The sequence below is a fragment of the Pieris brassicae genome, chromosome 1, assembly GCF_905147105.1.
Source record: "Pieris brassicae chromosome 1, ilPieBrab1.1, whole genome shotgun sequence".
NCBI classification, from domain to species: domain Eukaryota; kingdom Metazoa; phylum Arthropoda; class Insecta; order Lepidoptera; family Pieridae; genus Pieris; species Pieris brassicae.
In genome coordinates, this window is record NC_059665.1 from 5,992,293 (window position 1) to 6,064,381 (window position 72,089).

Consider the following 72,089-nt stretch of genomic DNA (forward strand, 5'->3'; position numbering starts at 1 on the left):
TGTCATATGCAGGATTTGACGGTTGACAGGACTATTGGACACATTGAGTGCTGACTACCTCAAATCATGGCTCGCACTCGGGTGCTCGGATGCGACTGGACGTGTGGTGTGTGATTTGTTTCGTAATTTACCCTTTTGATCAGTAGTATCATTTACAATTTACGAGATTTACAAGATTAAATTACTTTATGTGTCAGCCCTGAGAACGAATAATTCTTAGCGAGGGTTTAAGACAATGCTGATGTTTATTCTTTATCGCAGTCGTGGGAAATTTACGTCGGGGGCCACTGGTAATTAAAATATTTCCATTCATACTGCAACACTGGGCTTACAACGCTTAATTAACAACCCTTAAAAGCCTTTTTTGTTATTGGATATTACATGTTTAGTAAACATTTGTAGAATCACAATTCTCTCTTAATCTGATTTATTAGATTTACAGCTTGTTATTAAAATAAATTAAATAATATTTTTTATATATTTAAAGATTTGCTAAATAAGAAGAACCAGTGGCGCTACCTCTTTCTTGGTATGTTTCGTCATAATTTTTCTAATGGGCAAGTAGGTGGTCAGCCTCTTGTGCAAACCGATTTCTTCACTAGATTTTCATTCCTTCACCATACGAGCGTGAATACGCATATAGAATGAAAGTTCATTGGTGCACAGCTGGAAATCGAACCTACGACCTCAGTCAAGTCTCAGTAAGTCACACGCTTAAGCCACGGCCAACTGTGCTCATGCAATTTTGGACAATTAATTTTCTTAATACAATTTAAAGTTCAAATCGGAGTTTAGTTTAAAGCATAAGTCGTTGTCCCGGTGCACAGTCGGAAATTTAACCTACAATCTCAGAGATGAGAGCTGATGACTGCTGATAAATAATACTATTTTACAAGAGTATTTGAATATTTTTCACAGCAACTCAAACATGCAGTCAATTGCTTAAGACGAAGAAATATAATATTTAAAACTAGCAGACCAGACAGACGTCCGATTTTTGTCAGTATTTAAAGGGATAAATAAACTGCCATCAAAATGGCAAAATTGTATAAATCATTTGAGCCAGTAGGAGTCCTACTTAGAATAGCTGAAATTAAAAAAAAAATTGTTTTTAAGTTTCTTACAAATCTTCAATTTTATAGGTAATACAAAACTTTGTGTACATTCATAATGTAAGTTTATTCATTTATTTTGAATGTTTGGTTATCCAAAGGCGTCTTTCAACAACGTGTTTTTCAAGTAAATTCTAAATTCTTCTTATATTTTCGTATTATTTTGTCTCAGTAGTCCTCACTCGCTTCTAAAACATTCTAATTAAACGCGTTCATATCTAAACCACTGTTTTTAAACATATTTCATTTAAATGTATATTATTTCAACGTTCTTATACTAAGCTTTCATTGTTGACTAATTTGAAAGTAACGAAGCGAAAGAGTTATTACAATAATTGGCATTTCACACAAAACAAAGTACAAAGCAGACACGTGTAATTAAGAGGGTTGGTATGAAAGGTCCCTAATTACGAATATGCAAGGAATTGTCAAGACAATAATGGCTTCGAGTCGTCTTTACATCCCCAATTAGGATTCAGAACTGACAATTTGATAGGAAACGACATTTGAATCAGAGAAATTAAAATGTAAGTTTCCTTAACGAATATAAACAACTATTTGATTATATATCTGTTTCATAACTCACTTTGGCTTAATAACATAGGTCTGTGAAGAAAAAGTTTTTTAAATAATCCAGGTCAAACGCCTATATATTGCAAATATTAATTTTATTATATCCTACTTTTTTGCACTTCAGATGTTGTTTTCGTTTCAGGTAGAACGTCACGTATTAATTATTGTGATCGAAAAAGTGCAACGCGCTGACACCGCGGTCGCGTTACGATGAATCGTTGACCTAGTATTTGTTATTGTGTAATGAATTAAGGCGAGGTTTTGTCTGTAAAATTTTAATTATTATACTAAATTTATGATTTCATTTGTAAATATTATTTCCCAGTATGTGGGAAGTTCCGGAATTGTATTATGTCCGGTCCTGTACCTTTTATACACATGCGATGTTCCTGAACAAGAAGATAACGTAATCGCGACCTTTGTCGATGATACTGCAATGCTGCTGCTATATGTTTACGGTGGTAACTAAAAAGGAAGCGATAAAACTACAAAAAGCCATAATTAATGGTGGCTTGTGGACAAAAAAATGGCGGATAAGACTAAATCAGTTCACATAAACATATATAAGTTTTCCTACGAAACATAAAATTACCAGCCATTATATATTGATAACGTTAAATTGCCATTCTAAAATCAGCTTAGTACTTAGGTATGACGCTGGATACCAAACTCCGATGGAAGGTTCTTATTAAAAATAAGCGTGAAGAGTTGAATCTCCGTTACACTAAATTGTACTGGTTGCTCGGAAGGTTACATAAGGCGTGGAAGCCGTGGAAGAACAAAAAAAAAAGATTGATCTACAAACAAGTTCTGTATGGACTTGATTGTAGATCAATCGTTTGACATAACATTGACAGAATGCGTGCTGCTGATCTGCAAATATCGTCAAAGAGGATGTAAGAAAAATGAATATCGTTTAAAATAAATGCTTGACCTGAGGTATATCAATGAGCAACATACTTCAGAATCTCAACTACTTATAAAGGAAATACAGATAAAGGAACATTTATTAGCTGCGGCAAACGCTAAGTTCGTTTAACCAATTGCAATTCTTTTAACAAATAGCATCGAAGTGACAGGTGAATAAATTGCTTAGTTTATTGGTAGTGTGTAGGCCCATGCCAAAGGCTCACTATTAAGGCGAGCATACCTCATTTGCCGGTGTCACGTAGCGAGATACTCGCACTTAATTTTGGGGAGGTGCGGTTTTAAATTACGGCCCCGATAGTTCGACGTCTAGTTCCAGATTTTCATATTAAATCGGTGTTTTAATGCACGAAACGTTCATTTTGCGACGTGCTTTTTGATATTTCGTTACAATTTACCATTGCTATTATGATATTTCTTGTAGTTTTGTGATGGCATTGTGTTTTTTTTTTTATTTTTATTAATTTCATTCATCATTTTATATTGGCTTATGATATTCGCCGGTGTATCGAATAATGACTTAACTAATGTTATTATGTTTCAGTGCTAGCGACATATACCGACATATATATTTCTCCACCTGAAATAAAAGAGAGCCTTCTTGCTAACATTGCCTGTTATCAGATCTATTACATTTATATCAATAAAATGAAGCGTATAATTAATATTAAAGGCCATGACACATCGTTAAAGTCTTACCAGTACACAGATGCATCATAAATCTTTCGTAGCGAACGCCAAAAACACTAAAAATCAATAATTAAACGATATATGTAATTAATACGCAGCCCGGCGCTGCATTATAGATGATCAGCTGAAATGCACGCTCGCTGCATTATGAAAATGACGATGATAAGCCCCGACGTCATTTGCGTTTCATTGTGCTTTTAATGTTTGTTTTTGTACGGTATAAGTTGAATTGAAACATACTTATATGTGTGAAATAAATATGTTTAAAGGCAATGTAAACAAAGGTAAACAAATTATTTAGTGTTAATATTGAGGTGTTTAATGTACAATGGGAAATCATTTTAATTATAAAAATAGATTTATGTACTTAAATTAAAGGCACAGGCCATCTCAAGAGTTAAATTTAAGATAGACAGGGTTAAATTATTATTTTATTCGTTTATTTATAATTTAACATTTAAAAAAAATTTAGTTAATTTAAATTCGGTAGATTTCGGCAGCCTTTTGCCTAAATTAATTGAATTATAAAGAGAATGCTTGAAGTGCGATGCGATAAAATAACAACCCTATATGGCCACGGCCTTAGTTTGCATCAGTTTATTTGTTTATTTTATAATTCATAATAATTTCATAGACAAGTGGTAGTCCAGATTTAAGTTTCAGATATCAGGAAATTCTATATGGCACATGTCGAGGTTTGTTACATGCCGGTTTCCTAACAATGTTTTCTTTCACCATACAAACGTGAGTTAGATGCGGACTGATAGGTAGTCCATTAGTCCACAGTTACGGATAACCTCAGTGATGAGCCACTAAAAGCCACTAGACCATCACAATTTATTTTAAGTGTTACAGAAAAACCAGTAGCAGTTTACATTAAAACATTCACATGAAATAAACCTTACAATCAAAATTTGATATTAATATAACTCGACACGAAATATGTTTAGCTATTTTGTCCTAAATAGTGTTGAAACCGCAAATTGTAGGTTTGTTTTGACAAAAAGACAACCAAAGTGACTTTATCATAATGTTATAGTCCGGTTGTCAGTTTTGTGGTTAACTTTGTTTATGATAAGGCACATATAATACCACCTTTAGCGGTTTTATAAGACTTGAGGATATGCGAAGCAGCTCCATTAGGATGCTGTAGCCACTGTTGATACATCATCAACAGTAATAATTAGTAGAAATATATTACATTTTTAAATTACATATTTGTATTTCTTAATCTAGCCTAGTTATAGTTTTATATATATAAAAGGTAATATTATTTTGATTATATAATTTATTTTCTCTTATATCATTGTAATGTTTCCTTCTAAATGTTGTGGTAATGACAAGTTTAATTTGCATCAAGCAAATGCATGTACAGTGGAAACTCAATAACTCGAAACTTGTTAAGTCGAAATCCCCAGTAAGTAACCCGTTAATACGCGGTACCTCGAATTATTTAGACTTTGTAACTGGAACAAAATGTTATTTCCCTGCGAAGTAATGATAATACATATTTATACTTTATTACTCGAATTTTAAAAAGGAGACTCGGTAAGTCGTAGTTAGTAAATTATTACTTACTTGGAATTCCCCGAAATTATAGCAATAAAATCCAAAATGTATCGGGTTCGAAGCTTCTAATGTACGTAATTGATTTTGTGTTGTACCCATGCAATGAATAAATGCAATAAAAAAAGATATACTACAAAAGTAAAGTTGAATTCTTATTCAAATTCGACTCTACAAATAGAAAAAAAACCACTCGGAAATCGAGAATCTGTCTAAATTTCAGCAGTTAAATCATAGGTATCACGAAGTTCTCGTTTAGTCAAAAACACGTAAACTCGACACACTGGGGTCAAGATTTCACTGTATTTTGATTTTGTACCTATGTCGTGTATCTGTAAGAGTTTGTATGTGTTTCGTTAGTCTGTGTGTGTAACTCTTATCCATTAAACCTTATTCGAAACATTGTATATTTATGTCGAAGAAGTAATAGCCATAATGCAGAAGTGGTCATAAAGAGTAAGTCATAACGTGTGTATGTTAATCTAGCCTAGACTTTGTAAATAAATAAGAATATTCAATTATTGGTTAGGACAACAGATTTCATCAAAGATAAGCAGAGTAAGATCAGGAATATTTTATCGAGTACTCCGATTTTGTTACAGACATTTCACAGACACTAGTGGGTATATAATAAGCAGAGTACATAATAAGCTATATACGACCGTTATCTGCTCCATACAGTTTGTGTTGTTTTCGCTCGGTGGAGCGCGAAATTATTGATTGTTGTAATTAATTGCAAACAGTCTACTGATAAAATGGATATCAATTTAAAATTGGTTAGCATTATTTCACTATTAAAACAAGACGCAAATTATAATTTATCTGTCTATCTAACAATTGGGACCAAATCATTATAATCGGTGCCACCTTTTACAAATTTTTCATTTTCAAACCATGTTTGCTAATTTATTATAATGAATTGGCTAGGTTTAGATGATAGAAGGCCACTGTGGGATTTCTAATCTCTGAGATCGTGGGATCTTCAGGCCAAGGACAACATTGTGAGAAAACCGGCACTGTGGGTCTACCACGTGAGTAAGGATTATCACGAAACCGAGAAATCTGAGTCCAACACCTTGTAAGGTTTATTTAAAAGTCTTAGATCTCAAATGCTTATGTACCCTTAGGTCTACGCTCTAAGGTATAGTATACCCTTTTCCAAAGAACACATAAACTCTGTATTCAATTATATATTATTGCCTTGTCTATGTCTAATTATATCAATGATTTTCTGTGCTTATTCCTCTGTGTGCAATCTACTTAAACACCTTCGTCTACAGAGACCTTGTTATGAACAAAAAAAAAAACGTTTCTTCGAAGGCGTCAATACAAATCTTTGTTGTCGATACATTTTACGACACTTGTTTGCAATCTGCTCTTCTGTCCCCATAGATCCAAATCATGGATTATTAAAATTGTATTTCAATGCACGATCCCCATCCGGGGATTCATCATATCTACTAATTCTCATTAATTACTTGGCAATGTGAAATCTCATTACAGCCGAGCAAATCGGTCTGCGATCGATTTTTCCCTTACTGTTGGTTGTGCCTATATTATAGGGATTATAGTGGAATTGCTCAGGTGACACACTCGGGTAACCATTTTATTGAGTTATCATGATACGCTTCTTACAAAATCCATGTAAAACTGCAATGATTTGATAAATTCTTTATAAATCTGAAGTGTGATGATAAATTTAAAATTAAAGATTTAGCAACCCTTTCAGGTCTCATAGTACTAAGCTTTCTATAAGCTACTAGCGGATCCGACAGACGTCATATACACTCATTTTATATACACAAAAGTCATCTAATTGTATATCCGATTTCTAATCCACTTGAACACATAAATCATCTTAGAAATCAGTCCAGCTGATAAGGAGGAGCTTAATTACAAATATACGCACAGAAGTTTTGAATGTAAAAGATAGTCACATACACGTACACACTGACACATATCCACACAACTAACCAAATTTAGTAGTACTTAATCTATAAAATAGTAACTGATGTATATATGGTGTAACCGTTATTATAAATATCGTCTACCTTTAAAAAGTGGGTAAGTAAAAAATAGTTTTAAAAAAATATAAATAAATATGACATGATCAATTAATTCCTTTTATTAATATTCAAACTGATTTGAATAGCAGGATACGACGAGCGTATAACTTATATAATGTAAAAAACAATTTTAAATTCAGCTTACGCTGTCCAAAATTAGTTCAATGACATGGTAACACTGCATATCCATCGTATCGCATTGGCGCAAATTAATGAGGGTTGGAAATTTATTTCAGGATTTTGAGTGCCACTGTCCAACAGAATATCAATTCCACCTGCAATTCTAAAAGTAATAATTCTTTAACCCATAAATTAAATTTTTTAATTACACCTATTAGTAAATGAAAACATGACAACAATACATGATCAAACGTGAAAGCTTGTTATGAATTTTAAGATTCCTAATTATTTTATCGGATAGCCTATGGGCCCATAAAGGGGCCTGGCGCCTCGTAGCTCATGTTTACCTATTTTAGTGGGCGCGTTGCCGGCCTTAGAGTGGAGGCAAAGGCGGCCTTACGCATTGCGAGGCTCTTTGTCCTTCGTGAAAAGTATGTGATGCGAAAGTAGGTCTGGTTGTTTGGTTTAGGTATTTGTCATGTTTGAGGAGTCATGCTTAAGTTATACAAGTAAATGAAATTTCAATTTTAAAATATTTTACATTGAAAGGTTTACAAAATTAACAAATACTAAATGATTTGATGATGACATTTTAAAATTGACATCTTTAATTAAAGCATAATAATCTAATGAATGAGCTACATCATTCTCGATTGAAATAATAGCAAGGGCTGAAAGCCGATCTTGTGGCATCGAATTCCCTAAGAAATTCTGAACAAGAATTCCTAAACATATCTAAATAATTTTTAACAATTTGAAGCGTCGAAAAACTTTCCGCAGACGAATCTATAACATGAGTGATAGCAATAATTCTCAGGACTATTACGATAGTTAATTCTCTTTCTATGATGTATTTTAGCACCGAGATAATTTCGTCGTTTTACGTACACACGGATGAACATACTCCGTTCTTCGTACTATTCATATTTTCAAGTCGCTGCATTGGTTCAAAAGTTCAAATCTCAATTTAATAAAGTTTATATTTCAATTTATTAAAGTTTATATCTCAATTTAATAAAGTTTATATCACAATTTAATACAGTTTATATCCCTAGTTAATAAAGTTTATATCTCAAGTTAATAAAGTTTATATCCCAAGTTAATAAAGTATATATCTCAAGTTGATAAAGTTTATATCTCAGGATAATAAAGTTTATGACATTTACCATGACAAGTGAAACTACAAATTCGTAGGTAGTTATTTCCTTTTTTTATAGAATGATATAGATTTTATAGAACCTTCTGATAATATGTTGTATTTTCTTCTAAATCCTTTAAGGCATCACATATTTAACTTAGTTGGTATGAAGGACTCCTTTTAATTGTATATTTTAGTTATTATACGTATATTTTACAGCTAGCTATTGTTTTTTGTTATATTAATTTATGTTAACCTATTAAAATATAATTACAATTGTAACCTTATATATATAAAAATGAATCCCTATTTCCCTTGGTTATGGCATCACGCGTGAATGTCTAGATCGATTTCGCTAATTCTTTTTTTGTTGTGTTTGTTATTGACAGGAGAGGGTTCTTATGAAAGAAAAAATTAAGAAAATAGCGCGGAAAATTAGAAAATTTAGGAATACTTAACCACCATAATCATGACTTCTGTTACGATAGCAATTTTTTTTCAGTGCATAGCGCTTTTACAATTCAATTTTTTTTCATATACCCTTATGGCGTTTGACATAAAATTGACAGAATGCGAGCTACAAATATCATCAAAGAGGACGTAAAAATTATAGTTTTAAATAAATGCTTCGATCGAAGTCATTATATTGATAAAACACATATAAAATAATTACAGTCGCTAATTGTTTCTGACATTGATTTTTAAAATCCATGCCATTCATATGGCCAGTTATATGTCGCCTGTTCCCATGTCAGAATACCAACAAAACTATTTATATACGCCCCTGAAAACCAAACAAAGAATGTTGTATATCATAAAGCATTTTTAGTCCATTATACCAATTCGAAATCAATATTCATAGTTAAGACCTCTGTCGGATCCGCTAGTATATAGTAAAAATGTTCAGTTGTTTTCAAGTTATTTTATAGGAAGGATAACTGTAACAAAATTATAGTAATATCATTTGAATATATTTCAGTAAGGCCCATGTTTTTCCAAAAACGCCCGGAGCTTTTGCGATATTGGTTATTATATAATATAGAGGACAGGTGATATGCAAATGTTCCGCTCGATGGGCGCGATGCAGTAATGAGCTCATTATCCGATATGTATCCAAGCTGCGGTATACATGGGCGCGGCTATTTATCGAAGCACAATGCATATCAATATTCATAATTAACATGATATTTTGAAGGAGCATTCGGTTGATGGAGCGTAATGGTGTGGTTGTTAGCCATGTTTAACAGCTAAATACAATTTTGGTGCTGAAATGTTTTCGATACTAGAAAACGCTTGTTTTATATGCTACTAACTAACCTGGCAAACGTCGTTTTTCCATGTATATTATTTCCATGAAAAATGTTTAGTTAATAAAAATAACCTATCTACTAAAATATAAAATAGGGGTTGATCGTAGAGGGGTGACAATTAAGGGTTGTATGTATTTTTGTATGCTGTATCATAAAAAAAAAAATATTTAAAAAAAATGGGGTAGACACCCTTTATCACTTAGGGATTTGAAAGATAGCCGATTCTCAGACTTACTGAATATGCTTAAAAAATTCATAAGCATCGGTCGAGACGTTTCGGAGGAGTATGGGAAGGAACATTGTGACACGAGAATTTTATGTAAATTGAGAAGAGATAGAGATAATGTTAAAATTGTATTACGTGTAGGACACAGGTGGGCAAATATGAAGGTCTCAGATACGTTACGTTGGTGTGTTGGTCCTATTACCTAAATTACTTACTGACTCTTCACAGGTAATTAAACCTATATTTATCTGACAATATAGAAAATGGAATTTACCATTTTATAGTGATTTAGTTAGAGATATAATGTAGGTATTTTTCAAATTCCACTCGTATGAAACAAATCACCGGGCCACAGCGAATACGAATGCATGAGGTGAAGATCACACACTTGATACATTATGTTATGTATTTAATTAAAACACAGTCATCTTATTTGAGATTTATTATAGGTAAAAACCTAGCTATCTGCTGTCGAAAGTAACAATCAAAGAAGCAACCTTAAATTATTTTTGCTAAGCAACAAATATCCAAACGGACATAAAACTATGAAATAATAATGTATTGCACAAACTTTCAACGCCTAAAACGCTTTTTCTCAGGTTTCACAACCGTTTTTAATGTTGAAATAGTTTTAATATTCTATAACTGATTGAAATTAAAGACGCGAAAATATTCTCACATATAGCCTGTATTTAAAAACGTTTCTTAACTCACAATCTAGGTACAGCACATAATACTAATAAAACAGTTTGAAACTATTTTGAGCTTAAACCTCGTTTTTAAAAACGACCCAACATTATCTCTAAATATACATTAGCAATATTTATTTTCTTTAATAGTAACAGAGATGACACATTCAATATTAAAGCACGAAAATTACAATAATTATGAAAATAATTAATCCGCGAATAGGATATGAAATAATAAAAGAAGATACTAAATTAATATAAGATAAATATTGCACATTAATTATAAATGCAAATAAAACAGTCAAGCTCAAGGGGACACAGCTGTACCTACTTCGAGGTATCTATGAGTCTATATTGGACAGACTTGACATCTAATCAACAAATGTCTTATTACTTTATACACCTACTCAACTTTAACTGCACAACTATTGCACTTTACAAGTCGCATTTACAACAAAATATTCACAATATTTACATTAATATTTTCGAATATTGAGAATCGCTACGAAATAATCCATAGTAATTATTGATAGTTTTTCGGATTCAATCGTATAATATAGGACGGGAGCGACGATTTTTAAATACATTTACCTATTTCGTTGACATTTTTATATACACCTTAGGTTTGAAATTATCTATATTCCGGGCGTATAACGTCGTATAGCAACTGAATTTTAATTGGTTAATTTTCAAAATCTAGTTTTGGGTAACAAATTTAGTGAAACTAATGAAATCTCACCAAATATGAGTGAATAACTCATCACTTATAAAGTTTTTAGTACCTTGCTACAAGACGTTACGGCTCCTTCAAAGATGACTTAATAGGGTCTCCAAACAGTATTACTATCCGGTTGAGGATTTCCCCTTTGTCCAAGATTGTTGACTCTCCCATCTTCACCCCTCGCCGCAGCCGCAGCACAAGAGTTGCCTCCGCCCAACAATAAATCGCCTTGGCCATTATGTCTATGATTATTCGTCGTCGACGATATCTGATCCATCATAGTCTGCAATTCATTGTGGCTCTGAGTTGAATGTATTGTGTTCGAGTGTAATGGGTGAAAATTGTGCGTTTGATTCGCGGCGGTATACAACTGGCTGTATAGGAGGCTAGCCGGGAGGACAGGGTAGAGCGAATTGTTACAGTTACTACTTCCGTAGGTGGAGTTTTGAGAGCCCATTAGGGAAAAGTTTGAACTATTGGTGTTATGCCCTATGTTTGTCGTGTTCGAAGTTAGCAGGTCGTCTTGTATCGGTGATTCGGGTTGAGAACTATTGTCGCTTAATGATCGTGGCCCCGTAGAAAGGCCGTAGTCTGTGTTGTTATTGTAACGTGGTAGAAGGCTGCCGTGGTGCGAGGGAGACGAACTCACTAGACCTGATAGCTGCTGGTCGAGGTCCACTCCCGTCGTATCTGGCAAAACTGTAATTAAAATAAAACTTACACACTAGAATAAGGATATCAAATTGCTTAAGGAATTCGTACTGGAAACGGAAATTACTTCTATGCACCGCTACTTAAATCTGAACTCTAATTACATTATGTAGTACGCGGTGTAGTCAAACGTTGACAAATATAAATTGTTTTCATTTAAATTTATTTGAAAAATTCTCACATCGGTGATAAATTAATAGTGAATTGGACGCGTCGCGACTGTAAATTATAATGAGCGCTCGTAAAATGGCCGACTGACGTTTAGGGTTGATGTCAAACGGACAATATTACAAATGGCGTTACATGTTTGTACATTCTTTTTTGGGTTGAACAAGCTTTATGATTTTTTTAAACATAATATTATACATTTAAAATATTTTTTTAACTTATATGCTCAGAGAAGGCAATCAGTGTTGCCATTCGAAACAAATTGATACCATATTTATTTAAAATGTTTTTATATTTCAAAAGATGGTATATATCGTGCGCAAAACAATTGCACATCAACATTTCACAAAAATCACCTAAGTTAAAATTTTCTGTCTGTTAAGAGATTATATAATACACGACTGACACATTGCTCCTTGACAAGGAGGATGTTAGTCATATATTTTTAATTTAATTTCACCATATTGGTCTCAAGTTATAGCCTATCAATGATCATTACTTCCTCAGTAAACTTTTCAATAACACACCTTGTGTTTCGGTAAAACTTTGTCGAAAATTTAATACCTACATTCTATAATTATTATTGATAAGCTATGCAAGTAGTTCACAGTTAAAAAAAACTTTTGCAAAGTAACAGTCGCAGTGGGCATTTGTAGCAGCGACAAGTGTCGTGTTACCTATTAAAATGGCATCAAAACAAACTTGCGGCTATATTATGAGGAACAGAAAACTAGTATCAAAGTACTAGTTTTTGAGATCTAAGAAAAGCATAATCTTACTGTCAGAGGGCACAAGATCTTGATCCCGATCCCCTATTAGCTTGACCGATCAAGTAAATACCATTGAACTTAGGATTTCTGACGACAGGGGTGAGTGGAGAAAATTTTGCGGTGACACTAACATGACCGTAAAAAAATTAATACCCGATTGAACAAGAATAAATCTAAGCGTCTAAGCAAATGGGAAATATATTCTACATTTGACGATATACATTTTTTTATTTAACATTTAGTTATGCGTACCTGTATTATTTGTGAAGTCCTGTGTGGATGTCTGTTCTGGAACAGTCCCGGCGAAGCCAAGAGCTGGTGGGTTAAACTGGGTGGCAGTAGGCGCTGCACATGATGGTAAGTACGCAGGATACGCACCTGCACCGCCATAGCCCCAGTGTGAATTGCTTGAACTTAATCCAAATTGACTCATATCTGCGAAAGTACTTTTTATTAAAATCTTAATTAACTAAAATTGTTAATATATAAATTGCTAAATAAATGACAAATACACATTTACGTTTTTATACGTTAAAGATTACGATGTGAATCTATACTATATAATATACCAACATGTATACGTTGTTTACAAAAGCATAATCATTTGACAGTACTCTTTAATTAATAGTCTTTGTGTAAACTACATTCCCACAAAACTATTTAACACAGCTAATATAATACTCAGAACGTGGAATTCGCAAACATTCATGATACGAGCGCCACTTATCCAGATATCGAGAGTGGACACGCATCCCACACGATCCGTTCACTTTATTTTTTCCAGAGCATTATAGGCTTTTATTTTTCGGTATCACGGTTCCGTTTTTGGCCGGCGATCGGCCGAGTCGGTTTTTATACGATGCGCGCCGATTTGTGACTTTTTTTGTGGCACACGAGTTGTTTTGGGCCAAACGTGGATTTTAGCGGGCACGAGGCATGCTTGTTCAATTGCGTCCATTTTCAATACATTTTTTGGTTGATTCAATCCACGCTTTAGCGAACGTAGTTTGCGTGGCCCGATGAAATCATTGACATTTTAGAACTATCAAGTGGTCTATTGAGCTGTTGAGCGAGCTTAGAGAGAAAGCTTGTGAAACATCGCTTTTGAAGTCATATATGTTGTTTACTGTATCCTTCTAGATCAATACATAATAATAGGAGTTTCCTAATATAACTTGATATGAAACAGATGTATCAATAATATCGCCGGCCTAAAGTTGTGTTACATTTTTATGTATTAGATAATGTGTTCTATTTATATACGGATTCTATTACCTAGGTGTCATACTTATTTACTTTTTGTGTTTAAGCTGGATGTTCTGGGTTTTACTCCCGGCAACTCTTTTTTGAGGTGTCGATATATTTTCTCTATAAGCTTTCCCGACTCTCCACACATACTTACTTTGGCATGTCGTGATGGGAGGCATTCGAAACCCGCCTAGAGGATCAGGTGGAAACGGAAACGGCCGCTGACCAAAGGCGAAGTGGAACTGCTGCTGCTGCCCTAGGAGAGACAACACTAAATCAGTACGATAATGCTGCTCTAAGGTATATCTATTCATTGTTTTACATTCATATTATTTATAATATAATCGTAAAGATTAAAATACAGTTATTTATGCGTAATAAATGTTCTTAACACATAAATTAGAATAAGCGTTTTAAAAACAAAATATATACAGGTATATATATGTACATACTTATGAACTACTGTTAATTATCAAATTACAATGTAGAATGGGGTCTTCGAGTAAATAGGATTGCAGTGATTGGCTTGCACCAAGTGGAGCCGTCCGTCATATTCCAGACGCTTCAAATGCTTTGTATCAGCCGTATCGAACATACGGCACTATCAACAGATACAATAGCTCTTCGTCTGTCGAAGACCAGAAAAGATCGGGACGGCCGCAAGCTGTTACAATTACAAAGGCTGTCAATGCTATTAAAGCCAAAATTCATCGAAATCCCATTAGGAAGCTAAAAATCTTGTCGCGAGAAATTAAGATTCCCGCTAGGACTCTGTCGCGTATTAGAAAACAAGACCTGAAGCTCGGTGCTTATCGTCACCCTAAATCAATCTTTACAATAAAAGAGAGTAGATCGATCAAAATATCTGCATATTCTGTCGCGATACGCAGGAGAAATGTTGTGAAACCTCTCAGCAATACAGTTTTTTTAAATATACCGTGGACTTTCCAGCAGGATTCTACACCTGGTCACATGGCACGAAATACCCAAGCCGGGCTTGACACCAACGTTCCGCACTTTATAAGAGCTGAAGACTGGCCCTCATCTAGCCCAGACCGCAACCCTTTAGACTTCACATTATGGTGAGTCTCGTAAAGAATCTTTGGAGCAAGCAGTGACGAAATTTACCTTGGAAACAGTGCGTAAATCCATAGATTTGTAGCCAAACACATAAAAAGCCCGTATAAAAGCCAAATATGGCCATTTCGAATAGAATTTTTCATATACACTCATTTCATATAGACTTTAATAAATATTTAGATATAAATGTTAATAACATTACATTTATTCATTAAAAAAAATACATTTTCATTTGTAACAGAACTTATGGCTGGACTAGGTATAATGCTATCCGGTAGTACAATTAAAACAAAAACATCATTCATATATGGATGAATTATGTACCAAATTTGATTCAATTTTGATTATAGGCTATAGTGCGTGCGTCTTTTGTGTGAAGCCTCTGATAGTCTCTTGATTAGTGCCCGATTGGATGGCAACGCAATTCGGATGCGCTTTATCGAGGCGCCAAGTGCGGATTGCCAATTAATTCACTGTACTGTATGACTATTTTTGCTGCTACACAATAACAACTATAACCCATTTACATAACATATTTATGGCTCATGGATTCAGATTGTTTTAGATGCATATGACCTTGTCTGATATGGCAGATTTTTTGGGTTAGGCGTTTCGGTTTCCTCACAGTGTTAACTATCTTACAAACGTTAATTGTGGATATAGTAAAAGCTATAATTCCACATCCGACTGTTGCATTGACGACGAAGTTTAATCTTAATGATATGTGGTATTCCCTGGTCATTGGTTGTAGGGAAGGCTTTGATTTTTTTGCCTGTACGTCAATTTGTTTGTCGTAATTTTGTGGGCTAAAACAGTGTCATTATTTGTTTTATCAATAACTTTAAATTACGACTAGTCAGACTAGGTAGTGATGGTTACAAATTTTCATGGTTGGGAAGTTTGTGCCAATTTCGTTGATATCGCAACTAAAATAAAGTTATCGGCAAAAAATTTTGAAGACGTTTATCTATAAAACATCAAGAAACTAAACTCTCCTCCCCAAAAATCCGCCGCCCTAGGCCTTCTTAGTCGGTTAGAAAATCCACCACTGGGGCTTCTTTTTTTTAAAGTTAAAATAGGAGTCAAACGGGAAGGAGGCTCACCTGATGTTAAGTGATACCGCCGCCCATGGACACTCACATCAGAAAGCTCGCAAGTACGTTGCCGGCCTTTCAAGTATTTTTACTTTCTTTACTTGAAGGACCCAAATAGGCGATTTAGAGGTGATTTAATAGAGTTAAAATCAATCAAAATAAAGCAAATGAAATCGTTAATTTTAGAAAATTAAATCATTTCCAGTCGTCTCCGAGAGGGGCCGCACAGGTGTGACACTGACGTGTTCAGTCGTTCCAATTATTCAAGCTACAAGCCCATATTGTCCGCCCTTCATAATATAACTCAATCTAGCTGTAGGAATTTGTATTACACGTGTTTATTACAGATAACGATCATGCCTACACCTTCAGTTAATTAATATCAGGTCTATGCTATGTGTTAGTATTCGAAACACTAAGGTATTTTGTTGAGGAGTAAGCTTTTGGAGTTTCATAATTTTAACAAAAAATACTATTAGTATTACAAAATACCTGTTGTAGTAGGACTAATGTAACCTCAAACGTTACGAGACTATTTGTTAATATGACAGGTGTATTATATCAAGTTAATAGAGAGAGTTATAATCAAATTATAATTAAATTAAATCTGACTCAGTTCGCTTGACCGTTTGTTGTACATTTAAGATATACCAGTAATAACATTTTTAAACAATAGTTACTTGAAAAAGCAACTCGACGCATCATCAATATGAAATTGACACAAACGTTTGTAAAACCTACACACATACACAGTTAACGTGTATAAATCAACGGCGCAACAATTACACACTTTCATGGCAAGTTGGAATTAGAAACTGTCATTTGCACCGTTCGAGGGTTCGAGGGGGGAGGGGGGAAAGGGGGTATGTTACATGGGAGGGAAAAATAGGGTGCAGGACTGTGGACCTGATTAAAGGATTACACTGGGGTGGCGTCCGGTCTAGTTAGATTTATTATTCCAAGTATTTCAACTAGTTAGCCATGGCTTACTATTTAAATCCTTTCGAACTATACCCTCATTATATTGACCTTTATGTTGAGAAAATATGATAATTAACTCTGTGAACAAAAGTGAAATAATTTTATTTGTAAAAAATATTGAAATATAACTTTTCTATAATATTAACGGTTGATTATAAAATTTGTTTGAACTCAATTCATTCATCCTACTTTACAAACAAATAAAAATTAAATGTTTTATTTAATATTCATTTGATTATAAACATAACATATTTACCGTATTCTTCATATACTTCATATAAATCTCTTTTACTCTGATTTCATGATTTTCATTTGTAATATATTGTTTAGTTGATTAAATAATTGACTATCGAATTGGTATAATATAATTTGTTTTTTTCATAAGTTATGTTTGATAGATACATATTTTGCACGAGAATCAATGTTGCAGTATTGATTCCTACCATTTGTTTCTTACAAGGAATATCTATTAAGTGCGTGACACACACTCTTGCGGTGCCTAATTTAAGTATCGACTCTGAAAAATGTAGCTTTTCATAATAATCTAGATTATGGCATCATGTACGTGTAATGATTCAGAACTAAACATAGTCGATATTACTTTATAAGATAATCAATGTGATTCGTTCAGCCCCTTCATACACATAACTATGAATCAAAAATCATTTATTAATGTAACATGTACACTTATCAACGTTAGTAGAGAAAAATGTTTCTTATTAACTGCCAGTTACGTCTGGACAAGAAGAACTGGCAACAAACTCTCCGTTACGTCTCTTAATGCCCAAGGCCAAATTTCTGTTTCTAACTACACAGCTTTGATCTGTGATCATATCACACCTCATTGTATGATCAAGCCATTAAGATTACAGTGCTTATCTTAAACTAATGTATTTATTACCTTTTGTTACCTATTGTAGTAATAAGATCTTATTTCAAAGTAAGTAACCCATGATAAACAGTTCTATAAATACATCTATGTTTGTGAGAATATTTAAAAATTCATAAACCTGTCATGAAAATACAGTCGATACTTAAAGGATACAGAGGATCATAACTTGATCATGTTTACGTGTGAAGTAAACAATAGTGAACAGTAGCACGGGTGGTCTGGGCGTGCGCATCCGAAATAGCCGAGGAAAAACATAGTTTATAGTCTCCGATTATTAAATTGTAGGCGGCTACTGCTGTGAAGTTGTAAACCAAACCACCCACCAGGGGACAAAAATAGAACAATGGCGTGTCGCTGTCGTATTGTGTTCTGTTATGTTTTACTTGGCTAAGCTTATTGGAGAAGTGTTTTAAGGTGGTTCAGAGTCTTAAATGAACTTATTTTGTTGTTCGAAGTTAATAACGTTACATTATTATCATTGCGTTTTGTTCTCAATATAATTTATAATCTGTTAAAAGAAGTATGGCGTAATAATTGCAGTTCTTTAATTTTTTCTTGTGAACCAAAATCTTGGCGATTAAAGTGACACACCGAAAGTTTGTTATCAGTTCTTCTCGCCGGTATATAACAAATTTGGAAAGTGTTGGTAAATGTAAATTTAGATTTTCCATTTAAATATTGATGTTCATTGATATTACTAATAAAAATAAAACAAGTTTTTACTTTATTTGGTATCTAAACACCATAATATCTTTTAAAATATTTGGTACTCATAAAAATAATTTTAAATAATTATGGCGCAGTTTACGGGGTTTTATGGAGATATTAATATAAGAAAAACACCAAAAGATCAATGTGATAGTCTTATTCGTTTTAAGTACAGTTAATATGTTTTTACTTCGTCTATTTCGATTGATAAACACGCATATATACTTAAAACTCATTAAATTTAAAACGCACAATCGTTCAAGTCATTAATAAACCCGTACAATTCTACATGCGTCGGAACTTAGAATTAAATAATTTATCGGGTCTGTTGAGGCTGGCGGCATAATAAATCAATATGCAAGGCATGCATACACGGGTGGGGGGTGGTACCCTCGGAGCCCTTTCTTGACTAATTAATTAAACAACCGATTCATTACAGCAGCCTCCTTTGTACCCTCACATTCGTCTACGTATCCTCCGCATTTTTCATTGAACATAGTTCAACCTGTTTAATGTTTTGTGCGGGCCCTGATTAAAATGCTAAAGTTTGAAAGTTCGTTGTAGCGTAGTACTAGGACAGCTTAATCTAGTTCCTACCCTCATTTTTCTAACAATTTAACGAACACTAGTTCTAACACTGAGTGGCTTCAGGAATACTTTACTTTGTTTTTAAATGAAATGATTATTTCAAGATTAACTAAACTTTTGTTGAAATGTAAAATAACACATATTGAATGCTAACACAATATAAAAGGTGTAACCAGTAAAATCAATATTAAATTACACGTAAACCATACTTTTGAATAATCCTTATGAAACATGAAGCCGTTATTAATAACTCGTATTACCATCAATTTACGTGAAACAGAACTCATAAATGCTTCATAAATGAGAGCGAACGTTTCAAAGAGATATAGATGTATCTAGGTATATCAACCCTTCTGATGCCTCCACATGCAATTATTTTAATTTCTTTCCGTGATGAGGATTGATCGAGCATTAGGTGTGATTTGGAGAGGGATTTACATTTGTATCTGTCGACCGGATATCGACTAATGTTTTAATTTGTGAAGGTAATACTTTACAAAATGTATAAACGGGTAGAATGCCTATTCGTTAAATGTGAAATCTCCTATACTAACTAATAGGGGTTTTATTGATATTCTAACAATTAAGAAACAACGATTAAAATAAGCCATTAACAGTATTAAAAAATCGAATCTATACATAAATAATATATTAATTAAAACTAGTTATATTATGCTTTTTACGGTGAGTATGACTGATTAATCATATAACTATATTTTTTTAAATATCGGGTTAGTTATACAAGTTACCAACCGATTCGATAATTGCCTAAGTGCCCAAGAAAATGCTTCATAGATATTTTTTGAGTTGAGCTAAATCCTTTAATTAGTTGGCTTCTGCGATATGAAGTTGGCCGGGTCAACTATTGAATTTAAGAAAACCTATGATAATAAAGCGCCTAATTAAATACGTAATGACGCCTGTAGCATACGATATAACTAATTGTGGTGGAGACTAAAACAGATTTATCTTAGTCTCTTCAAACATTTATTTTCAATAATTTAATTTGGACATAAATCTATATTGCTTATATTTTCTTCCATTTCGCACATTATCAAAAAAAAAATAAAGCAACTTTTCGCCATATACTGTAACTTAAAAAAAAATATACGAGGTTACCTTCGTTAGTACAATATTTTTTTATATTATGTTTGCTCTCAAAATCACATACGTTAAAATGAGAACAGTCAAATACTTATGAGAATTTGGTATAAAAAGATATAAACGTGTGAATATGACATAAGAACTTATGAGGGCGTAGCGCTAAGACCCATGAGACTTCTTTTAATCGAGTAGCCCGCAATAACACAAGACACAACTCGTGAACGTACTTTTTGTATCGATGAAGACACATGGGTCCGCCAAGCATCCACGAATATACTAAAAGAATATACTAACTGGTTTTAGAGCGAGGCTCCCGAGGTCCGTCCACTGTTACTTTTATCGCCTTGTTGTATGTCGTTACTTGTGGTGGCGACGTTGATACCGTTATCGTTAACGTGAACGATTTACCTAAAACAATAAAATAGGGATTACTTTGCGGTAATTCATACTATTAGATCGTTAATCTAGTAATAGAATTGTGTAAAGAAAACTTAAAACGTACTTCTATCTTAACAATAGGGTTGAGTATACATATAATAGTTAAAGAATGTTTTGTCAAACTTGTTTATTACTAGAGTGATAATACAACACATTCAATAGCTATTTATATTTTTTTGTATTAGATTTACTTATTATGAATGTACTACTACTGCTTTGAGTATCAGTTTAAATACTCGGATATAGCAAACATTTCGTTTTTATCTTCATTATTTTAATTTGTGTAACGCATTATTATTCCGAAAATATAATGGAATACTGAGTTTAATATTAAAACAAAGGCACTTTAAATCAGTACGGAATAATTACAAAATACTCATTAAAAGGATTTAAATTTATTTGCCTACATAAACTGTTTTGGACGTGAGTGAAAGCGATAAATTCAATCTGCGGTCGTTCTCTTTTCGCCCAAAGCCAACTTTTTGTAGTTCGATTTTGATCACTTGTTCGGAAAGTTCAAAAATTTATTGCCGGTTTGTTTTCAATTTTGCGTGCCGAATGAAATTTTAACTGCTACATCGATCCACAAATTGTCTATCAAAAACTAACTGGTTTTTCAGACTGGTAACTCTCAACAGTTTTATTTTGTAACCATTGAAATTGGATAGCCAATTTCATGTAAGCACTCGAAATGAAATCTCATTCGAATATGAAGGGCACAAACATCACGTCACAAACAACGGACAAACCACTTCATCACTGCATAACGTTGCCAATAAAAAAAACATTTCCATCTGCGGAAAAACCACAGTTAATATTAAATGACCGTCCGTCAAAGCTGTATTGTGGAGCGCTTCGCTGCGGGATGCAGCCAATACCGATTTTGTGATTTTTCCGAGCCGAGGGGTGGCAGGGGGTGACATGTAAGCTTTAATGGAGCCTGAAGCGGCACACCGCCGGCTACACGCGAAAAAACTGAAAAAAAGGCCTCATTCATACGTGATTTCATGTGTAGGCTACTTTCTGCGGCCGGCGTGTGCCGCTCGTTAAAAATGGACGTTTACATGCCCGCTTGACGCTTGTTGCGGCCAAGTCAAGTTTATTAACGGTACCCGGGAGATATGTTTGCACTTATGACTTTTTCGTTCCTCCTTTTAGAACTTTAATAAGTGCTTAAAAATAATAACGGATTAATACTCTATAACTTTTAGGTATTCATAAAGACAATCAAGCGTTTTCTAATGGATCATCTAAAACAATTAATTGAATTACATATGTTTACACACACCTTCCAAACCAACTATATAGTTTTCATGCTATTCTATAAGAAGCATTCCAATTTAAAAAATCCAACCAAAATCGTATACATTTCCTACTCCTTCACTTCTTAAGAAATAAATACAAACTGTAAAATTCAGCTCCAAGTGAGTTCGTTTACAAAGCTTTGTTTTTTGACTTAGAACTGATATATATCAGTAACTAGTTATTAAAAATAATGAATAGGGACAATTAGACTCTCCAAATGAAGCTAAAAGCGTTTATGTTTTTGATAAGCCTTACCAGTCCAAGTGATCAAGCCAGACATATGAGTGATGGACACGCCGTACCAGGCGCGGTCGGCCCCAGCCGCGCCTAAATAAATAACCTCTACTTAATGTAGTTGGTACACGATATAGCTTTACGAGCTCACAATTTCCTCATTCAACTCTACACCCTTCTTATGACACGCTATGACGTAAATTTTTGTGATTTATGAAATGGTGATTAATGTTAGTTAATGTTTCCTTTGTCGCTGTATTTTCCTATTTTTAAGGTATTAATAATGTGTGTAGGTTAAATAACAATGCACAACTATTCTCCACAACTTTTACGTTTAACATATTGAGAAAACCGAAGAATTTAATTCTACAAAGAAACCTTAGATGTAAATTATTATTCAAGTACATAAAATACTAGATGATCATAGAAATTCATTAAATAAGATTTTTTTATAAATCAGGGATCAAGAAAGTATTGTTAATACAAATATTAACTATCTTGATGTGTAACTTAAACTAAACCGAACTTAATGCCAGTAACTGGCGGTGGTAAACTTCTCGTTTTGGCGTCCAAGATACTGGATCGCAAAGCTAGATAGATAAGTAAGAATGATAACCGTACATATATAGCTAACTTATTAAGATGATCAGAAAATATTCACAAAATACGAACTGAATCAAAACGAAATGGAAATGGGCAGGCCATATTGCACGGTGTACAGAAAAAGGTGGACCACCGAAGCTATCCGCTAGAGTGGACTACCAGGGAAAATAACCGTGAGAAGACGACAAAAGCAATGGGCTAACGACATCAGAGGAACTTAAGAACAGATCCAAATGAAAAGTTCAGGAGCCCTTTACCCATAAGGATAATATGGACCATATTGCAGAACACGAATTCCCAAAAGTAAGTCCCATTTCGTTTGTAATTTTTATAGTATGGAATTAAATTGGCTTTATTATTTATCATTATTTATATAGTTGACAGGTAAAATTAATTTAATAAGAGGATAATTTCAAATATTATTTAATATCAAGACTACCGCATCATTATTTATAAATATGTACTTTTAATAGTGTTCTATTCTCTTGTACATGATGTAAGCCTGAGAAACCCTATTGACTCTTACTTCGCTCCGTGTTCTCGATTTGACAGCTGTCAAAGACACCTTGCGATGTCAGATCGCGATTAGGCGATGTCGGACGTAATGACGTGCTAATGCCTTACCTCGATCGCTAATTGACTGAATTAATATGCTGATGTAAGCTGAGGTGTTCGCCGTTTGCCGGCAAATAGACATAGTAGTTATAGTTATGTCTAATAATCCTATAGCATTAGGATTATTACCTAAATGTACATGGGATTATGGTGGTACTAATAAATCGTAATACCTAGATAGATGTATTATAAAACAAAATTAAATTTTCAATATAATGGTGTATATGAATAGTTTCACTAAAATAATAAATAAGACCAATAAAGATCCTTTAACTATTTCAATAACGAATTTAATAAGATCCCATTAAAAAACAAAAAAGACCTCTTTTAACTTCCTTAGACACTTCAGCTGTTTGTAGCGAAACAGTCAAGAAATCGGTATATCTGAAAATAACATCAAAATTTTGTTCCTGTTACTAATGTTTACTATTTTATTTGGCTAATACTGCCATTACATCAGAAATATATTATGTTTATAATATGGTACAATTTGAATAATTGTGACTTATAAAGCCTCCAGCAATCCGGATTATCTGATTAAAAACCGTTGTACAGTTTTCATAAAAATGTTACGTTTCATTTTAGGTTAAATCTTTTAATTTTAATATGATAAAGCCTGCTAAAAATTATAGCTTTTGACTGTGTTAAGGATGATGTAACCTAGATAAATGATTTTACTTAATTAGCAAAGTTACAAAATAAACTAAACATTCTAGCATAAAACCATATCAGATTTATTTTATTTAAAAAAACCTATTTTTATTAAAAAAAAACCCTGTAATTTCACACTGACATAAAACAATGTTAATACATCTATTTAAATATCAGAGTGAAAAAAGCAAAAACCCAAGGGAAGCATTTCAAGGCTACGGCTTATTTTAATATACGAAAATCCTACGTATAAATTGATTTATGATCACAATGATTACGCTTAGCCACCACGCGTCACAAGAGTTACTCGGAGTTACGTAAGTTGCGGGCCGCGCTTAGTTAGCAACTACCCCAAAACCGAGACGACCGTAAATGAAATGGTAGTTTTCCGCGGCTAACCCGGCTAACCCGGCTCGCCGGCCGGTTAACCATGCCCGTGTGGCCGCGTTATGGTTGACAAGGCCCTTACCGCGTGCGTACGTCTACACGATATTTGCGTAAAGCGTTATAACAATTCTAATGAAATCATAACTTAATACATTGTTTGCTAACATTAATACTTTGTTATAATACAGAATGTTTTAGAGAAAATGCTTGAAATCTCAATGAAACTATGACGATAGAATCACAAATACTAGTATCTAAATTATTTATTATTCTTTCCGCTGCATTTTACTAAAGTTACTTTTACTGTCTTAAAACCACCAAAAATATTGAGAATCGCGTAAATTTTTTGTTACCGTAGCTCATATTGTATCATTTGGCACGGTATCCGTGGTACTAAAATGCGCAGCTATCAAAGCATATGTACGTTTTCGTATTAAAGAATTCTTCAAAGGAAAATTTTTATTCAAATGGCTTTGTGACCGCAGTAAGCCCCGCCCAGGCGGAAGACGTTGCTTTTCCACGATTTTCCATTGGCTCCCGGCCGGGGGCGTGCCGTCTTCTTCTTAAACAACTTTTCATTTGCACGACTGAAATATCGCTGGATTAAAACACTGAAGTTCCCGATGCGGTTTCTAGAAGGTTTTTATAAGCTTTCGACTGTGAAGTATGCTCGTGTTTAATTAAATGCATCGAATTCTGTTTTTGTAACAGGTATTTAAGTAACTATTCTAAAAGTATGGGCATCTTTAACGTAGAATTTCTCGTTATTAGAGTTTTCATATATTTTAGAAGAGCTTATTATTATAGTAAACATATGCTGTTTTAGTAAGTCCATGAGTGTAACGTCGATCGTTCGATTTTTGGCGAAATCATTATTTGGTTTGGAGGAATCAAAGACATTTCACACAGTTGTTTTTAACATAATAATAAAACTTACATTAACTACACATTTAATAAGTTATTTTATATTTAAGCCAATTATTATCCTGTGTTTACACGGTGTGTTTACATATTATATTACCTATAAAAACGTCTATTAATAGTAGTGATTGTACTATCAACTATTATTGTAAAAGACTCGTCATAGTGAAGTACCACATTTTCTATAAATACATTTAACCGTTCTAAATAGACGGGTATAATATGCTTAATTTGTGCTGAAAATGCTGTAAAAAATAGCTGACATATAACCAGAGTCGATTGACTTCGAGTCGAGAAAACTCACTCTCAACTCTCTTAACCAATTTGAATGTCTCAAGAGATATATAAAGTAACCAAAGTTCTATGATTGTTCATCAATAGCCCTTTTCATAGCAATCGCCACTTTTAGCGTCTTCTTATTTTCCTCCTTAGTAACATTTATCTATATCAACCAATTTAAAAAACCGGTCCACGGGACGTAGATTTGAAATAGGCAAAAAGAGTTCATTTTAATTATTAATTAAAATTAATAATAACTTATTTTTAATCGATCAAAAAAAAAAAAACGTCGACGACGTGTGTCAGGCACAGAACGCTGATCACCTACTTGCCTATAAAGATTAACAAGTGATCATGAAACAGATACAGAAATTTGAGGCCCAGACCTAAAAAGGTTGTAGCGCCATAGATTTATTTATTTTATTTAAGTTTCCAAAAATCTTATAAAACAATTTAAGAAAGCAACCGGGCTTAATTAGTTTTGAAACACTAGTTATGTCGAAAATCCGGTAGTCCTCTAATGGATTTTCTATTTTATGAGCGCAATAAAATTTCTCCATACTTAACACTAAGTCTCGACTCTGAATCTTACGCTAAGATAGATATTTTGTGGAATAAATAGAGATATATGAATATGAATTCTAAAAAGTTACATTACTTATGATAGGATTTTGCGAAGACATTATAAACAAAGATAATACGTTGATTTTCTTTTAGACAAATAATTTAGGGTTCAATTTCTTAGATTGACTGTGTTGATGACGACTGGACCTATTCAAAAATATATATGTGTGTTTCACGATGTTTACGACGCACTTTCTGTCGATTTCTGACAGTTATTTCAAACAACTGACAATTATGTCAAAATATTATTCATAACTTTTCTAATAGTTTAATAATGTTCCGCTCATCTTCCTTAATATTTTCTTCTCCTTTCTTGACTCTTCTCTTGGCAATAAAAACAGCAAAAAATAATTATCGTTTATAGATATAGATACAGAGTATAATAATCAGAATTGGAAAATACTTTTTCACTATTAAATTCATTCCAAACATTTTTGTTAATTATCAGTTTCCACTTACTAATATTTTATGCCCTGTCATAAATTGAATTTGTCACTGTGGTATGTTAATGTTACACTAAGCCGTTTGTGGAACTAATATAGTATAGTAATGAAAGAGTGCAATTAAAGTATGAATACAAACATATAATTAATTTCGAAAAATACTATGTTATTACTGCCAACAATATTTGATTTATAATAAAGCGAGTTGCTTGGAATTTGAAGGGTTTGTATGCAATGCAATAATGCAAAAATCGTATGTATGAAACTGATTCTTACATATATCTTATAGGTATATATACTTTCATCACTCCCCTAGCATATCTTCAGTAAAGATGACCAGCCTTCTATGCCTGACACACACAGATTTTTTAGTTTAAGGCATACTCGTTTCTTCACGATGTTTTCCATAACCTTACAAGCGATTGTTAAATGCACACCTAGGAAAATTAATTGAAGACCCGAGGTACGAACGGAGGACCTCAGGATTGAGAGGCGCACGCTAATCTTATTTTATTATATTTAAATTTATTAAAAAGGTAACTAAACCCTATGGAAATATAAATTTATAGTCTTTATACGTAATGGCATTAAATGGATTAAGTAAATTATACGCAGGGATACACCATTTGCTCTCGCTTCCAATAGTCGACATTCACTTATATACAATATTTGAGTATGACTTTACGTAAATTGTTTTATTTAATATAATTTAATAAACATATACACTTTAATGTTTAAGTAATATAATATGTGCCATGAGTAGCAAATACCTTATCGTTCTTTTAATACCCTGGTAGTTCAAATCCGTAAGAACATTAATAAAGCGTGTTGTATCATAATTTTTTTGGTTAAAGAGTATGCGTGCGTAAAGGGTAATAAAAGAGCAGACCAATTGGCAGAGGAAGCTGCGCATCTAGAAGAGACGTGTACATGCAGATTAGAATAGTAGAAGGAGTGTCTATATGGAAACACGACAGAAAAATGGAGTCACAGATATCGCAACGGCGGAACAGATTTATTACTTCCAAACGTTGTTTCGGCCTTTTCGATAATTAAATAAATAAAACCAACGAGATTGATTACCCAGATGTTGACAGGTCACGGTGGATTTTTTTCGTATCTTTACAGGTTCAGGGTAAGACAAAGTGCTGCCTGTTCTTGTAGCAATACAGCTGAAGAGAAGATTTTACATGTTCTGACGGACTGTTCTATGTATGGAAGAAGCTGAAGCTACGCTGAAGAAGCTACGGGAATAAAAGTAGCAGAGACGAACTTAAAATAAATAATTTTCAGAGTTTAGAGGCAATTTTTTGTAATTTTCTGTTAATGTCATACAAAAAGTTATCAAAATAAATATGAAGTAGTGTCTAATCATCCGGGTTACCAATACCAGTTACACAAGTTATACAATACCTCCGAAGACAACATAGTCGAGGAATTATCTAAAATATTTAAATATAAAAGTAGCAAATACCTAATTTGTTTTATAGACTACATTATAATAATTATATATGTCTAGATATATCGATAAAATAAGCAGTTTGCCGTGAGTAGGTCAATACGTTTTGTGTCTCAAGGATGATGTGCGAATCAAAAATTTGACAGCTTGTGTCAGATACAGAAGGCTGGTCATCTACTTGTCTATTAGACATATTCTGAGGCCCAAACCTAATGGAGGCTATTGTTTTTTTTATAGTGATGAAATAATATCAACAATAGTTTTGCAGTGATTAATTTTGCAAAGACAATTATTTTGTCATCCCTACTGTTTATAATATTGACTAATCATTTGGTTTTTATTATGTAAATTTAATTTCAAATTCAAATCAATTAGATTAAAATGTATTTAAGAATAATGGTAACTACGTACACTTATAAAGGCAAAAATAAAAAAAACGGAAATGTATTGTAAAATAAAAAGTTGTGTTAAAAAGATGTGTAATTTAAAAACATATTTTAAAATATTATTATTATGACAAACAAGCGGATGTTAGCGTTCTATGATTTAAAAAACTAAATTTAAATTAACTAAATTTTAACGGCCAATAATTACTAATTACAAAGACTAATATGCGGGCACGCTATAAATTTACTTTAGTTTTTATGATATTGTTGTAAATATCTTTATATATGTATAAAAGTAAAAAGGTGTTTTACGTACACAATATGGCTAAGAGAGAAATAGGCATTGTATTTAATTAAAATAATAATTTAATAATTCTATTACATATATGGTAGTTCTATAAACACACTGAGATCATGGTGAGAAACAAGAATTTTGGTCATTTCGATGAAAGAATCGATGATTCCTCGATGGCTCCTTTCATATTTTATTGTTTCGTAGAAATAAAATAATAAATACTTTGAAATGTCGCCCATTGATCATTTCAATTTTATCTACGATACGAATAGGAACTCTAAGCATTAATTTTTTTGTTAAAATGTATAAACATGCATTTTTAATATTCACTAATAGTCATTTATAGTGATATCATTTTTAAACTTTGATTTGCTATTTTACGGAGATAGTTATCATAAAATTGTTGTGACCCGAAATCAAATAAATTGCAATGTAAACTTAAATATTTGTAAAATACTAAATAGAATTCCAAATTTTAATATGTATTTATTTACACATAACTTTCCAAAAATGAGTTACCTTTAAGCCGATTCATATTTCGAAATGCACGGATCATAAAGAAATTCTCTTTAGCGGACATTATACATCGATTCGTTATATATTAATAGATTCGAAAACATAATAATTATAGTATTTGAAATGAATTATCGTGGTTATTACGCCATTGGTTATTATATCTTATAAAATTATTTTACGTACGTTTTAATGTGCAAATACAATCGCATTTAGTGCATTATTTAACAAGTATGTGAGTAAACAAGTTTAAGCACATATTAAAGCTGCAGAGTTTGATGTACGAATAACAACAATAGACACAATATTGTAATCAGTTTCTGTTTAAATTTCTAACAAACAAATTGAAATGGTATATACTAATTGAAAATAATAAGTATATATAAAGCAGATAAAAGAGAAACGTGTGGAAAGTCATTCTAATTAAACTAGTTAATCTATGTAAAGTTTTCAATATTTTGTGCACGTTTTTGTTTATAATGTTTTTCCTAGACCGGACGGTTTCATTTTAACTTATTCGAGAACATTATTTTTATTATTTATAATATATAAACTTTATTTTATTAAAGAAGTTAAATATATTACACACATATACACAGTTATCATTTCACTATTAAAACAGTAATATATACACGTCATTCATCACATGTAGTGTTTGTGATACTGAAGAGTAAAAATTAAAAAAGAAATGTCTATTAGACGAAAATAATATAATTTAAAACCCATTTAAAGTCTGATTAATTATTATCAAACCAAATCTAATCAAGTTATCAAAAACGTAGGCTAATTATTGTCAATTCAATAGCCAACGGATGTAAGATTCGTTTATTAAATTATTTCTAATAGTGATTTAATAAACTACAAGTCCGATTATTTAAGGAAGAATAGGTGAGTGGTGGAACCCTATTTTCAGTTTTCAGTTCAGAATTTACTAATATAATCTCTAAATGGATAAGAAAATGTTGCCTTGGAACAACAAAAAATGTATTATTCATTACTTTCCAAATTTATTTATCAATATTTTGGTCTACAAAGATTTTTTTTTAAATAATTAGTTTAAAAAGCAAAGTGAGTAATTATGTGAAATTCTTTTAAAATGTCTTGAATACAGTCTTATTGAGTCAACCAAGTTCATTTCCGAGGTTAAAACAACAAAGAATTAAAAGTATGAGAGGCTCAAATCGTTTGTAAACATCTTCCTCAAGGAAAGGGCGACCCTACTTGACATTCATCCGACTTAAGTACCTCGAAAAAAGTTTGCAATGTCACCGACTTTTCCCTTACTTCGCGAAACACCGGAATGCAATATTTGACGTAATTTGCTCTGGTTTTCCTGAATGACTCTTGAGGGGGAAACTTTTATTTTCATTCGTGTTTAAACGTTTCACTTCAACTAGCTTTGCAGATGTTCTAAGTGTAATTCAGAGTGGCAACTATACTTTCTAATCTCTTTTATTGTTATCTTAGGTTTAAAGTTAGGAGAAGCTGAATTCTGGAATTTTATTAATTCTCTATCATGAAATCCGTTAAAGCTTAATTTAATATGTAATTATAGAACATGGTACGACGTGACTTGTATAACAATAACTGCACCTTCAGCACTCACCGCGACCGCTCCGGCCGACGAATCTTAAGTCGTTAAACTTTGCCACCTGGTTCTTCATCACCGCGGAACTGTTACGTAGCTCCGCACAGCAGTTTTCGTCGTTCCCAGCCCGCACCGTCACTAGGGTGCCGTCACCAACGTCACCCAGGGCCACCACCTTGAACGCCACCGGCAACGTCTTGTTAGAGCGCCAGTGAGGTGGCAGTACAGTGCATACGAAGTGCGGGCTCCCCGTCCTCACTAGCTCCCCGGGATGCTCCGACAGGAAGTCACCCAAAGTTCTTTCAGCTAGTATGTCAGATGTCATTTTTGTATAGGTCTCGTGAAGCAGCGTGGAGCTGGTGTCGGGTGACACGGCTCCGCTGGACACCCCCGGGAGGTGCATCCTCGACACCCGCGCCCGCTGCGTGCTACACATAGAGAACACGGTGCACACCGCCTACATCGCAGCACCTCACGGTCACGACCGCGAGTCACAGGCACTCATCATTCTACACAGCACTGTGATGATGACACGTTGCTAGGAAACACGCGTGGCTACTAGATGCAGTGACGTCACAGCGGCCTTGCCACACTTTTTTCCCGGTGAATGAAAGGTTTGAGGGGCGAGGGACGTGAGGGGCCGATTTTTTCCGGCAAGGGGTGGCTCCCCCGCGCGCGGCGAAAAAACTTTTCACTAGTTTCAATGACGGCGGCACTTTTTTGCGCCTCGTATTTACGATCGCACGCACGTCGCTCTCGTTTTCGGATGACACACTTTTGGTTGTTTGTCGTTACGAATTTACGTGATGGGCTTAGAAAGGGTTGGAATAGGATGGGGTGCGTGCGTCGTAGAGCGCGGTCGGGATGAGACTCGCGTAGGGCCGCAACGGTTCGGTTGCGGTGTCCGCTCGCGGTGGCTATTAATACGCGGTACGTCCGTGCCCGTCGACTTCGGACAAAGTTTCGCGGGCGAGTCGTATTGCCGCGAGAGGCGGCGACGCGACGCGGGCGCGGCGGGCGGCGGAGCGCACTTTGCGGTCGGGGTGGGTTGGGTTTAAAGCCGCCGAAGGATAAAACATACAAATAAACACGTGTTCGCGCCGGCGCGAGCGAGAAGTGCGCTCAGCGCGGTGGAGCAAGCGGGATGCATGCCGCTGTTGCGGCATTCACCAGTCTCTGTGCTGCCTGACACTCGCCTCACTAGCACAGGTGGCTACGGCTGCTGCCGTAGCTATGGTTAGCGAACCAATATAATTTGGCGACCAAATAAGTGAAAGTGACTCAAATATTCCTGTTTACCTATGCTATGCACTGTAATCAAAGTTTTCGGGCCTTAAAAATAAATCTCATAAAAATAGTCAACAAATAATTATAAATGTATATTAATAAACAAAGCCATAGTGAATTCAATAATTTCAGATAGTTCCCTAAATTGAAATTATAAATTTAAACTAAAATAACGCTTAAAAATAAAACCTTAATTGTGCAATTACAAAATTTCCTTTACACAAAACGGTTACGTTTCAGCAGCCGTTTTAATATAATAATATTGTTTAAAGTACTTGGGTAGCTTAATAATCTCTATCTAATAACTTTTATTAGGGTGCCTCGGGGTAGATCGGGTAAGCACTAACAAAGCCACTTAAGTGTCACCGCGGCTCCCCTCGCAATCTTCAATGTTCTTTAAGAGTCTAGATTTTAATCTTTTATTATGCAATTTTCATGTAAATATTGCCATTTTATTAAAACTTGTATTATATCTGAATACATCTGTTCTACTATTGGCCTATGTGTCATTAACTTTCGATTAGAACGTGCATGTTAATATGAAGTTCTGTAATAAAACTCCTGAATTATTCGATTTCACATGAAATTTAATTATTGAAATTGTTAAATAAATCCTTAATATATTATCAATTTTTTTATCAATCCAGTCAGTTTTATCGATTCAGTTTTATAGTAGAAATTGTCATTCGTATCCAGCCGGTCTTTCCCATTGGATTAGTGTGGTTGACAAGTTTATTCAACTCAGTTCCACACTTACACACACACACACACATATATATATATATATAAACAACAAAGTCACCTCACATGTATTTAGAAAAAAATGTATTTGAGACCCATGTAGGCTCTAAACGGTGGTTTTAATATTTTACATTTTCAAATTTAGTTTTATAATAAAAATAAGATCCGTGAAAGGTTGTCTTGTAAATATTTGTGATATTCTCGTACTACAAGGTGTTAAATCAAATATAGGCATAAATAAAGTGTACATAATTCCTAAAACTTAACGGTAACTTAACTTTATTAATAATATTATCTTACCCCAGATCCAAACGAAAAATAATCTCATCCTTTAGTCATCATCATTCTTAATAAATGTTGTTGACTTGCACTGTTCATGATATGTATATTTTCTTTATTTATTATAAGCCAATGGGCAGTCTCACCTGATGTTAAGTGTTGCCCATAGACACTCACATTGCCTTATAATAATTGGTATGCTCTTAACTTGAAGTAAAATACAAGACATTAATCATTTAAGATATATTATTTGACATATCGTTCTTCAATAACTTCCGTCTAAATATATAGAACTTTCAATTGAAAAATATTCCATTTTTAAAAGCTGTCATATATAGAAGCTTAGATCAGTATTATTCCTTTTGAAAATATCAGCCTCAAAGCCGCTCAAAGGTATGGAGATAGGTCCAGTGGGTAAATATTGGACATGGCCCTTACAACACAAAATCAAACCTTTTATTTAAGTCCGAGCATACAGAGGGCGCATTGTTTGCGAGGGTGACCCTCGAATAGTTCAACAACCCTTTCTCTGACCAGAGGATAAGCAGAGCGGAATTACTTTATTGATTTTAATTTATGCAATGAATTTTAGCTAATCTTGAATTTTATCGACATTATTACGTTGGAGCGATCGAATAAATAAGTTCACTTGCTCGTATCCTGAAGAAACCAGGGTACGTTGGAGGCGATATTTGAGGGCACTCGGCCGGTCACCTACTTCCTACACTAAATATTACAATGATCAGTAAGTCTGAGGTCAAGATCAAGGTTATACCACCTTGGGACCACCGCTTGCAACTGTATAAAGCACAAATTCCACCCCATATTAGTACTGTTCTCACCTCTGGGTGGGAGCTCCAAGTGGCTTGATCCGTTGGCATTGTATAGAGATTTGGGGTCGTCCTGCATATTTTACCGCATTTACCATGGAAAGTGTTTAGATGAGTGGTTCGGATTAATACCTGCAGCTGAGTATCATCAAGGCACAATACGAAATTCCAACCGTATCACCTCGACATCCATCGTTCCACAATTGAGCGTTTTTAAAACAATTTTTGCCACGCACCACCACTATGTGGAACCAGCTGCCCACTGAAGTATTTCCGAAACAATTCAACTTATGGCCCTTCAAGAAAAGAGCGTACCAATTCTTAAAAGGCCGACAACGTATGCGAGCATTCTGGCATTGAAAGTTTCCATGGCCTGCGGACTATCACTTAACATCAGGTGAGCCACCTGCCCGTTTGCTCTATTTAAAAAAATTAAATAGTTATATATATTGGTATACATTTTATATATTATCATGAGCTACAACTACTAGCTTATTGCAACAAATAACATCTACCTATATACGATATAGGAAACTTAGTTATCAAACTTTGACAATTCAAAGCAGTTGTTTAGATTATTCTTATTCCTACATCTTAGCTAAACAATAGGAACGATATTTAAAGTAGTTTTATATTAAATTTATGATTTTTTGTAAAAAAACAACACAATAAGATTTTATAAAATTCAATTCTTGTCTTTATTGCTATAACTTTGTAATGGTATTAGGCAAAACACTTGTTTCGTATATTTACAATCGGTGCTGCAGCGATTGTAATTAATACATGACAATATTCAGTTACTTTGTATTAATCACAATTTAACGTAAATCATAGTCATTTCACACTTAGCATTAAACATTAGAGGGACTTTAAGGGTTAAACGAGTATAATTAAAATGCCATAAATAGTTAAGGTCTAAAATCGGGTATAACAAAGAGGGTATGGCTAAGCAGCAGCATTTACTCGCCAGATTGCAATAAACATAGCATAGTGGACGCGTAGACCGATGCTACGCTGGACTACCCCGGAACAGGAACATTAGTAGAGACTCCTTTATATACTAAATGTTTGGGTTTGTGAAAAACTTTTATTTTCATGAAAACAGATCATAATATATATTGCGTAAAAAAATGAAAATAAATCAGTGGCGCTACATTTTTAGGTCTGGTTCTCAGATTTCTGTATCATGTCATGATCGTTTGTCAATTTAATATGCAAGTATTGATCAGCCTCCTGTGCCTGCCTGTTTTTGTCAGGAATCTCTCTGTTCGCCTTAAGGGCCTTTACAGCTCAGCTCGGACGTAGCTCGGCTGGAATTGGCGTCTTAAAGCTCGGCTTGGGCCGTCGTAGGGTGGTTAATCGCCAGAAGGGCAGGTCGGAAGGTCAATCGAATGAGCGAAATACGTAGTAAAGGGCCCTCGCCCTTACTTACCCGGTGAAGGCTGTTTTTTACCCTAATCTGATTTTGGCTACTACATATTTAAAGATATCATTGAAAACACGTGTCTTATGTTTGTATATTAAAATAAATAACATGTTTCAACATTCAATCATTAAAATACTAGTAACTAATAACTTTTATAAATAAATGCAAAATAATTTTTTTTTGTCTTCGGCTTAATGTGACCATGCGGGACCAGAAAATTCTAAATATATTTTTAACATTGACATAAAATCGCGACTCAACAGATCCCGTCGAAGTGCAAGGTCCCAGTCGGTCGCCGGTCGCCCTCGTTAGAGAGCTCAAATTAATGCCGGCTATTCTCCGCCTGACGCCTGCTTGTTCTTAAATCTAATTACCAAGCCGCCACTGCACGCACAGACTGATTAATTGGACTACCTAGTGCTTACGATAATATACAATAGTTCGGATCGTTTGGTAGGCGTTAGTGAAGCGTTCCCTGACTTTACTAGGTAACTGTGCATATGATTTTAGGTGTGTTTAACGAGACTATAAAAATGTTGTTGTACAGAGTTTGAACCTCATACTAATGGAAGCATTACACGGGATTTCTTCTTCTGGCGTCTCTTCATTACTAGAGGTTGCGCTCTTCAGTGGGGTCAAGATGGTGGATGGTGACCATATATTTATACGTAATTTTTTATACGTAAATTCCATTTAAAATTATTATTTTTATAAGCTATTAAGAGTTTCCTATGTAATAATATTTCTAATTTACCCTTATACTTCGTTTTACGTCTTTGCAATCCTAAGTCATTCATGATTTACTAATTATACACGTTCTCAAGCTACTAGTATTTTAGCGTATGCAAGTTTTCTTTGCCTAATACTAGATTGTTAGCTAAACTTCTTTATAAATAATAATATTTTTATAACCTTGCACTTAAATGCGGAGTGTTGCAAAAACATTATAATTATTTATTTTTCTTAGGCAACTAGTATTTCATAGTGTATGTAGGATTTTTAATACCAGCATACAAAGTGTTTAATAAATAGCTAGCTGTATGGAATGGTTAACTGAGAAAGGGCAAATAAAAGGCAAAAATAAGAGTGTAATTAAAATACACCCCTGTTGTGGAAATAAAGAGGATCGCTTTAAAGTCCACATCAAAACTTTTTAAACTTCAGCAAACATGTGAGGACTAAAACAGAAGTTGGCGAGTTTAGAATTGTTTCAACGAAAAAAGAAACTTTAATTTGCTACATTTTAAAAGTCTCGTAATGGGGGAGCGATGGATGCGTGACACTTCTAAATATATTTTACAGGAAATTCTCTTTGAACAGCTTTCCAGCTAGTCCTTAAAAAGTGAATTTAAATTTATATATAATAAATATCCGTGTCGGTATAGTATATGTAGTGTATGTATTAGCCAGTTGGAGACTTAAGAACCTAACAACCCTACGGACTCCTAAGCCTAGATGTACCCTAACACATAAATAGTGAATCAGAGGTTCAGAGGTGGTGGGATTTTCTTAAAGCTATCGGGCAGGCTCACCACGCTAATTAAGGGCTTGAAGGACTTTGAGAGGAAGGGAGAAATTAAAAAGAGGAACATTCAACTCTAATTTATTGTTATAAAAAAAACATCTTAAAACGACTTACATCTCATTCGCACTGGTGGAGTATCGCAGACCTTCAGCTATTAAAATTTAGAACAACCACATGAGCAGTGTCACTCTTCGGCTAAGCTTAGCTGTAGTCTATGAAAAAGCCTTAGAAGCTTTTAGATATATTAATGCATTTTAATAACATTTACGTTAAGTGTGAATATATATTGTATTCTGTCCTTTGAATTGTTTCAATAATAGGCCAGTAGGTAGATAACCTGAAGTATCTGTATAGACCCGTGACTATCTACGTGGCTGTAAAATAACTTTATTCATATAGGTAACCAAGTATACTTATGAACGTTAACAGAAAAAATGCTGAAGAGCTCAACAATTAGGCTCTGCAGCATTCTCTGCTCCCTCCATTCTCTGCTGAATTCATTTAATAATCCGTACCATTATGATATTAATTATTATCTTTTAAACGTATTTTTTAAGATGAAGAGTAACTTACATATTTTAATACATAAACGATGTTTTGTGTTTAAGTTAGGAAATAGTGGAAACATTTAGGATTTAGAAAATTTGTGTTTATTAAAATTACTATTTAAATTACAGAAAAAAGTACAGTCAAAGCTTTCCTTTCATTTACTAAGAATGATAATTATTGTACATTATTAAATATACATTAAACATATTTATTTAAACATTACATATGTTATTATAATAAGCAGGTCACATTACAATTATTAGGCAACAGCCTTTTCGGTAGCAAGCCCAAAAGCTTTGTGTGGCCTATTGTCTGGATTTTATAATTATACGTAAATATACCACTTTCTAGCAAATAAATGATGTATTATTATTAAAAATCATAAAATTAATACTAGATTTATATAATACTAAACTAAACTTAATTAAAAAATAAATATAAATGTAAAAGCTAATCTAGGGGTAGCATAATATTATATGTTTCATGAATATGTTAAATTCCAACTTGGTGTGGAATGTGGCCAATGCAGCAAAAAGTTCCTCTTCGTAGCTTCAAAGGAAAGGCCACTGAACTCGGCTTGACCAACTTCTAAATAAATTCTCAAAGTATCAGACAATGTTTTAGATAAATATGCATCTAATAATCCTTTCCTGGGGTTACATTCATAACGATGATTGTTGATAATCGTTTGTAAAGAGTTCTTAAATAAGTCATCGTTATTTTCGTAGTTAGACCTAGTTAGACCTTCAAGTTGATTTTTTTTTTACTCAAGGACAAGATCTACTCAGAATAGAATTTCTGTTGTTTAGATTTAACCTCTCAAAAATATAGATTTTTTTTCTAACCGGTCCTTAAAGAAAAAAATCCGCAATTTTTGTTTCGCGAACAGTCTCTATTGGCTATGCTAGCCAATGCTAACAAACGAATAAAGGCAAACCGAAGTTCACAGGCATGTTATGAAGGATTTGCTGTCACTAAGTATAAAAAGCATTATTAAGAAAGACCTACAGTATGTACTCACTCTTTGTATTAATTCTTATTCCACATCCTTCCCACTTGAAACATAAGTCGTTAAAAAATTGTCCGTGATATTAAAATTTCTAATAGAATAACTAAGTTAAAACCATTATGCTAACACTTTAGTTGCTTAATGAATAGCCCTTTCTTTGAACTACGGTCAAACGGACCCTTCCTGTCTCCTTAATGCCCGTGTGCTTCAAACGAGATCGCGTTTGCAATTTATGTGAAAGGGTTAATATTGCATTTTAGCGTGTGTTATAGACAAATTGGTTTTGATTTTTGCATTGTCGTATCTTTCGAAGTATTGAAATATGTCGTTTTGTTATCATCATCAGAAAGCAAACACTTTATTGTCACACATACAAATATGAATTTATAAACTTATTTGTTATAATATTTATAATTAGGGCAGGATACCTGTAATATTCAAAAATAATATAGGACTCATGTTTATCATTATAATGTACTTGAGGCAGCCACAAATTTACGTCTGTTTCATTGGTTAGACAAATGGCTGATGATCACAACATCATAGGCCTAGTGTCATTAAGGCTTTTATTTATTTGACAAACAATTATAATTACATTTTCCGCAAAAACGTTTCTATTGAATCTTAAACATAATAACAATATAATCGCGAACCCCATTGAAAACTAATTAGCTGCTTCAGATGTCTAATTAGAAATTCCAATTAGATATTTGGCGGTGTTTCCTTTCGCAAATTCCGGGTGAAAACAATAATTGTTATCGGTGGCCACCCAGGCAGAAGGTTTGATTTGGGGTATTATTTCGAAACGGCCGGCCCTTTTTAGGCCGCCCTCGCCGCGATAGATCTCTTTTTGATGTAACCACTTCCTACGTCGTTATAAATGTACGCGTACATTCATTACGTTTTATGTATTTATTTTATTTATAATAATTATTTTTTTATAACACGAAGGCAGCATAATTACAGGAAGGAGGCACAACTTACTGTAGCAGGTACCGCTCCACTCATACTGCTTAAAGGCTGGCATGTGTCTAGCTTTTTAAGGCACTGCGATATCCATTATCTTAACCATATCCTTAACTATCTAAAGTAAAGCGAAAATACGCATATTTGCATCAAACACAAATAAATTTCTTGACTATATTTTTGCGTTTAAAACCAGAAATCCGTCATTCTAATAGGATGTTCATTAGATATCATAAATAAGAATTGTTAGCGAGTTCATTATGTATATCACAATATAAAAAAATACAGTTTCCCTGACCTACTTCTACTACTTTCTACGAAACTTCGAGTTATATAAGTAAAATTCTCAATAATATCCAATCAATTAGTTTTATTTAAAAATCACTTTGTCACAAACTCTTATAGAATAGGTATTTATATGTCAGATTTTTTCCAGTTTTTTCTTGAATTTTTAAACAATCTGCAATTTTTCTGATTTACTAAATTATGTCTAACTGGAATTGTATTCTAGTTGGACTATATATATAAGTATTCTAAGATGTTAAAATATTCTCTTAAACAAGGAAATAGATTAAACTTAAATCAGAACCAGTGTGTGTACGTGCCCGAACCGCTTTAAATGTGTACATTTCCGGGTAGACTCGTATTTATTTAGATTTAATTTATATGTATTGCTGTTATGTAATGTTTATTTTACTAAGCTATTAATGTTGCTAGTAATGTCCAATTAATTCAATTTTTTTACATTCGAAAGTTGGTTGCTTTGGTTTAATTAAAGCGATTTCTTAATTATACCTGATATGACTAACTTTGTTGTATCAATCTTGAAGTCACGGACCTACCAACGAATAACATAAATAGTTATATTGATACATGTTCGTTTCCATTAATTATTCACAATTCATAACGTTCTTTAAAAGAATAGAAATATTGCACTTTGTATGTAAATTTGGCGCTAATATTTTGCTTTAGATTAGATTATTACACGAAGTATTATTGTTATCAACTATCCATCCTTTGTATCTTAGCATGTAAAAGTGTTATTTCCCATAAAATCACTGTTATAGATACAAAAACATCAATAACTTCGGGAAGTTAAAAAAAAAGTGGCATTACAACCTTTTTAGGTTTGGGCCTAAGATTACTGTATCCGTTTCATAATCATTTGTTAATCTAAAAGGCAAGTAGGAGTTCAGACGCACGCCTTGTTATATATTGCCTATTTTGCTTCACCGTTTGTGCGAATGTTATATAGAATGAAAGTCCGTTGGTGCACAGCCGGGGATCGAACCTACGACTTCAGGGATGAGAGTCGAACGCTTAAGCCACCAGGCCAACGCTGCTCATGCAATTTCGGACAATTAATTTTCTTAATACAATTTAAAGTTCAAATCGGAGTTTAGTTTGAAGTGAATGTAATTCGCTGAACATTTGCATAAGACGTTGTCAGATTGTCGGAAGGGTTAGGAACTTAAGGGTTGATCCTGGGATTATCCCGATAATTATTTCAATTGTTTATGCCTGTCGACGCTGCATTTAGATGGCGTATTATAGTTTGTTGAGTGTTGTCTTCATTACTGGGAGAATAATGTGCGGAATGCGAATAGGCTATGTTATCGAAATGTTTTTATCCGGTCTATATAACGGTAAATTTGTATAGTGGCATAAGCGGTACATTTGATTCTAGTTGAACAAATTATTTAAACTTGAAAACAATGGGTCGAGGTTTAGGTTAATAATTTAAGAGACAAAACAATATAACCATTATCAAGACAAACGGCTTCTTATGTAAAAATATAAATATACCAAAACTATCTGGCTCAGGCTTTCTATAATTACTCTTCCTTCCTTCCTTCCTATTTGGAGTCGGTTATTACGAAAGTAATAATTACATCCATGTTTTATTTAAATACGTTGAAATTCATAAGCGTACAAGGAAGCTCCCTCTAACGTATTGTTGCCCCTCGCTTTATCATCTTATGTTGAGCCCATAACGCTACAAATAGCGATAAGCGATTTTGCAAACAATATAAGAAATTAAAATATCAAAATACATATATGACACTGATTATTTTTATTTAATTATCTCGATACGATTAAGATTATACTTGTTTTTATCAGATTATTGCGTAGAAGGGTAGAACGATTCCCGCTTTTTTACTGCTGTGAAGCGCTGGCCACGTCACAATTTGTGCCAAGACACAGTGTCACAATGTGGCCTCCGAGAATACTTTACAACATCCTGTTATTTTCCATTTGCTGGCTGAAAATGGTGAAAGACAGTGAAAGTATACAGGTAAAAGACAGTGAAAGTATACAAAAAATGGAAACATTAGATGGATAAAGTGGAGGAGAACCTTCAACTGAAACGTAAATATATTTTTTTTTTGTATTTTTATTTCGTTTAGGAATAAACCAACCAATATTGCATAAAAGTACGTTTGCGTCAAGAATTTAACCTAAGATATGAAACATAATCAATGAGAACGCTAGCTCATTAACACAGGTTTGACATTTAATATTTTTGCCTACTTAAAAAAGCTCAGATAAAAGTGTATCCTTTCCGTCCAACTTCAATGCCTACATAATCGCTCCGCTTCTCTAATCGCTTCTAATGTTGCCAGAGGTTTACATATGAGCAGTCGATTCTTTAGATGTTAAATATGAGGCACGTCGCTAATAATGTCTCATTATTGCTAAGAATTATGAAATTTCATACATATTTAGATGAGAAATAAAGCGGATTAATTACTGTTCGTTAAGAGAGCAGTATTTGATAGCATATGTGTAATGAAAGATCTTATGTAGTTTGAGTAAGAGACTCTAAACCTAGTTGTTATGTGTGTTATCTGGTGTGCATAAATGGACTATTTATCATATGTTCCCATATTGAAACTCACTCGTCTGGGAAAAGGAAAATATCAATTTAATTGTTTTCAAATCTCACGAAACGGGTCTAATTCCGAGAGCATGGTGTGTCGCGCTACTATTAATAACAATAAGCGATATGGTAAATAATTATAATATAACAATAGCAGATAGACGTTTTTTTTAAATTTGTAATTGTAAATCTTCGAATCCACTTGAAGACACACAAACAATCAAAGTTGCTTTAGGAGTGTAATTACAAACACTAAGAAATATTATATAATCAAAGATTTAGTTTTATTTCTTAGTATAGAAATAATAATAATACATATTTTCAAATCAATTAACGGATTGAAGTATATATAGTACCTACCTAACAATATATTACCTAATAAAACACGTATCAGTGTTCTTTCATAATAACAAGTATTTATAAATTCTAAATTCTAAAATCAAATCTGCTATAGTATCCTGGCCGTAATCCACGTTGGATCATTTGTTTACACACACACTCGCCTGGACCCCTCACACGGTATTGTCTCTCAAGATATGATCTTGATGAAATCTGGGGCCGAGGGCTCGACTGACGTCTTAATTAAGTTAATAAATACACACTCCATTTCATTACGCATACGTCTAATATAATCTGACGTTATGCATAGATGAAGTTTATTAGTGTTTGATGTAAACAAATAATGCTACTGGGTAGTAAAGTTTATATTCATATGAGGTTTGTGAAGATTGTTAAATAAACCAATGAAAGTAGTATATTGGAAAATGATTACGTATTACGAACTGCGTTAAATTTGGTGTTTTAATATTCTATATGAATATGATCTATGGATATTATAATATAATCGAAGCCTTGAATGTACTGAGTATATATGGTTAAGATAATGGATAGATATGTATAAGCTGGCAAAACTAATGGGCGGCAAGCTCTTGCGGGTCTTATGGCAATGTGTTTATGGGTATCAGTCCTGTACGTCCGTACGTCAGTACGTCCTGCCCGTTTGCCCGCTGTTATAAAAAAGGCAAAGATTTTATCATGGAACTTATAACTATACGATTAAATTAAATCTTTTTAATTCCATTATGGCTCGTACGATCATAAAGTAAATTGTTAATTATAATAAGTAACTTAAAGCGATATTTTCATTGCTTAAATGTTGCGCTTATAAGAAAATGCCTTTTATGTTACTGTTTTAAGATAATATTAATTCAAAGGTAACTGAGTAACTTCAAAGTCAAAGTCAAAAATCATTTATTCATATAGGTAACACAATGTGCACTAACGTCAATGAAATACATTAAATGCTTCTAATTTTACATTTACTGCCAGTTCTCAAATCAAGGGCGTAGAACTAAAGAGAAGAACTGGTAATAAACTCTCCGCCACTCTTTTTAATTGCCAAGTAAGGCGTTTGTAAGGAGCTGCAACCATTACACCATTAATGACAAACGTAGTAAATGTCTTATAATTATAAATTATTTTAAATTGCTTCCTTAAAAATACCACCTCAATGAACCAAGATATCATTTATCATTCACCGCTACGTAAGCTCAGATTACAAACAAAAAAACTATCGTCCAGACAGCTTGGCACCGATTTTTTGTTCGCGCATACGTGCTAAAACAAACAGGACGTGTGGCTGCGACATAAATCTTTAACCGGAAATGGTCACGCGACCCTCATCTAATGGTTAATGCTTTAATAAATATCTGTTTTTGTAACCGCCCATGAATATTTGTAAAAAAAAATTAGACTTATGTATTTAACTATATAAACTTGTTATATACTGTACAATACGGTGGTGTTAATATTATTAAGTCCAAAACCACGGTCTTAACTCTTAATTTTTTTGGTCTTCTAAATCTACTGAAAATGTTTGACATTTTACACAAGAAATCTAATTTTATATACTGACATTATTACTAATAACTTATTTGGTTATATGAATGTAAAGAAATATTCTTTAAGCCTAATCAATTAACAATAAAAACCTATTCGCCTCTTGATTTAGAAAGTAAAAATACGACCAGTTGACATTTCTTCTATATTATGGAATCGTATTAAGTAGGTATATTACAAGAAACAAAACACAAGCCAACGTTACAAGACACAACTGAGCATTTCTTTATTTTTAAATATGGTGTATATTCAAGACTAATATGATGGAAAAAAACTGATTGAGAAATAGATACAAAACCTAAAAAAAATTTTTAACAAATACAAATTAACTTGACATAACATTTAGCTATAATATATAAATTGTGGGTCTGCGTAATGTGCTTTCATTAAACATTAAAATAGCTATAATTATTTACAAAACAAAATTATTGACACAAATATCAATCCTACAACACAAACAACTCTATGTCAACATACCACAGCCACATAAGCAGAATAAAATAATACCGCGAATCTAACACGCCTAAACAGTAATTGTTACACGTGTAATACCGTTTTAACCGGTCATTACTTACGGGAAACTGGTAGGCCCTAGTGAATAATTGAGCGTTGCGTGAGAGATGGACTTGTGAAAATATGAAATGATTTTGTCCGGAGATTTAGCCCCACGGGCGACATCCGACAAATGACGCTGTGAAATTGTCGGATTTATGAAGTTTAAATTGTTTAGCGGCAAACGGATTATTGCGTGACTGCGGTGTATAAACACGGTGAATTTATAGAGAATTTACATAAATTAAGAACAATTTGGTAGCTAAGCTTGCCAATCTCCATCCTAATGTTCGAACCCAGACTGTGAGATAATATTGTTCGTTTTATAGTAGAAATTAATTATATGAGCTTAGTTAAAGAATTAACTAATGATATGATAAGAATCAAAACTTTATAAAAATTATCTTCGATAATACCTATAATAATTTTAAAACAAATAAAGACGCGTGTGACAATTTTGAAACTGATACTTTAAAATCTCGATGAAAATACGATATGAGGCTACTGCTACAAGAAAAATTGTATTTCCATGTTCCTGCTGATGGGGCAATCGTTTTTCACGTTCCTCACATGAACTGTGAAAATACTAAGTTTTGTACCGCGCAGCCGCAGCGATATCCAACGACCACTATTTAAGCCTTGACTTGTTTAAGTTATTGCAGAATATGCTTACTCCTTGTATTAAGAATATCCGTAGCTCTAAATCACCTGCATCATGAGCTCACCCCACTTCACAACCTTACGTACATACCTTCACACAACACAGCCGAATTAGGTATTACTTACTTACTTACTTAAATGTATTAAAAAAGTTTAATTGTTTTTTTTCCTTTCATGTTTGAACCGTTTTGTACATACTATGTACCTATTCCATTGTTAGCTATATTTTTAGTATAATTGTTTTTTTAGTTTTATACAATTTATGTAAGATATCAAAATAAATATAAAAAGTTGGCAATTAAAATTGCTTGATAATTTGTCCTTAATAAAAAAACAGTTATTTTAAATTTAAAACTTGAATCCTTGGAAAATGTCTGTTTGAAATTTGTCTACGCTTTTAGTTTTCAAAAATTTTGTTGTGATTTTTTTGAAATGTGGAAAGGCTTTCAGACATTAAATTTGTACACACAAGTCAAATAATACGATTGGCTAGACAAATAAATCCACGTGGCCCGGAAACGGAATCGGACACCTCGACCACGGCCCACCCGCCTCGGCCTGCCGTGCCTGACCACATCTTAGTTTAGCTTTTTGTTGCCCGATTTATAGTTCCGCCCGTGCCACACGTGAATAAATAGCAAATTTATTCGTAAGGGCTGTTATGCAATGTGTTTCTATCTAAAAATTAAATATATACAGTCATGGATTAGATTATAATATCTATCCTTAGACAGTTATAAGTTCATAAATATATGTATACAAATATACAGACACTATCAACTTTCTATTTGCTATGTTGGTGTGTTAAAATATTATGAGTATATATTATCTTTCATTTAATTTTTTTATGTAACCGTTTAAGATAATATTAAAATTAGATTAGAGAACTTTTGCGTTTCAACCCTACGTGCGCCATCTATAATGTTGTATCAACTGTGGAAGCTTCTGTCTATCATTGGTCGACGTAGTAACGGCAGTGTACCATAGATGGCACTCAACTAAAGATTCCAAAAACAAATTTTGATTTACCTTAAGCAAACCAATTTTATAGAAATTATTTAAATAAAATCTTTTGAAAATACAATGAAATATAAATTTTAATATGAATATTATACCTAAAATCATTTAAGTGTAAAAATTAGCTCGTAGACAAATACGTAATGTATAATAATTTGTATGCATACAAATAATTATATTTGTTAATATTGTTGTAATGAAGGGTATTTTTAAAAGTGAGCCTCACCAACCTACTCATATCGGGTAACTAAGTAATAGTTATATAATAGGTACGACAAAGTAAATTACATTTCTTCGGTTTCAGGCTTTCATTTTATTAAATTTATTAGTTTAAAAAAATATAGCGATCATTAGTTGTGGCTCTTTTATTTTTTATTTGGTATCGGACGCGCTAAAAAGCGCCCATGCATAATTACCTCCTGTGAGGATCGGAGGGAGAGAAAGAGCAGAGATAACAGTGGAGTTGAAAGAACTATTTTATTTCTTTTTTTTTATGGAAATATTATTACTTGTGTAATTAAAAGTTTAAATTATACAAAGGTTTACTGAGAGAAACTATATTTCTACAAAATAATATGTTCTTGATTTCATTAAAAGCGAAATATCAAACACGAAATTAAAATATTTTTGGTGACAGTTGTCTTTGTGGTAATTAAAATAATACAATATTTTCAATATCCCGGCTTAGATATTTTTTTGCATACATTTTTATTTAATACTGTAACGTGTCTTTGGGTTGTATTTCTAGCTACGATCGAATACTTATAAAAAAAGTAATAATAAGATACCGTTAAAGAACTAGGATTTTTCGCGAACACATTCGATCGCTGGCTGGTGCTCTATAGCAACCACGCATGCGTGCTAGCTGATAATGTTTAGTGTACTCAAATTTAATTCAGTTGTATAGATGTTCTATAAACGACCTATTGGTAGAAAAAGTACAAAAACGGTTCTTAAACTACTTTACCTGCGTGAATATTACTAATTCTTGTACCAATCTGCTTGTTTGCTGGATGATTCATTCACGAATCACTTGAACAACGGAGAAATCAAATGGCCTTCTACTTCGCACAAGTGTTAAGGGGTAGAACAGACTGCATGGGCCTAGTTCCAAAATTGCTTACGTTGTATGTGCCTGAAAAGTATTTCAGATCCTGGAGGTATGCCCTGCTGCCTGAGCTCTGTCTGCCGAACTGTCCTCCGTTACCATTCCTGTCCTGCCAATCGCTGGCTATCAGCTGCAGCAGGTCCTGTAAATCCAGCGATAGCTAAAAGGCAACATTCTTCACTGCCTGATATTTGATGGACAGAGAGAGACAATTGACATGAACACTTAAAATTCTAAGAACAAAAAATAAAGTTTTGATTTGTTTTTAGTATGATTACCAGATTAGGATGTCATCAGATAAATTTTAATTTATTTTACATAAATATGTGAAATATAAAAAAATATAATTGATAGAAATCCCTCTCTATTGAAAGTCCTGTCCAATCCGGAACTTTTGTATGCATTTATCGGTGAATTACAACGTCGAGCCGTGCCAGTGAAAATACCCAGTCACAAGTACATACTATATTATATCATTTTTTAATAAATACATATAGTTTCATGTGTTTTTGTGTTTTGAATAGAATTAGTATCACTTTAACAACTTATTGAAATTAATTTTGTACTTAGTAGTAGTAGTAACTAGCAGAGTAGTGTCGGCCTAGTGGCTTAAGCGTGCGACCACTGAGGTCGTGCGTTCGACTCACGGCTGTGCCACAATGGATTTTCTCTCTATCAAATAAACATTTTTTCCTACTGCAATGACACATTGAAAGAAACTACAGTAAGTATCTGATACAGAAGGCTCTTCAACACTTGTCGATAAAATAAATATGGTCAATAAATACTGATGCAATTTGCTGCCAAGACCAATATAGCATTGTAGCGCCACTGGAATATTATTATTATTTATTTCAAACTCTTTTTTTAATAAAAAAAACTTAATCCTATTAGTTTTACCGTTTTTATTAAGTTCTCATCTGTCTCATTTCATCAAAGTGTAACACGATTTGACAGACAGAGACGAAAGAATGCGTTAGTTGTTAACAAGGCCTTTGACTCAACTAGCATTAAATAATGTAATTGGAGCGATATAGTGTTCAATAATAGCGACTATTTTGTGAATACAGTCAAAAACAAAATCTTTTTTCCTACAAAAACCCGGTACATAAAAGCAAAAAGTCGTAATAAAGAGGAACACCACGAGTATAACGATATTACCTCCGTAGGTAGCGCCGTTCATTAGCTGTGTTTGTACAAAGCTTTTGCAAATGAATAGATTTATACGTGGGCTATTAAATCAACACACGGGCCCCATACGCCCACCGTCTGTGTTTGTTGAGGTGCTAATTATATTGAGTTTTTACTATCTACACTAATAATGTATGAAGCGACTTAAAACTTTATCTTAAAACGACCTTCGAGCTTTTTGGTAGCGTGTGTCCACAAGTGAGTCCATTACAAACAATAATGCGGAGTGACACAGATATAGTTCTGCACGGATTTGGTTTTTATTTATACAAAAGCAGATTCGACAATGGCTGTTTCAAGATCTATGTACATCTTAAATAATGTTTTGAATCTATAAAAGCTGAAAGGTTTTCATAATGTTTCTACTACTATACTATACTTCAATAAATGTATTGAAAATAAAAATTCATGTCAAAAACTCAAGTTCTTATTTTGTTTTTGAAAAAAGTATCATAGATACTTATATTATTTAATGTATTTCTAGTAGTATGGTCTATCAGGAATGAGATGACACCAAAAACGCCACAAATTTCATTATTTTGTGGCCGTTGTGCAAATGAATGTGAAGTAAAGTAAAAATAACGTATGTTTTTCTAAAAAAAATCATATTTTGGGTATCACTTGGAATATTTTTTTCTGAGCGCTGGATAGCTGTCCCGTGCGGGGTTCAAGGATTATCCATTCTTTCTGGGACACCCTGTATAATAAAATTGTATATTTGTATTTACAAATATTTGTATTATCAATGTAGGTTCTAAATATGATGTTACTCTGAACACTGGTAGAAACCTACTTTATTCTATGGTATTAGTTTGGCATACCTGCTATAGATGTAATATAAGGTTATGGTAGATATTATAACTAACAAAACATACACTTGATCAATACATCCACTTGAACAAACCTCTTTAACGTATAAATCCATACAACCACTTGAAATGTATGAAATATTTAAAATAAAAACAACACACGGAATTTTAACTCCTAAACTCTATACATAAAATTGGTAACTATCAAGAGCAACAAGCATTCACGCACCGCGTAGTTGTTGATACACGAAATAGGAAAAAAGTAAAAAAGTCGTGTAGTATTTTAACATAGACGGCCTCCAACTAACTGTACAGAGGGACCGCAAACCCGAAAACCTACATCCGTCCGATTTTACGAAAATAAACAAACTGTATCGGGCGCAGAATAAATCGATAGCCTGGATGATTCGTCAAAACTTTTGTCTGCGATGTATCTAAGGGCTATTCTATACCTACCTCATTCTCAAGGTAAATTAATAGAGATCCAGATGTTGGGCTTTCGTACTTTTATTAAGATATGTAGGTTTTGTTTGTCACAATAACTCTAATAATAATGAATTTAGAATGACAGACTGTTATTGACAGTCAAATTATTTATTGATTTATAAAACTATTACGTTCAGTTATTAAAAATTATTTGTGTAATAATTACAATATTCTTAACCTACATAGTATAATAATAATTAATTATTTATAATTAAAAATTAATAAATAGAATTTTAAATAAATTTAAAACGTTTTTCCTGTGGTATTGTTCCTTTTACGCTGGAAGCAGCTCCTCACTCTATTGCGATACTTATCGTTGAGCGAGGAAAGCACCAGCTCCAGAGTCATCGGTACTATTAGGTGCCAACAGTATCTATCTATACGTATAATTAGCGCTTGTGCACTTAAACACCACGGCCCAGGAGTAATCACTCCAAAGGGAACGAAATCGAAGTTAGAAGAAAGCCCATTTGGGTCTTTTATCAATTGATTGATAAATATTTGTTTCTTATTTTAACGGACCTAGGGGCGTTCTTAAACTTGTCTGAAACCCTTATCATAAGATTCACAATTTGTAATTCATTTCTGTAATTATCAAGAACATCAGCCCTATTAATAAAATGGTGTACAATAATAATGATGAAGCCTCATTTATTCCTTGTTGCACAGTAGTAGGTACTGATTATTGAGGCAATCACAATCAATACAAAACAAGACGAAACTTTATAGGGTAGTGTCGAAAATTCTTGACTGAACTATCCTAAGATAACATCCCAAAATCCTACTGGTTATCGATACAAACATCGGTTAATATTACCACATCTCAATGCTATTGCTATTTTGTAGCGTAACTAAATATGCCCTAATATAGCGTACAAAGAAAAATATTACAAGTATTGTGAATCAAAAAAGCGTGATAACTCGGTCCTTTTAGGTGAATATATCCCCAAAACTGGGTTAGTAATACGAGCTATTGAAAGGAATATTTGAACAATACACCTCTGACATACCATTACATGCTGGATATAATTAGCTATGGTGTACGGATTTAGATTTGTAACGATAATATTTGAATGCATCGAATAAACATCTGTGCGAGATTGAGATTTGACAGGCGAATGGCTGCATTGAAATGTAGAAAACTGATACGCTACAAAGCCTTAAAATGGTCAGTCCGTATTCATGTTGATATTGCGTTGGGTGTGGTAATTATGGAGTTTTTAGAGACGTTTTATAATACCATTTATGGGTCATTATTACATGTCATAGAAACTATAACTAGTGCATATTTTATTATTTAATAATTTGAAGACATGTAGCATTAATGAATGATACTATATTATCTAGCTCTCGTTAAACGCAAATTCATCGATAAAGCTTTTAATATCGAATATTTAAGTGATCCTAATCCTTGGGATTTAGTGGCTCCATTTCGACCATCCCTTGACTTGTGGACTGGTAGTAAATGTAAATTTAGAATTAATTTAACTTCTTTTCTGACGTTCCTAAGTATTTAACTATGAATAAAGTTATTTTGACTATGTTATCTGGTTACACATGTGTAAATCTAGTTCGGCGGAACAACATTTTTTTCGGATTAAAGTGAAGATGAAGAAATTCATGAAATGGTGCACAAAACTGACAAAACACTCTAAATCATGCCTCGAAGTAGACATGGAGCGGTAGACGAATCGGCTATGGCAATAATTTAATTGTATAGGAAAAGCACCTTTTGTACGGCACTCAAAGTTTAGGTATAATAATTTACCAAAAACAATCAAAGTCGTCCAGAGTACCAGAGCTAAAAATCGACTTAATCTACTACTTTTGGAAAAAATATTATTATAGTTATAAATGATTATTTGCATGAAACATTAATTTGATAACTAATAACATTTTTTTCATAATGTGATGTAATGAAAAAATAATACCTACAAGAATTGACTATAATGACATGACGCATAATGTTATTGTAATTTATATTCTACCTTTTAAGACAAATTTCCACGCAATTATGTGTCGCTGAATGCGAACTTTAGATTGTACAACATTTTTGTACCATATTCTTGCAAATACATTATTATTTTTGAGGATTACGGGTTTAAAACAAACAATACTTTTAGTATAAGTATATTTAAATAGTTTTTAAATATAAAGGCTTAAAATCACAAATATACAATCTCAATCAATGACAGTGGTAGATTTATTGAAGAAAAAAACAATAAAGATCTCACAATAACAAGATAAATTACTAGTCTAAACCTGCAATAAATTTATTGGTATATAGAAGAATGTAGGTATTCACTATCATTCAGTAGCGTTTGTACATATAGATACTCGGGCTTTTGATATTAAGTCATAAAGTGGCAAAAAATTTATAAACGTCAATTTAATTTATCAACAAAAAACGTTTAAATGACCGTGTTCCGGCACGCGTCCGTTCACCATCATGACCTTCGTCAAAATGACAGATTTCGCGCATATCACTGTTATGCAACAGTGAACCAGACTACCGGACATTTATTAAAACCTTCAATGAATGTATCGAAAATTCGAATTTTTATAAAACGGATTATTTTGCTCCAATAATTCTATAAACAGATATGCAGCTGACTGGTACCTCCGTGAAATACTTTGTGTATTATAAATGCAAATTCACGCATATCAATGTAGGTGTTTCGATCTGTCATCTGTTACATAGTTAATAAGTAAGTGACGATATACAAAAATGAGTAACGCCGAAACTCGAGTTGCTCATTAAGAGATTACGTAAGCCATGTACTTATATTAAGTAAATTATATGCCCTATGCTCAATAAAATCGTTCGTTAATCGGCATAACATTTCTATGTAAAGTTGTACCATTATTTAAATACTTGATTAGCAGTATTATATATTATAATAAACCACTACTAAGTATTCTATACATCTAATAAAATCAGGAATTAATTTCGGGTGGTTGTATCTTTCAAAACTTTTGTGAACATTCAATATAGCTAGCTGAATAATTAATAACAATAGTTTTATGATTTAAAATTTATAGGTTACACCAAATAATGAGGTACTTTTATTGGTTTTCAAACTACACACACAGGTAGTACCAGCCAGTCATTATAATTCAAAGTCATGCGGTAATACCTAAAAAGTCGCACCTAAACAATCAATGCATCAGAAATAGCAAACAATAGAAACGTATCGCAAAGCTGAAACCCGTTTTCCGATTTGGGCTTCGTTATCCCGACTATAAAGTCACGGCCTCTCTATGTACGGCTGATAGTATTCCACTTTTTTTTTCAGTAACCACAGGAAAATCTGATGGCTTTTTTGCCCCGTAACTGTGCGTTGTGCGTCGCTTTTGATTCGGAATGGTCGCGATTGAATCACGAAGTACGGTGAAAACTTTCAGGCGTTCTCGGTTTTCATAACAAATTGAAAGTTGTCCTTTTTTGCTAAGTTTCTTTTTTAAGGTATTATTTATAAATAAAACAACTTCATTACAATTGTATTTATGTTTGAGTAGCAGAACCCTTCGTTTTAAGCATTGTTGACGATTTTTTTTTATCATAGTAGTGAGTTTCTACCATTTCTGTTTTGCGTTTTATTTTAACGAAAAACAGATGATGTTAGATATCTACAAATAAAAATTATCCTGCATTATGCAGTAACACGAACTACCGACCCTTATTTCCGATTATTAATTATTTCGACATGTTTTTGATGCGTTAAATTGTAAATTCAATTACAATTGTTTTCAAAAAGTAGGCCACACATCGCTTTATATACTCAATTAATAATTATTCTATTAAATAACCTTTAATGTTGTTTACAGGCTTTTAATTATAAAGCTGTAGGTAATAATTTAAAAGCCGGAAAGAACTTCTGTTCAATTCGAAGAATTAACACACGACAGGCCAAATTGTGCCCAAGAAACGTTCGATTATCTTTTCACGGGTTAATTGAGCCCGTTGAACAAAAACTTTGCCGCCGGCCTCCTGTCTAATGACGCTATAAACTTGAATTATACGCACTACTAGCCATCCGTCTCAACATTGAATCGACATGTCAATTGTCAAAATATATTGATGCAATGTAATTTGTTAGATTCATGAGACTGGCATATTTGATTATAGTTTAAGAAGAATTTTTTGCATCTCTCATCATCTTGAGTAATTTATTAATAAAAATATTTTATTGGCCTTGGTATCCTTGGGTTGTTACTAAAAGTACCACTTTTATTATTTTGCCTCAAAAATAGAGAGGGAACTTTCGGAAACGCTATATGTACGTCACGGAAATATATTGACTGTTATGTAGAAAATACTGTAATATATTTCAAAGTACTTTTGAACATCATAACTCAACATCTAGTAAAAAGTCATCAAGATAGTGAGAAAGAATACAAGACTCAACAAAACTAGTTGTGTAAAAATAATTAGCGGTGAATATAAAGGAAATCTTTGTAATATCTAACGCCATACTATATACCATATATAGTTTTGTAATTCATAAAATTTTTATGAATTACAAAAATTTAAACTGAAATACTTGATACATTTAATTAAATTAACCATTTGGCTGCCATCGTGGCATTTTTCCAGATTTCGTTAATCGAATAGGATTGAATCCTGATAAATAAATAACTGTTTTTGCTCATCACCTACTTGCCTATTACAAACTGCGTACCAAATATCTTATGATATTTATAGGGTTTAGGCTCAGAAAGGTATCATGTAGATTACGTAATTTTAACAAAGACGTTGCGCCTACAAACTGCTGTCTTCGACACTATCTATACCTTTACATGTTCGCAGAGTGAGTTTACAGTATTTTTAATTTCGTATCTATGTATTTTTGTGTATAAATAAATAAAATTAATATTTGTCCTAATACATAGAGCAAGTTGATTTTGCGAATCAGGTTTGTAATAAATTCGAATTAAGATCCCATGTAAATTGCGTTCTACTGAAAAATGTATAATACGATCCCGCACGTTAACATAATGTCGGAGCAAATGGCGTGAAGCAAAGACGCATATTGGGAGCGGCACTAAGTTTTATCGGCACAGATAACTGATCCTTGCTCGTAGACATTCTTTTGTTTTTCAGTCTGGAAAGATATTAACTTTAATAATGTGTTGTTCGCTTCTATTCGATTCAAGTAGTATTTTATTAAAGTTTACGTCGTCCCATAAAATCCCAAAGTCTGTTAACCTTCACATTTCAGATAATTTTCATAATTCTTTGAAAGTAGATTCGCATGTCTCTTTAAAAAAATATAATTCTATGAATATTACGTTTTATCGTTGGCATTCTTATTGATTATGTGAGTGGTTTGATAAACTTAATAAAAAATCTTATGAAGTTCTGAAACGACTTGAATCAAATGTTAATGACACTTTACTAATATTTGTATCTGAAATACAACAAAAAAACCACCTTCACTTCTTGAAAATTCAACAGAATCGCAAAACCGACCGTTCACGACGTCACCCCGAAGACACACGAAGATTATCGGTTGTATCAGCGGAAACGTTCAATCACGTTGCCTTGTTCTGATAACATTGCCTCTGAGATGACTGGGGTAGAGGGGGGGGAAGTGGCATTTGGCACGGGCAATTGACGCCACTGATAGGATCTCGATCGCGCGCTGAGTTTGCAATAGTGTAAGAGATCCGTCCGGTTTCTAGAAACGACCAATTTCGTTGTATTATTCGGGAGAATACACATTTTATATACAGTATTACCAAAAACATACATTATTAGATATGTTTTTTTTACTGTAAATCATTCTTCACAATTTTGATAACTCTATATTACATAGCAAGATCATTTTTCTTTAATATTCATCTGCTATACGCGAAAACGCATATTAAAGTATTTCGGCAGATATATCAACTCTGTGACTTTCTTTCTTCTTTTCTTTATAATAAAATCGTTGTACGCTCTTACGCTATTCGGTTTGAGTCAGCCAACACCGCACCACGACACCACTCCTGATAAACTAAACGAAATTGATACTTGGTTTTATCCTGGCTCTGCTGACTTTGTATCCTGTTATTTGGCTACTAACTACTAGTGTGGTTAAAAATATACGGACAATTTGGATATTTAGTCAAAAGTCAACTATAGCCTTAGAAACGCTTAACCAATACAAAATTTAATATGAATAACGAAAAAAAAACTCATTTATTTTTTGTTAAATTATACGAAAACTTAGATGAAAAAACTAATTATTGAGAAAGGGTTTGAATAAGAATTAAGTTATAATACCAACTGTTTAACATGCGTTCACCCCGTAATTAATGAAGCTTAACAGCAGGTTGATGTTAATTGCTCAAAATACAACACCAGGTGACCCTAATCTGCCGAAAAACGTCAAATTCACCTGTTGTATTAAAATTTAATGAAATATTTTTAAATCTGTCTATATGTCACGTACTTTGACTGTATTCAACGAAGAGCGATTCGAATCATCAACAACCTGTCACATTCCGAGCGGCTTGATCCCTTGGCGATGCCTAAAGACGTGTGGTCACTTTGCATCTTCTACCGCATTTAGTATGGAGAATGTTCAGAGGAGTTATTCGGACTGCTGCTGGACCTGCAGCTGAGTTTCATCATCCGACGTCAAGGCAGAATACAAAACACCACCACCACCTTGAAGTCCGTCGTTCCACAACTGAGCGTTTCTTAAGGCTATTTCTGCCGCGGAATATCCACTATGTGGAACCAGCTGCCCACTGAAATATTTCCAAACCAATTCGACTAAGGGTCCTGCAATAAAAGAGCGTACTAATTCTTTAACGGCGGGCTTAAAGCGCGCTTGCGAGCCTGCTGGCAGTGCGACTGTCCATGGGCGGCGGTGTTACTTAACGGTAAGTAAGCCTCCTGCCCATTAGCCTCCTGTAACAATAAAAAAACAAAAATTCATGACAGCTTACAAATATTTCATAAACTCGGGTACTATATAATGACATTCCGAGGAATTATATTACAATAAATTCGCGTTAATATCCGTTAACGAAGTTTTATTGAAATCCTACTTAGTATTTCGATTTATTATAATATATTGAAGTTTTCCTGTTTATTGCGAAATGACATAGCTAAATTGTTTCTAGATTGTTTGTTGCATTCCCGTAATTTAACATCTCCGTGTTATATCCGATATAAACATACCAAAAGCGACTTTCATATATATACTTTCTACAATGTATGTGGAGGATAATTTACATATAATCATGTATTTATAATCTCTACATTGCGTTGGTTAAAGTCCCTAGTATAGTTTTAAATATTAGGTCCTATGAAATTGGTGTTTTGTATGGGAGGACAACAATCGTTTTTTTTAAATAGAATATTATTAATTGCTATCTATGCATTTTACTATATTATAGGTAGTTAATTGATCCCTTGGAAAAATGATGTGAATTATCGTTTTCGAAAAAACAATGCACGAGTAAAAGCTGTAGTAGCTGTAAAAATTGTTTTTTTTTTAATTCTAAACCAAAGAGATATTTAATGTCAAAGTGGCCAGTGCGACAAAACGTCAATTTCATATGTAAGGACTTAATATTTTAGTGTACCATCTGTGTCAAAATGCTTATAAGCCTTTCGCTTATGTTTAAATGTGACCTGTGTAGACCAGTATAAAATAGATGGACGTCTGTCATGATTCTCAACTCTGTAAGCAAGGGTTCAAAACATAGTTGTGCACCAATGGACTTTTCTATGTCAACAAAATTTGAGTCGAGTATCAAGAAGAAGAAATCTAAGAATTATTTTTATCTACTCACAACATTCTTTTTGAAAATCGAATCAATTTTGACACAGCAAATGTCTTTCCTCTTCATTTAGTCTAATCGCTGCTTAATCGTACAATTCATATTTATTGTAAGGTATTTTAACAAATTTATAATAATTATTTTATTTGTATTCACGCGCTGCTTCAGTTATTTTGACAAATTTTAGACATACGAGTAAGTGTAAATGAGGCGTTGTAGTTCTTTTATTATATTCATATGTTATATGTTGTTATTCATAATAAAAAGCTTTATGATAATTTAATTATCACAGGAAAAGAAATAAATGCAGATGGAGAAATCTGACAGCTAAGCAGCTGTTTAAAAATCGTATTTAAACAGAGACATTCCTAGGATTATAAAACCTTATATAGATCATTATAAAAAACTGCTAAGAGTGTAAAAATTGTAAACTAATATAGTTTTATTTGTTTTAAAGGTTGAATAAATGCACTCATTAGGTCAGCCACAGGAGACGGTTTATGTTTTTATTGTTTGATTGTAAAAACGAATGCGTGGTCGCACAGCTGACATTGTATATTTGTTTAACACATGCCGCGTCTAGCATTTAAACATAAAAACATATGAATAACGACTAAAGTCGACTTATATTAGTAATATTGTATGCTATATATGTTATAGTTAGTCGTAGTTTTTAGAAAATTTACAGCAAAAATGTAGATATGAATTTATCAATTTTTAAATATGATTAATGTAATGTTTAGATTTTAAATTTAAATATACTATTGCTTGAAAAAATAATAAGTATATCTATTATATAAAATAATATATGTTAATATATTCAAAAGTGGAATGTGCTTCAGAAAATAAGTGAAAAACTCAATTATCGCAGTATAAGTATATGCTTTAATGATTACACTAAGCAATTATAATTAAAATAATTTGTTCTTTGGATTTTGCTTTTATATTTTTATTTTATAAGCAGTTTTCACTCATTGGGCACAAGCGAAAGCTTGTTATACGTTTACCTTTTTCATTAAAACTACGTGACTAAAAACCGTAAAACTCTATTCAAAATCGTCTTAAGATACTCAAAGTAGTTTGTGAAAGTATAAAATGTTAGTATATATAAGAATAATGTTAGTGATGCGTGCAACCAGGGGCGCAGTAAGGTCCACAAACATTTAACTTTGCCGGTTTGCTACCAGTATATTTTACGTGTATACATAATGTCTTATACCTTATAGGGTCAATTAATTGGATCGGATCCAACTGAGCGTGGCGGTATGGTCACGATACATTAGCCGAGTACCATTCGCGTCGGTTGAAATAATTGTACACCAATTGCCGATAATTTTAATTCCACCCCACCGGGCCTTTTGGCCAATTTTATTCTTATCCACAATAGTGTAATTACGTTTTGGACGGTTGATGCTTGCTTCCTTCGTAATTGCGTATCTGTTTTACAAAGCTTTTGACCACATTTCTATCGAAACCATTTAACATAGAAATCTCTGACATTAAGAGTGTCATGTAACATTAGGTGAGCGTCCTGCACGTTAGCCCCCTGTTACATAAAAAAAATACCGAAATGTATATAACAAAAAGTTAAGGAATATTTTGCTATATGTATTAGTTACATACATATTATAGTTTTAGCAGACACGAGTCGTGACGTCAGCCACACCAAGGGTGGCCATGCTTTCGATGGGGCTATAATTACTGTGAAATTGGTGTACATAGTACACAACACATTAGGGGTGACTCTCAGTTAAAAATTTCTTCATAACTCTCAACTTCAACATTTTAATTCACAATCAGCTATTTTATTTTTCTATTATTTAATTTACAGAAAATTAAAATGGAAAAGTTCTGTAATTAGGCTATGCTCGCTAGTGCGTCGCTGGCCGTAATTCTCTTCATGTCTCTGTCATATTAGTTCGAACATGCGGGCAGGGTCAGCTAATGAAGACACGTATGTCTTTTGGCTTTATAATTTTTGTATCTTTGCAAAAACAATTCGCTAATAGATAAATTCCTAATTAAAATGTATTAAAAAGCTTATTCAAAATAATTCAACTTTTATAGTTTATATACTAAACATTAATTAATTAAATGAGAAATTCAGAAATGATGTTCCTACTGTTGACATATTTCTAATTTCTTTAAATTTTTTACTTATTATCAAACTATTATATACTCAATTGTTTATCTAAAACATAAAATAGAAATTTACAATAAATTATAAAGTCTTTCAGCCCTATATTCCCATTGTACGGAACCGGTGACTAGGGATGTCGGAGACCAGGGCTTTGTCGGGGGGTAGCGGCGCGGAAATACATTTGATGTGTGACAACCCTCGCTCGTGGTGAATTCCTGACACTTGGTATCGCTTTTGGTTTATGGTAGATATTGTTAACCGATTTTAAAAGAAGGTTAGAAAATTAAATCGTATGTAAACGTTTTACCTAAAATATGTTATCCAGTTCATACACAGCTTTATATCCAACCTATTTGTTTAATTAATAATAAAATATTTTTGTTTATAATATTATTTATAAATATATACTAATAACTTATTGAAGGTACTTAAAATTCTGTTAAAAATAAATGATTTTACTACTGATATATACCGTATATATTATGTATAAGAAAAGGATATAAAGAAGGTTTACTATACTTATGAATGCTATACTTTGTCTTTGCAAAAAATGTGATTACTGTGCTTACGACATCGATCTATCATTGTGTTCCGCAGTTAAGGAAAACAGTTTGTTCAAATCTCCTGTTTTCATTTGTTTAACAAATTTTTGTGTATGTTTTATCTATGAAATGTTCTTAAGAATAACAACTACATCTATATATCTTTGTTTATCTATATAAACATTTTCTGAATAAAAAAAAACAATACTTGAAACAAGGTACCAGGGCAGCATAAGCCGTGGAGTATACAAAACGTGTGTTCGGTGAGCCTACAGCGTTTCCCGTAGATATTTTATCGGATAGTGCATTTTCATCAAGGTGCCATCAGCTAAGCCGTTTCCGCTCAGTGCGCGCATTGTGAGAACGACTATTGTTTCACATCCGGCGTTGTTTGCATCTCATAACGTAAACACATGGGCCTGACTTCAGACTTTGTTCACTCGGCTTCAATACAAGGTCGTGTGTGAAATGGTTTGCTATGAAATAATGGGATGACAGAGTAGGTCTTAGCTTTCTAAGAGGTATTTTAGTGTTACCGTATATAATGGCTTATAACTACGAGTTCTGGAGAGGTGGGAAAGGGGTAGGTGCTTGTTTGTTGTGTATTTGCACTTGAGTCTAAAGTACATTTTGCACAGTAATTTCGCCCATGTTCGGTCCTTGAAATAATTTGTTATATTTGTTACTTTATTTTTTTGGAGTTTACTCCTTAAGAAACGATTTGAGTTATGAGGCCCGGTACGGAAATTTCATGAGAAGTAAAATCAAGTGTAACACGAAAAGTTGAGGCGTTACGTAGAAAGAGACAAACATATATATCTGTAGGATTGAATGTGTAAAAGAATGATTCCATCTCCTTCTCTCTCTAAAATTGGATTTGTATAAATTGAACACATTATTATTGTTATTATTATTATTTATCTTGTTTTGTAACATACTTTATGTAATACGCTTTATTGAAGTAATGTAAATAATCCGAATAATTACAGATATATGTTTGTTTCTCTTATCATTTTAGCAGATGCGTTTATTTACCCTTTTTTTCTATTCGATATATATCATAATTATCGTTCGTAAGGAGTAAACTCCAATCGTGCGTCGTAGCTGACACTCACACACACATTTTTTTTAACATAATTATTAAATAAGAAATTTAACTTAAAAAAATATGGTGCAAAGAGCGGCCTTATCGCTACAAAGCGATTCCCTCCAGGCAGCCCTATTTGAAATAAACAAACAATTGTGAAGAAATGCAAGAGAAGCTTAACTTATAATATGAAATAATATTTATAATACAATCAAACAATTAATGAAATCAAAACAATTAGTAAGGATATTAAAAACGTATAAACTTACCCAAAACAGAGAGAAAAAAATATGCAAAAGATAAAACATAATTATAATTTTTTTTTATAGAACACGGTGTCTAGTGTTTCTGCACACCCCATGGACACTCGGATTACCCGAAGGCTCGCAAGAGGAATTGATACGCTCTTTTCTAGAAAGATTCTAAGTCTAATTGATAAGGAAATACAAGTTCCGTTAGAAACTGGTTTTGCATAGTGGTTGTTGGCCACAAAAACTGCCTAAACCAGCTTAGTTGTGGAACGCCGGTCGTCGAAGGGATATGGCTGGTTTCTGCCTCGACGCGATGTCCGATGATGAAACTCATTGCAGCTATTAGGCTAATCGAAACAACTATCAGCTGCAAGCTAAAACAATTATAAAAATTATAAAAAAGGCAATTTATAAGAAAATATGTCACCGTGACCACGCACGCTGTAAAGCACGCGAAACGTGGGAAAAATTTAAATTTAAAATTATGTAAATAATTATATGTTTATAATAATAATACATAGCTTCAATCCGGTTAAAAAGTGTTTTCTTTCAATGTGTAAAAGCTATGTTAACAAAAGACAATAGTAAGAAAATATGTGTTATTTTACATTATAACAAAAATACTGTATGCGTGCGTTGGAAATAAAAACTATTATGTATATATTTTTGGATCATGCAGTTTAGTTCTGGATTTTTTTACGTCTGGAAGAAAATGCTTGAAGGCCATTTTTATTTTGTCTTCTCTTAAATTTATTTCGTGTTATTGTGATGTGAATAAAGTGTTATTATTTAGATTGGCTTACTTTTGAAGCAAACATTAATCCTTTTAGAATAAATGGAATATCTATTGTTTTATTATAAACACTAAGAAACTAATAACTACGCAAATAAATGACAAAAGTCATGAAATCAATCTCTGTTCAAAAAAATCGATTAACGAGTTTAATAAAAGAAGTAAGGGGAGAGCGGGTCGAATTGTCCCCACAGTTAAAAAGCGCGGATGTGAACATTTGTAGCAATAATACCCCGCAAGGCTGGGGTTGCGCGGCTGCTGTTGAAAGAATGATACATCATACCAATAATAAATCACACATGATTCAATTAGAAAATACGGTGGGCCGGTAAACGGTTGGATTTTGTCGCTTAAGTGAGTCATTTGTAGCGTAATTGACGTTTTGTATTACGTCATCAATCACGTTCTAAATTGTTTTTGGAAATCGTGTTGAAATTTTTTTGTGTTTATTTTTTTATAAAAAAATAATTCAATTTATTATTATTAAATATTTAAACTTTAACAATTCACACTAACGGTAATCCAGATATTAAATAGTTTTGAATAATGACATCTATTTTTATTCAACAATTCAAAGTCAAAATTGTAATAACTGAATAATAAATAAGGCAAAGGGCTTATAGCTTCGTTTATATTAAAATTTAGATCGAAGTTCAAACCATTTGGAAATTTGCATGAATGCAATTACACAGTCTATACAATATAAAATAAATAAAACCAAAGTTCAAAAGTACTAATCAACTACCAAAATTATGACTAAGAACATATAGACGCACATTTTTCGAAAGTCAAACACGAGTTTAACACATGAGCTTTCAGCGCACTCAATAACTCATTGCCAAATGTAACGTGGGGGCGTTCGTCACGTGCCAGTAATGAGACCTCTCGACCCCTCTCTCCCCTCGTGCTAGTATGAAATTTCACACATACGCGCGCCACTCATTATTCGAATTTTTTATAGTTCGTAATGATTGAATACTCGATTTATGATATATGCCTTAGTACTGTACTGTGTAAATTAAGTAATTTTAATCAAAGTTCGATTCAAATTACTTTCATAATTCATGTTAATAAATTCGAAGACACTAGGCATGATTTCCGTCTCCGCGCATTATAAAACATGAAAGGTAAAATATCTGTTTATTGCTTCGGAAATGTTTACTATAGATGAATGTACGCATTATTAATAAAATCATCTATATTTTAAGCTCTATTTTAATTTGTACTAAGCCAATAATTGCACAAAATACTTCCTGTTGCAACAATACAACACTCACGATTCTATAGGTAAGCATTGATGACCGCGGGCGCTTACCGGATTTAACCGTATTTGCACAATACTCAAAATAAAGCAATACCATAGAGTTAAGAATCGCTCTTCTCTGAAAATATTATTATTATGTACAATTTAGTTGGTTAGAATTAATGTGAGTGCACATTAGTCTTAAGTTCTAAACAATGAACTTATTAGAGACCGTAAGTAGTGTTATATCACTTTCTTACGTTAAAAATCCTTTTTGGTAAACCTACTAATAAGTAAATTGTGTTTTTATGAGACAATATATAAACAAAAATGTTCCTATTTGAATCAATAATTTAATTATTGGTATTCTGCTCTTAGCCGAGGCCAAAGAATCATGGAACACGTGAAATGTCATCATGGTAGCGACATAACCTATTAATTAGAGAGTATCTGTAATCGTCTGTTCACACGTGGGACATCAAACATCAAACATCTTCGATTGAACAAACAATTCCCGGCTCGAAGAACGTTTCCGGCAATCCACGATACCATTAATTAGTTGAAATGGTATAACAACTCGATTTGCCCTATGAAAACTCAGAGAATTTAAAAAAATTGTAATATATAATTTTTACGTAAAATTTCACAGTTTTTACAAAGCTCTCTCTTTTAAAGAACACCTATAAACGTGTATCGGGAACAGAATACGAACAACGACTAAATTGCGACATTGAATAACAAATTAATATTTAAATGTAAAATACCAATATAAAAAATACAATAATATTTTAAAAGTAGGTACACGGGTTATACCCGTCTAAATAATTTTAAATCTACAACAAAACCGGAAAGGCGCCTCAAACGTAAGTTATTAGGCGCCAATTATCCTGCCTTTACCTCGCGAGGGCTCTTACGACGGCAAAGTTTGGAAACATTGCGCATAAGTGTAATGCACACAGCAGGACACATTGTGCTATGTTCACGTCATGCGTTATCAAGTGCTAACGAATTCACTTAAATAACGGCTGCAAATCGTTAAATGCACTTTTTCGTTTTTACATCCCGTTCTCGGGCTCATCATAAGGTTAAAATTGATACTATAATGCTTTTTCTGCTTAAAATAGAGATTTTAAGAAACATTAGACAATATTATATCGATTAACCCATTTGTATGACATACAAATGGGTACAACTCGTTAATGTAGAGTTTTAGTTCTGTAAATGGTTTTATTTTTACTGAGTAGAAATTACTTTTAGTAACAACCGTCCGTTTATAAATCTTTTTATATTATTTTTCTCCAGTATTGTTTACTGTGATGTTCATCAAATACTATTATTATTAAGATACGAATTCAGACATAGCGCGCCAACTGCTATCGTAGTCAAATCCAAAAGTGTTTTAACGTGAAGGCATAGCGTTAGCGCTAAAATCTACACCATGCCCACGAACTCAAACAAAAGTTTTCAGACCAAAAGATAAGGAAAAATTATGATATTATGTAAGATTATAGACGACTAAATAGTCATTACCTGGCATGTTATTCAGAGTTCATTTCAACATTGACCTGCAACAACAACTGCTGACATGTCTCGCGTGGCTGTTCCAAGTATTAACACAGAAGGTGCGCGATACGTAGCTCACAAGTAATATTAAATAGGTGTTAAGAGTTCACTAGAACCTTGACCAATACAATCGGTTTCATTACATTTTTTACCCTAATTTTTCAAAGCTTTTCGTCCATAATTCTTATTTTTATACTGAGATTTCACTTTTTATTGCTATTTTATAATAAAAACCGCATTTAAGCAATAAAAATTAGAAAGTTAGGTAGGTGCGGCGGTACTGAGGAACAAACATTTCTCAATTACGGCAATAAAAATAATATTGTAGGCAAACATACTTTGAGTATCGAGCCGACAGCTACCGATCGGTTTTGTGCAACGGAACAATGCGTTTGCGCACAAAAACCCAGCTTCTTCAAAGGTCCCTTTATTTTGGCCCAAACATTGGCATTGGGGCATTGTGGGACCCTTTGTCAGCTATTTACCGACTGTCGGGTTGTTACACTGAAGGGAGATTGGAAAAAAATGTGGCATACGATTTGTTTCTTTGAAAGGATGGATTGACGACTTAATTTGTACGTTATTTAAATTGTATTATAATTCGGTCCTATGGGCAAATGAATATATTAAAGTTGTGTGGTCTTTAATTGAATCTATTGGGACACACTCAGTCATTGATATTTAAAATTGAAACGTTTAAATTTTGTATATTCCAATTCCGAACTTACTTTATATGAATTAATTATGATAACATAAAAAAGAGTAATATAATACAAATAAATATTTATATTAACATTATTTAGATTTGGAGTTTCATTTCATTTGAGATCTTAATGAAACGTTATAAGGTGTCTTTTGCTGTAACTACTTATTAAGACATTAGATAGGTATTTCATATACCAAACAGAACGTGTCTATTTTGAATAGATTATACCCACACTAGATAAGACTTTGATAAGTAGACTATCTTCTTCTTCGTAGTGTTCACTACTGAAGGTAGTGCCTGTCTTAGAAAGCCCTAACCGATACGTCGGCTTGCTTGCTTCTTCACACTACTTGATATTGAGACCCATAATTGTCAGACCAACTGTTAGCCGATTGACTCCGACTTCTCCTGCCACCACCCTCTCTACTCCTTATTAGTTTTCCGAGACTATTCGGTGCCCTCCTGGCAATATGGCCAAAGTAGCTAAGAAATTTTGCATCATAAAATAATGAGACAAGTTCGTTAATATTCTTCTTCATATGTATATTATTTCATACAAAACAACTATTTTCCGGGAGAAATATCAAAATGCCAAAGGACTCACGAAGTATAACCATAGTAGGTACTGGTAAATACATATTGAAATCAACTTATAGTTGGTAGCTAAGGATTAATATAAAAGTTTTGGAGCTAAAAAGCATATACATATAAAGAATTGATGACAAATTCGATAATTTGACATAAGCCATGCAACACTACTACTACTACCTCTTATTACCGTATTTGTTTCGTGATCGTTGTTTTTGCCTGGCGAACCTACGATTTCAGGGATGACAGATACACACTGATGTCACTAGGCCAATACTGCTCCTAGAACGGGAATAACCTATAAGATAAGCTTTATAAGCGGACCAATATATCAGTACGAACCTACATATGTCTAATGATTAAGAAAGGTACGTCACACGTTCACACGACAGTGAACTAATACTTAGTTTTATTAATGCTTCATTGAGTCAACCAAACTGCAATTCCATAACAAATTAATGAGAAATTAACGATTGCTTCAAGGAAGACAAATACCAAATCAAAAATCATTTAATACCTTCGTTTTTGAGTTGTGTGTTTTATATAGACATTTTGTGTTCAGAGGAGATGGTCGGATCTGTAACTGAGTTTCACCATCGGACATCAAGGCAGAAAAAGAAATACACAATATTTTTATGTTGCCCACCAAAGCATTTCTGAACCAATTCTATATGCGTGCTTTTTTGCAATGTGAGTGTCCATGGGCGGCGATGTCACTTAACATCAGATAAACCGTCTGCTCATTTGCCCCGTGCTATCAAGACTTTCACACCTACGCATGCGCGTAGATATTAATTACAGCCTTCATGTATTTTACATTAATAACTTTTTCATCTAATCTATTATTTCTTACTTTACCTACCTCATATGTGGTGTTAATTACTTCTGGATAATTGAGCTTTCGAACTCACATTATTGGCAGACTGGAATAATAAATTAAGAACATATTTTGCTAATATAATTTTTAGAAAGGCTATTGATCATCAAAGCCATGATTTTTGCAAACGCACCGACACAACCCTTGCCATAAACTTTATAGATCCGACCATACCATAACCATAAAACTTTACAATAAAACCAAAACATTTGCGAATTTTTCAAAACTTTTCTTATCTGCGTCATAAACTATATAATTGCTTTGTGAAATCACTACAAAGGACTTTAAAGTCTGTTTAAACAATGGGCCATAAAACCTTGTTAAAGTGTAACAGCTACCTTGGTTACGAGTAACCTGTGTTATGAATATATTTTTAGGATTAGGTTGTTTAAGCTTACCTACACCATTCATGGAGATCAAGAATTAAATACTATAAATGCAAGTGTGTTGTTCTAGTAAAGATGCACGTAGTATCTCATGCAAATTAAGCAGGCTTCTTTTAATAAAATAAATAAAAATCCGTACAATCATACATATAACAGCAGGCATGCAAACATAATATTAATTATCATAATGTCCTGATAATAACAACAGTTGAGTTACTGTTGTCAAATCTTATGGCCTCAATACTCCCACATTATAAAGGTACCTTGCCTTTAAAAAAATTCTAATCAATTAGGCCGTAAATAATTGACACATATAGTCGTTCCGCATCAGGCACTGTGTCACCTTAATAAAAGAACCATTTGAGGTAAATAATATTAAATATTTATAAACGATTTAAGATAGCGGTTTAAAATGTAAAACAAATTTTTTTGTGACTAAAACAAGGTTCTAAGATTTTTATTTAAATACATAATTAAAGGTATTTCTTCTTAAACTTGTTTATTATATAACAAAGTTACCTAAATATATCTATATAGCTTACATATTCTTATATATTTAGTATTAATAATTAATGTTTAACTTATACTACATTTCCTTTGTTGTATTTTTAGTGAAATATTTATGTATTTATTACTTTATATAATAAAGCAACAAAATTATGTTAAGCTGGTGTAATCTATTAATTAAGCTATAAGCAGTCATATCGTGAGGTACGTTGAGTAATATCAGGCATTTTTTGTCCCAGTACTTTATACGTCATTGATTGTATTGCAGCACACATAACTGAATTTTTTGATAACTCTTGTTTTGCGGCAAGTTTTTTAAACACGTAATAAATCAAACAAATTATTTATTTCTATCTTTAAAATACATGTGTGTGTAATATTCTTACATGGTATATCAAATAATATTATGATTTAGGTTTGGCATTGTTTAAAATAAATATATTACATACAATTATAGTTTTCCAATGGAAAGTACAAGTTTTGTGTATCGCACGGGACGCGGGAAACTCTTCTAAGTTTCACGCCCAGCTAGCCCCGCCCACACCCTCTCGCTCGCACAATCCGCGCGCTTACAAATTCTTACTAACTTTTCACTTCTTTAATTTACTTACTTTAAAGTTTTTGCAAGTGTAAGCTACATTTCTGTTACAAACTTATAATATAATGTAATTTATGTGTTTATGTATTTCCTTTTCTAGTCTAGAATATATTTTTTCAATTTATTAAAATAAAAGAGACACGTAAATTATTCTTTTTAATTTTCATTGAGTGTTCAATGTGGATAATAAGGACACTGAAGCGTCTCAATTAAGTCCGGGCCGCTAACCCCAAGTGATCTGAATTCCTCGCATGCTTTAGCGAAATGAAGTGCCACCCCAAAACTGACAGCTCAAACATGAAAATCATAATTTTTCATGAGCTCGTTGATAGGTTTTCGCACCGACCGCGGTTTCCAGCCGCCCCGTGGCCTAATTACCACAGCCTCGCGATACGTCACCTCGGTAATTCAAAAAAATCCACCCGTCCCTCTCCCACCCGTCGGTGTGGCGTGGCGGCGTCCCATTCACGCGAGCATTTTTATAAAAACGCAGAGATCAACCGCGGCCGTCCCGCTCGTTCCCGCTGCGGCTCCGCGCTGCCCGCACCCTTCGTCTCCTTCCCACTTTTTACGAGACGTAGGGGCCGCCACCCGGTGGGGGCGGCGACCGCGCGAACGCAAAATATTGACCATCGGAAAAAGTCGCGTCATATCGCAGTCATCAGTCGAAACTGAGGCCCCGCGTGTACGCGTCCTTCGCCGCAACTTCGGTGCGTGTCGTGCGTCTTCGGCTTGCGGTCTCGGCGGGTCGCCCATTTATTTTTCCGAGTCCCCTCCCGGCGTCTTGCCCTTGCCCAACAAGTGGTGAGCGCGGGTTCATACGGCGTCTCGCGCCCATACTTTAAACAACTTGGAGCGTGCCGCGTTGTAAGTTTGAAATTCGATCGCGTGTTGAAAACTTTTTCGAAGTATAGTTTTAAGAGTTGTGACGTGACGGAGGACTTGAGTGGCGTGTAGACAAAGTGTTCGAAGGGTTCTGAAGTCGATGCACCTCCCGCACGCGAGCCCGACTCCGACCATGGCGGATGTTTACTCACATATCCATGAGTACTATAGGCAGAGTCATGGAGACCTGGTGCCGACGGGATCTCCAGCAGTTTTGTGTTCAGCTCTACCTGGTCATTGGCGGTCTAACAAGTCGTTACCGGTGGCTTTCAAAGTGGTGGCCCTGGATGACGTACAGGATGGGACATTAGTGACAATCAAAGCTGGAAACGATGAGAATGTGATGGCTGAAATGCGGAACTGTACTGCGGTGATGAAGAATCAAGTGGCAAAGTTCAATGACTTGCGGTTTGTTGGTAGGAGTGGACGTGGAAAATCCTTTTCCTTGACTATCACCATCAGTAGTTTCCCCTCTCAAGTGGCGACATATACCAAAGCTATCAAAGTTACCGTTGACGGACCAAGAGAACCAAGAACTAAACAAAGTAAGTTTTTTGCAAGTAATTTTTTTAAATTGATAAATTAATTAATATTACAAAACAATTTTCAAATTTCATATCTCGATACCTCATAATTGAGACATTATATTATAAATAAATTTTATCACGGCTATAATCTAATTCAGAAAGCCAATAATTTAAGAACAATACCCTTAAATCACCCAGTAAATAAGATAAAAAGAACTCGAAAAATATTCGTGCGTATGCGCTTGGCGGTTCGCCAGTAAGTACCGAGGTCGGTTTTGTGTCGCCGCAACGTTTGACCACATTCGAAATAGTTCACTAAAATCAGAACATCAACACTTGCTATTAAACATTTCATTTTATATGCCTGCTGTGATATTTATAAAACAAACTGTCGAAGATTCTGTGAAATTTATAGTCGAAGATTAAGAATAGTTTCAACTATTTTATTTGAAAGAAGATTATTTTTGTACAATTACAAAAATCTACATTTTTTATTTAAAACTACGTTTAAGACTAAAAATATATAACTTAGTTCTTTAAATGAGTTATATATTAAACGACTAAGTACTAACTATTCTAATAATATAAGAATTACGTTAATAAAGTAATAAAATAAAAACGTTACCCTTAGAAATTATACTAATGTAAGGTATTAAAAATTAATTCTATACAAAGTACGTACGTAAGTTCTACAATAAACACATACCTATTATATGCTTTATATTGTAGAACTCTTTAGAAACATAACATCTGTTCCATTGCACGGATATCAATCACATAGACATTAATTAGTCTTCTCAATTCCAACTCATTCTACTAAAATAACCTAAAAATAAATTCCATTGTTTTGACAAGCTTATGTATGGACATTTAACAAAAGCTTTTAATCGTGCGACAAAGTTATTTTTGGAACCAAGATTATAATTTGAAACTAAGTAAATATAGTATATAACCCCTGAAAAGGGTTTAGAAGTTTTGAGTTTAAATTGGGAATAACATTGAAAATTATTAAGAAAGTTTATTAGTGAATCAGTCGTAAACTATAGGTACCCTACATATTAAACCGTTTATTAAATTAATATTAATTGTAATGTGACTTATATCGATAATTATTAAATACTCTATATAAAATTATATTACGATGCTTAAGAAATATATAACAAAAAGTTTAAAGATCGG

At 33.3% G+C, this 72,089-nt stretch overlaps 2 protein-coding genes across 3 annotated transcripts in view; one reads left to right on the forward strand and one right to left on the reverse strand.

The window, feature by feature from the left end:
• Positions 1–10,155: 10,155 nt before the first annotated feature.
• LOC123715520 (runt-related transcription factor 3) lies at positions 10,156–31,752 on the reverse strand. 2 transcript variants are annotated; one of them, XM_045670577.1, is made up of 5 exons: positions 31,242–31,752; positions 20,777–20,890; positions 14,190–14,291; positions 13,040–13,222; positions 10,156–11,837 (listed from the first exon to the last, which is right to left on the reverse strand). In XM_045670577.1, exons 1-5 carry the CDS (start codon positions 31,657–31,659, stop codon positions 11,236–11,238), a joined length of 1,419 nt encoding a protein of 472 aa, XP_045526533.1. In that variant the 5' UTR covers positions 31,660–31,752; the 3' UTR covers positions 10,156–11,235. The 2 variants fall into 2 exon arrangements, with proteins under 2 accessions (XP_045526533.1, XP_045526524.1); XM_045670568.1 differs by having other exon boundaries at positions 14,190–14,306.
• Positions 31,753–70,192: 38,440 nt separating this feature from the next.
• LOC123710574 (segmentation protein Runt-like) overlaps positions 70,193–72,089 on the forward strand; it is a 7,113-nt gene continuing 5,216 nt past the window's right edge. Inside the window, exon 1 of the mRNA XM_045662566.1 lies at positions 70,193–70,928. Within this exon, the coding sequence (XP_045518522.1) occupies positions 70,484–70,928 (445 nt within the window). The 5' untranslated portion in view covers positions 70,193–70,483. The remainder of the gene's footprint in view (positions 70,929–72,089) is intronic.

Excerpts from the sequence above, each read along its gene's own strand:
- LOC123715520 (XM_045670568.1), bottom strand. The coding sequence starts at position 31,659 with ATGTGTAGCACGCAGCGGGCGCGGGTGTCGAGGATGCACCTCCCGGGG. Across the intron at positions 14,307-20,776 it reads GGAGCCTCGCTCTAAAACCA|TGTTGTCTCTCCTAGGGCAG; the intron begins GTTAGTATATTC and ends GTACTGATTTAG. Across the intron at positions 13,223-14,189 it reads TCCCATCACGACATGCCAAA|ATATGAGTCAATTTGGATTA; the intron begins GTAAGTATGTGT and ends GTACTTTCGCAG.